This window comes from Helianthus annuus, chromosome 15 (assembly GCF_002127325.2).
Source record: "Helianthus annuus cultivar XRQ/B chromosome 15, HanXRQr2.0-SUNRISE, whole genome shotgun sequence".
In the NCBI taxonomy this organism is placed as follows: Eukaryota; Viridiplantae; Streptophyta; class Magnoliopsida; order Asterales; family Asteraceae; genus Helianthus; species Helianthus annuus.
Genome location: NC_035447.2, coordinates 12,967,933 through 13,040,021, shown reverse-complemented (window position 1 = coordinate 13,040,021; position 72,089 = coordinate 12,967,933). Strand labels below are relative to the sequence as shown.

The 72,089-nt window shown below is 36.6% G+C and overlaps 5 protein-coding genes across 6 annotated transcripts; 3 read left to right on the top strand and 2 right to left on the bottom strand.

The window, feature by feature from the left end:
• Positions 1-25,809: 25,809 nt before the first annotated feature.
• LOC110913339 lies at positions 25,810-26,313 on the top strand. The gene has a single exon (XM_022158175.1). It carries the CDS (start codon positions 25,810-25,812, stop codon positions 26,311-26,313), a length of 504 nt encoding a protein of 167 aa, XP_022013867.1.
• Positions 26,314-35,951: 9,638 nt separating this feature from the next.
• Positions 35,952-36,455, top strand: LOC110913338. The gene has a single exon (XM_022158174.1). The coding sequence runs from the start codon at positions 35,952-35,954 to the stop codon at positions 36,453-36,455; it is 504 nt and encodes a 167-aa protein (XP_022013866.1).
• Positions 36,456-42,271: 5,816 nt separating this feature from the next.
• LOC110913337 lies at positions 42,272-42,772 on the top strand. Its single transcript, XM_022158173.1, has one exon. The coding sequence runs from the start codon at positions 42,272-42,274 to the stop codon at positions 42,770-42,772; it is 501 nt and encodes a 166-aa protein (XP_022013865.1).
• Positions 42,773-49,863: 7,091 nt separating this feature from the next.
• LOC110910819 (tropinone reductase-like 3) lies at positions 49,864-52,214 on the bottom strand. 2 transcript variants are annotated; one of them, XM_022155408.2, is made up of 6 exons: positions 51,990-52,214; positions 51,094-51,210; positions 50,658-50,792; positions 50,432-50,557; positions 50,251-50,352; positions 49,864-50,160 (listed from the first exon to the last, which is right to left on the bottom strand). In XM_022155408.2, the coding sequence occupies exons 1-6, from the start codon at positions 52,125-52,127 to the stop codon at positions 50,062-50,064; spliced, it is 717 nt and encodes a 238-aa protein (XP_022011100.1). In that variant the 5' UTR covers positions 52,128-52,214; the 3' UTR covers positions 49,864-50,061. The 2 variants fall into 2 exon arrangements, with proteins under 2 accessions (XP_022011100.1, XP_022011099.1); XM_022155407.2 differs by having other exon boundaries at positions 49,864-50,147; positions 51,990-52,210.
• Positions 52,215-53,068: 854 nt separating this feature from the next.
• On the bottom strand, positions 53,069-57,392 carry LOC110910818 (EH domain-containing protein 1). Its single transcript, XM_022155405.2, has 16 exons — positions 57,172-57,392; positions 57,006-57,085; positions 55,868-55,936; positions 55,727-55,784; positions 55,516-55,571; positions 55,386-55,428; positions 55,242-55,303; positions 55,031-55,156; positions 54,830-54,932; positions 54,665-54,714; positions 54,468-54,596; positions 54,118-54,369; positions 53,954-54,033; positions 53,724-53,850; positions 53,503-53,646; positions 53,069-53,376 (listed from the first exon to the last, which is right to left on the bottom strand). Exons 1-16 carry the CDS (start codon positions 57,254-57,256, stop codon positions 53,191-53,193), a joined length of 1,650 nt encoding a protein of 549 aa, XP_022011097.1. The 5' UTR covers positions 57,257-57,392; the 3' UTR covers positions 53,069-53,190.
• Positions 57,393-72,089: the final 14,697 nt, after the last annotated feature.

The following is a 72,089-nucleotide window of genomic DNA, read 5'->3' as shown; positions in this document are numbered from 1 at the left end:
GGACACTTGTCACTCTCTAGTGGCTACTTACCCTTCTTATTTTTAAATCTTTTACATTATAACTCAACCCATATGGGTTAGGATCAAATACAAAGAATAAAATAAATAAGAAGGGTAAGAAGGATTCTAGTCCATTGATCTTAGAGCTGGAGGGTTGAGATTAGTTGTAGGGAAAAGAAGATAATAAAAGGGGCATAAAGGGAATCTTATATTTATGGATTTTCTCTATCCACATGCAAAGCACATGCCAATTCCCCCATCGATTTAAAACGTTCATAACTTTTTCATACGACATTTTTTTAAAAACAAAATTCACCATAATAACGAGCGTTTTTTATCATTAATATGAGTACCATATTAACATATAAAAATAAAATAAAAAATTTCATTTTTACTGGGTGTTTTTGCATTGTGTTAAAGGTTTAGATCATTATGTCTTTTAACTGGGTTTTGGTCAGTAGAGTTTCTATACATTGTGTTATTATCAAAACCTATAACACAATGTTAATTTGGGTTCTATCCATTGCGTTTTTATAAGAACCTATAACACAATATATGACACAATGAAGATGGTGTTATATCTGGGTTTTCTATAAATTTTGTTATTAGTTCAGGTCATTGTGTTTAATATGTTATTCATTGTGTTTTAATATGTTGTCCATTGTGTTTTAATAATTTGTTCAATTTTTTTTATTATCTTTGTTCATTGTGTATTGTGTTTTTAGTTTGTTTTCCATTGTGTCTTCATCTGCTCTCTATTGTGTCTTTTATCTGCTGTCATTAATTGTGTCTTTTATCTGTTGTCATCAATTGTGTTTTTATTTAGTCTGATACTTATTGTGTTATATGTTATCTGTGACAACCCGTAACTTCGAGGTATAAGTTGTCCGTTCGATCTTACATATCTATTTTTCGACGAATTTAAATTTATACTCATTTAGTTTATGGTGTGCAAACGTGTAGTTGAAACCAAGTTTATTTGGTGATGAACATACCCGAACCGTTTGAACCATGACATAAATCGCACAACTCGAAACTTTTGAGGCCCGAACCCTTAGCGTGAATATTATTTATCTATGTTAGTTGGTTAGTTATAAACCTTTATTGGTTATTAAAAATAATAATAATAATAATAATATTAATGATAATGTACATAATTAAATTAAATCCAAACCAAATTTCCCCCCCCCCCCCATGTACATGTACGTTTACCCATTTCAGCATACATAAATGTGCTGCTCAACTATGTTCGGCCCAAACAGCACCCTAGATTAGATGCAGCCCAAAATTGTGCCTTTCCCTCCACGTTTATCACCGGCCCAACTCCACCGGATTTCCTAAACCGCCTCAACATGGATACTATATTACGTATATGCATAGTATACGATTACACTTCCATAAAACTTAAACCCTACCCTCTCCTTCTCCTTGGTGACCTACGGCTGCAACAGCGATCTCCCTCTCCGGCGATCATCACTTTCTTCTCCGGCGAGTTCGCTAACGAACACCGGTAAGATATCTCTCTCGTCCGTAGTTCTTGCAGTATACCCGCTGCGGTTTCGGTTTCGGCCCAACCTTAACTTTGTGTCTTTGTTTGATGCCGGTGATATATAGATGTACGTGATATGTATATATATATATTGATTCCATGATCTGTACATGTGTTGTCCCTGCGATATTATACATGAACGTATGAGTGATAGGTGTGTAGGTTGCATGTGTGTATAGTTTACACTCAATGCATGTATAAGTATATGATACCTTGCGAAACATGTTGATGACAGTAAGTGATTATTTAGATGCATTATGGAACCGGAATGTACATAAGAATAAACGATGGATGAGTTGGCGTGTTCGATTTTAGTGTGATGATGTATGCTTGATGTAACAGTTTGGTTGTTGGATATAATATCATGTGTGGAGAATTAATGCTCATGCACTTCAATGATTTCATGTATTAATTAACTAGATAAGTTAACCTAAAGTGGCTGACACAAATAATCACATTCAAAGGTTATTGGACCACTAATAGTGATGTAATATTTTGATTGGACCATAATTAGAGTGGGCTGATGATTGATGATGTGTATTTGTAAGGAAAGTCATGCACCTCGATTCAAACTAGGTGTCATGATTAGGTGGGGATCTAGGAATTTTTAATACAAATAATCGCATAAAATCAGGTTGGTGTTTATTGATCAAGTAAATGATAATTATTACTGTATGATGTCCGATTGTGTAGTAGAATGATGAAATACATGATGAATGTGTGTGTAAGATCGTTACTTTTTAATGAAGTTGGAATGATTTATGATGCATGTGGGAATGCGAAATCATTAAGTCTGATGAATTATAGTTAGTTTTGGGCGGTTAGATGTTAAATGAACCTGCTTGATTTTTGGGTAGTACTTGAATGGCATGTTAACTGTTGGATCGATAACTTCAGTAAATATTGTGTTTCGTTTTGTTCTATCTTGGTTATTAGGGGGCCGAAACTAGAGCGAGTCATGAGCATATCATGTAATGTGAGTATTGTTAGGAATTGTGATTCGTAAATGTGACAATACAAACATCTAGTTAGTGGAAGAGTTAAAATCCAAATATGTGATACTGTTCATGTAAATTGATTAAGTATGTGTGGTTATATGAAACGTGACCTATGTGCTACTGGAATACGTAATTAATGGTATGTGAATCTGATTAAACGTAATACCTATGATAGGACGTGATTGAATAGAGTATATTGACAAATAAATTACCTGCCGAGCAAACCAAGGTGAGTTCATTGCATTTTCTCAAGCATGCGTCCCGGTGGTTTGGGACAACTGGTAAACATTTGGAAGGGAAACATTGGGTAAATAACTTAATCGGTTTTGGTTATTGCCTGGAGGGCAATGGGGGTGATTAGTTGATAGCGCTATTAGGTGGGAAACCTCACACCGGGCCGTAAGGACGGGCGTGAACTAATTATCTGGGTATGGCTATGGTTGTTAGAGGCACACTCCTCGGATACATATGGGCACTCTCCCTAGGGTATCTAACGAAGGCAACATAGCAAACGGTCGTTAAGGGGTACCCACTCCCCGGATACTTATGGGCACACTCCCTAGGGTATCTAGCATGAGCAACATCGTAACGCAACATTAAATCGCATTAACATACATATGGTAACATAACCTGTTAACAAAACCTTGAACTCACCAGCGTAGTCTGACACACTTATTTACATGCTTGTAGGTGATTACTGAAGGAACTTGGGAGCTTGCTGTCTGATGCTGCTGGAGTGGTTGTGGTCATAATAAACCGTTATCTTAATTTGCTTTTGATACATTACACATTTATACTTTTATGCTTCCGCTCAGTACTTTGGTTTTGGTTTAACTTTTCAAACGATACATTTTCTTTCAATTGGGTATTTTAGTACATTATAACTTGTGTTTGATATGATTGGTGGCTCTTTGTTGGATCGTTACACCTCCATTAGGGACACGCCCTAGGGGGTAATTTGGGGGTGTGACAGTTTGGTATCAGAGCCACTGGTTATAGAGAACTCGGTTTTAAAAATGTTTTCATAAAACCAGACTATAACCGAATTGATCCAAACGATGACCATGACACTCAGCTTCAGACTGCAAGGTTCGTTCCTCATTAGTTTACACATTATATGCCTAGTAAACGTAACTATATTTATAGCATACACGATACGGCATGGTAGGCATCATGACACATTGATAGTGTAACATAACGCTTGCATCTAGTAAATCCTAATCTTGTTGGTAGTGCATATTTTGTGTTGATTGGGGTGGGAGAAACTTCAAACATAAGTTAAGAAGCATCGAGAGGAGCATGCAAACCGCCTTATTATCATGGGTGCACACATAATAATAATGCGTGGTGCATGCAAATCCCAATGAGGCTTAACGAGTGTAAGAGGGGTTCTTCCCTGTTTGTGTACGAACATGGTAGTTAATCGTCTCTAATGTGATAAACCTGAACACCTTCCTCGTTTTCGACTCCTAAATTAGTTCATTTCCATATATAGAAACATGAGTGGACGAGGACACGGACGTGGTAGCATCAACATGACTCGGGCTGAGTTAACAAATCTGATAAACACACGTGTGGCTGAGGCTCTGGCAGCCTACCAAGCTGCGCACCCAAACAACCAGCCTGCCTGTACGTTCAAAATGTTTATGGATTGCAAGCCACAGACCTTCAGCGGGACGGAAGGGGCTGTGGGACTTTTAAGGTGGTTCGAGAAAGCTGAGTCAGTGTTTGCTATGTGCAACTGTCCTGTGGGGGACCGCGTGAAGTATGCAACAGGCACGCTTGAGGATGGTGCCTTGACCTGGTGGAATGCCCAGGTTCAACTGCTAGGTATTGAGGCGGCAAACGCCACTACGTGGGACGATTTTAAAGAACTGATGAGAGAGGAATACTGTCCTCGAGACGAAATACAGAAGTTAGAGAATGAGTACTATAATCTGAAAATGGCGGGGTCTGAAATTGAGGCGTATGTGAAGCGGTCGTATGAGTTAGCTGATTTGTGTCCGAATTTGTCCCGACCCATGTCCCGAAGAATCGAGTTGTTTATTAAGGGGTTACCTCCACGGGTGAAGGGTTTAGTTACAGCAGCGAACCTCAATAACCTAACCCAGATTGTTAGATTGGCACATAAAATCGTTGACCAGGAGGTGGAGAGCGACTCACTGCCACCACGTATTTCTAAAGCTACTACTGCCGCCACCACCGCCACTACTCCTGTCACTGATAGTAAACGCAAGTGGGGTGATATGGACAAAGCGTCCAACTCGGTTCAGCCCCAAAAGAAGACAGACACTGGCAGTACTCGCAGCTTTAGCCAGTCATCCTCAGTGAATCAAAGTCAGAGGTCTTATGCAGGAAAGAAGCCTCAGTGTGGCAAGTGCGGCTATCATCACTTCGGGCAGTGTGGACGAACATGTAACAGGTGTGGTAAAGCAGGCCACGAAGCCAAAGATTGTAGAGCCCCACAGCCCGGACATCAGCAACAACAGAACCAGCAGCAGCAGCAAGAGCGAGGCAACAGGGGATGCTTTCAGTGTGGTGCGGAAGACCATTTCAAAAGAGACTGCCCCCAGCTGAATCAGAATCAGAACAACAACAACCAAGGAAATGGGAACAACAATGGGGGTAACAACGACGACAATGGTGCTAGGGGACGTGTCTTCGTGATCGGTCAGGGTGAGTTTCTACTTGACGACTTTTAGGTTACTGTTTTAATTTATTCGAGTGCCGATACTAGTTTCGAGTCTTTAAAAGTAAGTCAAATGCTTAATCGTACCCCAACACTTTTGAACACCAAGCACATAATAGAACTAGCAAGCGGTAAAAGTCGAGAGGCCACACACATAGTTTAGGGTTGCAATCTTGTTCTTGCTAATCAGACCTTTTCTATCGACCTCATTCTTATCGTTCTGCGGAATTTCGGGACGAAATTCCAAACCAACAGGGGGATGATGTGACACCCCAGGAAACCACACAACATAACTAGCTTCCTTAGTGACTACGTACTAAATTTCGGGACGAAATTTCTTTCAACTTGGGGATAATGTGACAACCCGTAACTTCGAGGTATAAGTTGTCCGTTCGATCTTACATATCTATTTTTCGACGAATTTAAATTTATACTCATTTAGTTTATGGTGTGCAAACGTGTAGTTGAAACCAAGTTTATTTGGTGATGAACATACCCGAACCGTTTGAACCATGACATAAATCGCACAACTCGAAACTTTTGAGGCCCGAACCCTTAGCGTGAATATTATTTATCTATGTTAGTTGGTTAGTTATAAACCTTTATTGGTTATTAAAAATAATAATAATAATAATAATATTAATGATAATGTACATAATTAAATTAAATCCAAACCAAATTTCCCCCCCCCCCCCCATGTACATGTACGTTTACCCATTTCAGCATACATAAATGTGCTGCTCAACTATGTTCGGCCCAAACAGCACCCTAGATTAGATGCAGCCCAAAATTGTGCCTTTCCCTCCACGTTTATCACCGGCCCAACTCCACCGGATTTCCTAAACCGCCTCAACATGGATACTATATTACGTATATGCATAGTATACGATTACACTTCCATAAAACTTAAACCCTACCCTCTCCTTCTCCTTGGTGACCTACGGCTGCAACAGCGATCTCCCTCTCCGGCGATCATCACTTTCTTCTCCGGCGAGTTCGCTAACGAACACCGGTAAGATATCTCTCTCGTCCGTAGTTCTTGCAGTATACCCGCTGCGGTTTCGGTTTCGGCCCAACCTTAACTTTGTGTCTTTGTTTGATGCCGGTGATATATAGATGTACGTGATATGTATATATATATATTGATTCCATGATCTGTACATGTGTTGTCCCTGCGATATTATACATGAACGTATGAGTGATAGGTGTGTAGGTTGCATGTGTGTATAGTTTACACTCAATGCATGTATAAGTATATGATACCTTGCGAAACATGTTGATGACAGTAAGTGATTATTTAGATGCATTATGGAACCGGAATGTACATAAGAATAAACGATGGATGAGTTGGCGTGTTCGATTTTAGTGTGATGATGTATGCTTGATGTAACAGTTTGGTTGTTGGATATAATATCATGTGTGGAGAATTAATGCTCATGCACTTCAATGATTTCATGTATTAATTAACTAGATAAGTTAACCTAAAGTGGCTGACACAAATAATCACATTCAAAGGTTATTGGACCACTAATAGTGATGTAATATTTTGATTGGACCATAATTAGAGTGGGCTGATGATTGATGATGTGTATTTGTAAGGAAAGTCATGCACCTCGATTCAAACTAGGTGTCATGATTAGGTGGGGATCTAGGAATTTTTAATACAAATAATCGCATAAAATCAGGTTGGTGTTTATTGATCAAGTAAATGATAATTATTACTGTATGATGTCCGATTGTGTAGTAGAATGATGAAATACATGATGAATGTGTGTGTAAGATCGTTACTTTTTAATGAAGTTGGAATGATTTATGATGCATGTGGGAATGCGAAATCATTAAGTCTGATGAATTATAGTTAGTTTTGGGCGGTTAGATGTTAAATGAACCTGCTTGATTTTTGGGTAGTATTTGAATGGCATGTTAACTGTTGGATCGATAACTTCAGTAAATATTGTGTTTCGTTTTGTTCTATCTTGGTTATTAGGGGGCCGAAACTAGAGCGAGTCATGAGCATATCATGTAATGTGAGTATTGTTAGGAATTGTGATTCGTAAATGTGACAATACAAACATCTAGTTAGTGGAAGAGTTAAAATCCAAATATGTGATACTGTTCATGTAAATTGATTAAGTATGTGTGGTTATATGAAACGTGACCTATGTGCTACTGGAATACGTAATTAATGGTATGTGAATCTGATTAAACGTAATACCTATGATAGGACGTGATTGAATAGAGTATATTGACAAATAAATTACCTGCCGAGCAAACCAAGGTGAGTTCATTGCATTTTCTCAAGCATGCGTCCCGGTGGTTTGGGACAACTGGTAAACATTTGGAAGGGAAACATTGGGTAAATAACTTAATCGGTTTTGGTTATTGCCTGGAGGGCAATGGGGGTGATTAGTTGATAGCGCTATTAGGTGGGAAACCTCACACCGGGCCGTAAGGACGGGCGTGAACTAATTATCTGGGTATGGCTATGGTTGTTAGAGGCACACTCCTCGGATACATATGGGCACTCTCCCTAGGGTATCTAACGAAGGCAACATAGCAAACGGTCGTTAAGGGGTACCCACTCCCCGGATACTTATGGGCACACTCCCTAGGGTATCTAGCATGAGCAACATCGTAACGCAACATTAAATCGCATTAACATACATATGGTAACATAACCTGTTAACAAAACCTTGAACTCACCAGCGTAGTCTGACACACTTGTTTACATGCTTGTAGGTGATTACTGAAGGAACTTGGGAGCTTGCTGTCTGATGCTGCTGGAGTGGTTGTGGTCATAATAAACCGTTATCTTAATTTGCTTTTGATACATTACACATTTATACTTTTATGCTTCCGCTCAGTACTTTGGTTTTGGTTTAACTTTTCAAACGATACATTTTCTTTCAATTGGGTATTTTAGTACATTATAACTTGTGTTTGATATGATTGGTGGCTCTTTGTTGGATCGTTACACCTCCATTAGGGACACGCCCTAGGGGGTAATTTGGGGGTGTGACAGTTTGGTATCAGAGCCACTGGTTATAGAGAACTCGGTTTTAAAAATGTTTTCATAAAACCAGACTATAACCGAATTGATCCAAACGATGACCATGACACTCAGCTTCAGACTGCAAGGTTCGTTCCTCATTAGTTTACACATTATATGCCTAGTAAACGTAACTATATTTATAGCATACACGATACGGCATGGTAGGCATCATGACACATTGATAGTGTAACATAACGCTTGCATCTAGTAAATCCTAATCTTGTTGGTAGTGCATATTTTGTGTTGATTGGGGTGGGAGAAACTTCAAACATAAGTTAAGAAGCATCGAGAGGAGCATGCAAACCGCCTTATTATCATGGGTGCACACATAATAATAATGCGTGGTGCATGCAAATCCCAATGAGGCTTAACGAGTGTAAGAGGGGTTCTTCCCTGTTTGTGTACGAACATGGTAGTTAATCGTCTCTAATGTGATAAACCTGAACACCTTCCTCGTTTTCGACTCCTAAATTAGTTCATTTCCATATATAGAAACATGAGTGGACGAGGACACGGACGTGGTAGCATCAACATGACTCGGGCTGAGTTAACAAATCTGATAAACACACGTGTGGCTGAGGCTCTGGCAGCCTACCAAGCTGCGCACCCAAACAACCAGCCTGCCTGTACGTTCAAAATGTTTATGGATTGCAAGCCACAGACCTTCAGCGGGACGGAAGGGGCTGTGGGACTTTTAAGGTGGTTCGAGAAAGCTGAGTCAGTGTTTGCTATGTGCAACTGTCCTGTGGGGGACCGCATGAAGTATGCAACAGGCACGCTTGAGGATGGTGCCTTGACCTGGTGGAATGCCCAGGTTCAACTGCTAGGTATTGAGGCGGCAAACGCCACTACGTGGGACGATTTTAAAGAACTGATGAGAGAGGAATACTGTCCTCGAGACGAAATACAGAAGTTAGAGAATGAGTACTATAATCTGAAAATGGCGGGGTCTGAAATTGAGGCGTATGTGAAGCGGTCGTATGAGTTAGCTGATTTGTGTCCGAATTTGTCCCGACCCATGTCCCGAAGAATCGAGTTGTTTATTAAGGGGTTACCTCCACGGGTGAAGGGTTTAGTTACAGCAGCGAACCTCAATAACCTAACCCAGATTGTTAGATTGGCACATAAAATCGTTGACCAGGAGGTGGAGAGCGACTCACTGCCACCACGTATTTCTAAAGCTACTACTGCCGCCACCACCGCCACTACTCCTGTCACTGATAGTAAACGCAAGTGGGGTGATATGGACAAAGCGTCCAACTCGGTTCAGCCCCAAAAGAAGACAGACACTGGCAGTACTCGCAGCTTTAGCCAGTCATCCTCAGTGAATCAAAGTCAGAGGTCTTATGCAGGAAAGAAGCCTCAGTGTGGCAAGTGCGGCTATCATCACTTCGGGCAGTGTGGACGAACATGTAACAGGTGTGGTAAAGCAGGCCACGAAGCCAAAGATTGTAGAGCCCCACAGCCCGGACATCAGCAACAACAGAACCAGCAGCAGCAGCAAGAGCGAGGCAACAGGGGATGCTTTCAGTGTGGTGCGGAAGACCATTTCAAAAGAGACTGCCCCCAGCTGAATCAGAATCAGAACAACAACAACCAAGGAAATGGGAACAACAATGGGGGTAACAACGACGACAATGGTGCTAGGGGACGTGTCTTCGTGATCGGTCAGGGTGAGTTTCTACTTGACGACTTTTAGGTTACTGTTTTAATTTATTCGAGTGCCGATACTAGTTTCGAGTCTTTAAAAGTAAGTCAAATGCTTAATCGTACCCCAACACTTTTGAACACCAAGCACATAATAGAACTAGCAAGCGGTAAAAGTCGAGAGGCCACACACATAGTTTAGGGTTGCAATCTTGTTCTTGCTAATCAGACCTTTTCTATCGACCTCATTCTTATCGTTCTGCGGAATTTCGGGACGAAATTCCAAACCAACAGGGGGATGATGTGACACCCCAGGAAACCACACAACATAACTAGCTTCCTTAGTGACTACGTACTAAATTTCGGGACGAAATTTCTTTCAACTTGGGGATAATGTGACAACCCGTAACTTCGAGGTATAAGTTGTCCGTTCGATCTTACATATCTATTTTTCGACGAATTTAAATTTATACTCATTTAGTTTATGGTGTGCAAACGTGTAGTTGAAACCAAGTTTATTTGGTGATGAACATACCCGAACCGTTTGAACCATGACATAAATCGCACAACTCGAAACTTTTGAGGCCCGAACCCTTAGCGTGAATATTATTTATCTATGTTAGTTGGTTAGTTATAAACCTTTATTGGTTATTAAAAATAATAATAATAATAATAATATTAATGATAATGTACATAATTAAATTAAATCCAAACCAAATTTCCCCCCCCCCCATGTACATGTACGTTTACCCATTTCAGCATACATAAATGTGCTGCTCAACTATGTTCGGCCCAAACAGCACCCTAGATTAGATGCAGCCCAAAATTGTGCCTTTCCCTCCACGTTTATCACCGGCCCAACTCCACCGGATTTCCTAAACCGCCTCAACATGGATACTATATTACGTATATGCATAGTATACGATTACACTTCCATAAAACTTAAACCCTACCCTCTCCTTCTCCTTGGTGACCTACGGCTGCAACAGCGATCTCCCTCTCCGGCGATCATCACTTTCTTCTCCGGCGAGTTCGCTAACGAACACCGGTAAGATATCTCTCTCGTCCGTAGTTCTTGCAGTATACCCGCTGCGGTTTCGGTTTCGGCCCAACCTTAACTTTGTGTCTTTGTTTGATGCCGGTGATATATAGATGTACGTGATATGTATATATATATATTGATTCCATGATCTGTACATGTGTTGTCCCTGCGATATTATACATGAACGTATGAGTGATAGGTGTGTAGGTTGCATGTGTGTATAGTTTACACTCAATGCATGTATAAGTATATGATACCTTGCGAAACATGTTGATGACAGTAAGTGATTATTTAGATGCATTATGGAACCGGAATGTACATAAGAATAAACGATGGATGAGTTGGCGTGTTCGATTTTAGTGTGATGATGTATGCTTGATGTAACAGTTTGGTTGTTGGATATAATATCATGTGTGGAGAATTAATGCTCATGCACTTCAATGATTTCATGTATTAATTAACTAGATAAGTTAACCTAAAGTGGCTGACACAAATAATCACATTCAAAGGTTATTGGACCACTAATAGTGATGTAATATTTTGATTGGACCATAATTAGAGTGGGCTGATGATTGATGATGTGTATTTGTAAGGAAAGTCATGCACCTCGATTCAAACTAGGTGTCATGATTAGGTGGGGATCTAGGAATTTTTAATACAAATAATCGCATAAAATCAGGTTGGTGTTTATTGATCAAGTAAATGATAATTATTACTGTATGATGTCCGATTGTGTAGTAGAATGATGAAATACATGATGAATGTGTGTGTAAGATCGTTACTTTTTAATGAAGTTGGAATGATTTATGATGCATGTGGGAATGCGAAATCATTAAGTCTGATGAATTATAGTTAGTTTTGGGCGGTTAGATGTTAAATGAACCTGCTTGATTTTTGGGTAGTATTTGAATGGCATGTTAACTGTTGGATCGATAACTTCAGTAAATATTGTGTTTCGTTTTGTTCTATCTTGGTTATTAGGGGGCCGAAACTAGAGCGAGTCATGAGCATATCATGTAATGTGAGTATTGTTAGGAATTGTGATTCGTAAATGTGACAATACAAACATCTAGTTAGTGGAAGAGTTAAAATCCAAATATGTGATACTGTTCATGTAAATTGATTAAGTATGTGTGGTTATATGAAACGTGACCTATGTGCTACTGGAATACGTAATTAATGGTATGTGAATCTGATTAAACGTAATACCTATGATAGGACGTGATTGAATAGAGTATATTGACAAATAAATTACCTGCCGAGCAAACCAAGGTGAGTTCATTGCATTTTCTCAAGCATGCGTCCCGGTGGTTTGGGACAACTGGTAAACATTTGGAAGGGAAACATTGGGTAAATAACTTAATCGGTTTTGGTTATTGCCTGGAGGGCAATGGGGGTGATTAGTTGATAGCGCTATTAGGTGGGAAACCTCACACCGGGCCGTAAGGACGGGCGTGAACTAATTATCTGGGTATGGCTATGGTTGTTAGAGGCACACTCCTCGGATACATATGGGCACTCTCCCTAGGGTATCTAACGAAGGCAACATAGCAAACGGTCGTTAAGGGGTACCCACTCCCCGGATACTTATGGGCACACTCCCTAGGGTATCTAGCATGAGCAACATCGTAACGCAACATTAAATCGCATTAACATACATATGGTAACATAACCTGTTAACAAAACCTTGAACTCACCAGCGTAGTCTGACACACTTGTTTACATGCTTGTAGGTGATTACTGAAGGAACTTGGGAGCTTGCTGTCTGATGCTGCTGGAGTGGTTGTGGTCATAATAAACCGTTATCTTAATTTGCTTTTGATACATTACACATTTATACTTTTATGCTTCCGCTCAGTACTTTGGTTTTGGTTTAACTTTTCAAACGATACATTTTCTTTCAATTGGGTATTTTAGTACATTATAACTTGTGTTTGATATGATTGGTGGCTCTTTGTTGGATCGTTACACCTCCATTAGGGACACGCCCTAGGGGGTAATTTGGGGGTGTGACAGTTTGGTATCAGAGCCACTGGTTATAGAGAACTCGGTTTTAAAAATGTTTTCATAAAACCAGACTATAACCGAATTGATCCAAACGATGACCATGACACTCAGCTTCAGACTGCAAGGTTCGTTCCTCATTAGTTTACACATTATATGCCTAGTAAACGTAACTATATTTATAGCATACACGATACGGCATGGTAGGCATCATGACACATTGATAGTGTAACATAACGCTTGCATCTAGTAAATCCTAATCTTGTTGGTAGTGCATATTTTGTGTTGATTGGGGTGGGAGAAACTTCAAACATAAGTTAAGAAGCATCGAGAGGAGCATGCAAACCGCCTTATTATCATGGGTGCACACATAATAATAATGCGTGGTGCATGCAAATCCCAATGAGGCTTAACGAGTGTAAGAGGGGTTCTTCCCTGTTTGTGTACGAACATGGTAGTTAATCGTCTCTAATGTGATAAACCTGAACACCTTCCTCGTTTTCGACTCCTAAATTAGTTCATTTCCATATATAGAAACATGAGTGGACGAGGACACGGACGTGGTAGCATCAACATGACTCGGGCTGAGTTAACAAATCTGATAAACACACGTGTGGCTGAGGCTCTGGCAGCCTACCAAGCTGCGCACCCAAACAACCAGCCTGCCTGTACGTTCAAAATGTTTATGGATTGCAAGCCACAGACCTTCAGCGGGACGGAAGGGGCTGTGGGACTTTTAAGGTGGTTCGAGAAAGCTGAGTCAGTGTTTGCTATGTGCAACTGTCCTGTGGGGGACCGCGTGAAGTATGCAACAGGCACGCTTGAGGATGGTGCCTTGACCTGGTGGAATGCCCAGGTTCAACTGCTAGGTATTGAGGCGGCAAACGCCACTACGTGGGACGATTTTAAAGAACTGATGAGAGAGGAATACTGTCCTCGAGACGAAATACAGAAGTTAGAGAATGAGTACTATAATCTGAAAATGGCGGGGTCTGAAATTGAGGCGTATGTGAAGCGGTCGTATGAGTTAGCTGATTTGTGTCCGAATTTGTCCCGACCCATGTCCCGAAGAATCGAGTTGTTTATTAAGGGGTTACCTCCACGGGTGAAGGGTTTAGTTACAGCAGCGAACCTCAATAACCTAACCCAGATTGTTAGATTGGCACATAAAATCGTTGACCAGGAGGTGGAGAGCGACTCACTGCCACCACGTATTTCTAAAGCTACTACTGCCGCCACCACCGCCACTACTCCTGTCACTGATAGTAAACGCAAGTGGGGTGATATGGACAAAGCGTCCAACTCGGTTCAGCCCCAAAAGAAGACAGACACTGGCAGTACTCGCAGCTTTAGCCAGTCATCCTCAGTGAATCAAAGTCAGAGGTCTTATGCAGGAAAGAAGCCTCAGTGTGGCAAGTGCGGCTATCATCACTTCGGGCAGTGTGGACGAACATGTAACAGGTGTGGTAAAGCAGGCCACGAAGCCAAAGATTGTAGAGCCCCACAGCCCGGACATCAGCAACAACAGAACCAGCAGCAGCAGCAAGAGCGAGGCAACAGGGGATGCTTTCAGTGTGGTGCGGAAGACCATTTCAAAAGAGACTGCCCCCAGCTGAATCAGAATCAGAACAACAACAACCAAGGAAATGGGAACAACAATGGGGGTAACAACGACGACAATGGTGCTAGGGGACGTGTCTTCGTGATCGGTCAGGGTGAGTTTCTACTTGACGACTTTTAGGTTACTGTTTTAATTTATTCGAGTGCCGATACTAGTTTCGAGTCTTTAAAAGTAAGTCAAATGCTTAATCGTACCCCAACACTTTTGAACACCAAGCACATAATAGAACTAGCAAGCGGTAAAAGTCGAGAGGCCACACACATAGTTTAGGGTTGCAATCTTGTTCTTGCTAATCAGACCTTTTCTATCGACCTCATTCTTATCGTTCTGCGGAATTTCGGGACGAAATTCCAAACCAACAGGGGGATGATGTGACACCCCAGGAAACCACACAACATAACTAGCTTCCTTAGTGACTACGTACTAAATTTCGGGACGAAATTTCTTTCAACTTGGGGATAATGTGACAACCCGTAACTTCGAGGTATAAGTTGTCCGTTCGATCTTACATATCTATTTTTCGACGAATTTAAATTTATACTCATTTAGTTTATGGTGTGCAAACGTGTAGTTGAAACCAAGTTTATTTGGTGATGAACATACCCGAACCGTTTGAACCATGACATAAATCGCACAACTCGAAACTTTTGAGGCCCGAACCCTTAGCGTGAATATTATTTATCTATGTTAGTTGGTTAGTTATAAACCTTTATTGGTTATTAAAAATAATAATAATAATAATAATATTAATGATAATGTACATAATTAAATTAAATCCAAACCAAATTTCCCCCCCCCCATGTACATGTACGTTTACCCATTTCAGCATACATAAATGTGCTGCTCAACTATGTTCGGCCCAAACAGCACCCTAGATTAGATGCAGCCCAAAATTGTGCCTTTCCCTCCACGTTTATCACCGGCCCAACTCCACCGGATTTCCTAAACCGCCTCAACATGGATACTATATTACGTATATGCATAGTATACGATTACACTTCCATAAAACTTAAACCCTACCCTCTCCTTCTCCTTGGTGACCTACGGCTGCAACAGCGATCTCCCTCTCCGGCGATCATCACTTTCTTCTCCGGCGAGTTCGCTAACGAACACCGGTAAGATATCTCTCTCGTCCGTAGTTCTTGCAGTATACCCGCTGCGGTTTCGGTTTCGGCCCAACCTTAACTTTGTGTCTTTGTTTGATGCCGGTGATATATAGATGTACGTGATATGTATATATATATATTGATTCCATGATCTGTACATGTGTTGTCCCTGCGATATTATACATGAACGTATGAGTGATAGGTGTGTAGGTTGCATGTGTGTATAGTTTACACTCAATGCATGTATAAGTATATGATACCTTGCGAAACATGTTGATGACAGTAAGTGATTATTTAGATGCATTATGGAACCGGAATGTACATAAGAATAAACGATGGATGAGTTGGCGTGTTCGATTTTAGTGTGATGATGTATGCTTGATGTAACAGTTTGGTTGTTGGATATAATATCATGTGTGGAGAATTAATGCTCATGCACTTCAATGATTTCATGTATTAATTAACTAGATAAGTTAACCTAAAGTGGCTGACACAAATAATCACATTCAAAGGTTATTGGACCACTAATAGTGATGTAATATTTTGATTGGACCATAATTAGAGTGGGCTGATGATTGATGATGTGTATTTGTAAGGAAAGTCATGCACCTCGATTCAAACTAGGTGTCATGATTAGGTGGGGATCTAGGAATTTTTAATACAAATAATCGCATAAAATCAGGTTGGTGTTTATTGATCAAGTAAATGATAATTATTACTGTATGATGTCCGATTGTGTAGTAGAATGATGAAATACATGATGAATGTGTGTGTAAGATCGTTACTTTTTAATGAAGTTGGAATGATTTATGATGCATGTGGGAATGCGAAATCATTAAGTCTGATGAATTATAGTTAGTTTTGGGCGGTTAGATGTTAAATGAACCTGCTTGATTTTTGGGTAGTATTTGAATGGCATGTTAACTGTTGGATCGATAACTTCAGTAAATATTGTGTTTCGTTTTGTTCTATCTTGGTTATTAGGGGGCCGAAACTAGAGCGAGTCATGAGCATATCATGTAATGTGAGTATTGTTAGGAATTGTGATTCGTAAATGTGACAATACAAACATCTAGTTAGTGGAAGAGTTAAAATCCAAATATGTGATACTGTTCATGTAAATTGATTAAGTATGTGTGGTTATATGAAACGTGACCTATGTGCTACTGGAATACGTAATTAATGGTATGTGAATCTGATTAAACGTAATACCTATGATAGGACGTGATTGAATAGAGTATATTGACAAATAAATTACCTGCCGAGCAAACCAAGGTGAGTTCATTGCATTTTCTCAAGCATGCGTCCCGGTGGTTTGGGACAACTGGTAAACATTTGGAAGGGAAACATTGGGTAAATAACTTAATCGGTTTTGGTTATTGCCTGGAGGGCAATGGGGGTGATTAGTTGATAGCGCTATTAGGTGGGAAACCTCACACCGGGCCGTAAGGACGGGCGTGAACTAATTATCTGGGTATGGCTATGGTTGTTAGAGGCACACTCCTCGGATACATATGGGCACTCTCCCTAGGGTATCTAACGAAGGCAACATAGCAAACGGTCGTTAAGGGGTACCCACTCCCCGGATACTTATGGGCACACTCCCTAGGGTATCTAGCATGAGCAACATCGTAACGCAACATTAAATCGCATTAACATACATATGGTAACATAACCTGTTAACAAAACCTTGAACTCACCAGCGTAGTCTGACACACTTGTTTACATGCTTGTAGGTGATTACTGAAGGAACTTGGGAGCTTGCTGTCTGATGCTGCTGGAGTGGTTGTGGTCATAATAAACCGTTATCTTAATTTGCTTTTGATACATTACACATTTATACTTTTATGCTTCCGCTCAGTACTTTGGTTTTGGTTTAACTTTTCAAACGATACATTTTCTTTCAATTGGGTATTTTAGTACATTATAACTTGTGTTTGATATGATTGGTGGCTCTTTGTTGGATCGTTACACCTCCATTAGGGACACGCCCTAGGGGGTAATTTGGGGGTGTGACATTATCACCATTGTGTTATACGTTATGGTCATTGTGTTTTAGTATGTTGTCCATTGTGTCTTTATCTGTTGTCATTTATTGTGTTTTTTATCTACTTTACATTGTGTTTTACATCATGTCCATTGTGTTATTATCAAAACCTATAACACAAGGTTAATTTGGGTTATATCCATTGCGTTTTTATAAGAACCTATAACACAATATATGACATAATGAAGATGGTGTTATATTTGGGTTTTCTATAAATTGTGTTATTAGTTCAGGTCATTGTGTTTAATATGTTATTCATTGTGTTTTAATATGTTGTCCATTGTGTTTTAATAATTTGTTCAATTTTTTTATTATCTTTGTTCATTGTGTTTTAGTTTGTTGTGTATTGTGTTTTTAATTTGTTTTCCATTGTGTCTTCATATGCTCTCTATTGTGTCTTTTATCTGCTGTCATTAATTGTGTCTTTTATCTGTTGTCATCAATTGTGTTTTTATTTAGTCTGATACTTATTGTGTTATATGTTATCGCCATTGTGTTATACATTATGGTCATTGTGTTTTAGTATGTTGTCCATTGTGTCTTTATCTATTATCATTGATTGTGTTTTTGATATACTTTACATTGTGTTTTACATCATGTCCATTGTGTAATATGCAACTGGGTTTTTGAATTTTTTTTTTTGAAAAATATAACAATATGGTACTCATATTAAAGATAAAAAACGCTTGATTTTATGGTAGATTTTTTTAAAAAAACAAATGATGTATAAAAAGTTACGGACGTTTAAAAATTGGGGGGGGGGGAATAACATGTGACTTGCATGTGAATATTCTCTTTCCTCTTGTTGACAAAATTACCCCTTTTTCTTTTAATTCCTCCTAGGACACTGGTGGCTTCTTACCCTTCTTATTTTTAAACTCTTTGTATTATAACTCAATCCATATTGAAGTTGGCTAAAAGAAGAAATTGTTTTGAGTGGGTTGGGCCTAGCCCAAGAGAGTTCAACAATCCACATAAAAAATGAAACGAAGGATGTCCAGATCAAACTTGGAAGGAAGAATTCATCAAAGAACATGGAAGCCACTATAACACTTTCTACTTTTGTTTCAACTAATCTGTAATATGTATTTAACAAGAGTAATGCGCCGCCCGTATTGCGGAACGCTAAACCGAGTATTTCTTAGTTTAATAACATGTACGTTTTTATGTTGGTTAGTTATACATGCTACTTATAACACAATATCAAAAAAGATACATCAAGTTAACCAATTAAAGAAAAACAATACCGTAGTTATGATAAAAAAATAACTAAAACGATGATAAGCGTGTAATTTAGAGTTTGGGGCAAAACAATAATTTGTCATTACCAATTAGCGAGTGCTAGGCAGCTGTTTGGCATGAATAAAAACAAAATTGAGTCAACCAAGTAAAATAAAACATTACCATGGTTTTGCAAAAAAAAAAAAAAAAAAAAAAAAATCGATGGCAAGATTGCAATTTTTAGGTGAGGTAAAATCGTAATTTTACAATGGAGGTAAAATAATATTTTGAGCTGAGGGCAAAACCATTTTTTTATTTTGAATTTGGGGCAAAATCGTAATTTTAAATTGGGAACCAAATCGTAATTTGGTAGGACTCTAGCTGAGGGCAAAACCATAATTTTATTTAGAATTGGAGGCAAAATTGTATTTTTTAACTGAGGGCAAAATCGTAAATTTAAGCAGGGGGCAAAAGCTAAATTTTATTTTGAACCGGGGACAAAATCGAAATTTTACATTTGGGATAAAATTATAATTTGGCATGACCAATAAATAACTATTATACAAAAAAAGAAACAAAAAAGCAAAAAAAAAAACAAAAACAAAAATGGCTGCCACTTTCGGCCAACCACATAAGACAACTATTCCCCAGCCACTTTCTTTTGTAGGTATTGAAAATATATAATTGTTTAAAAAAAACTTCGGGCCCTTTGGCAATTTGGGCCTAGTGCCAACGCCCGACTTGCACAGGCCTAAAACCGGCCCTTCCTTTTAAAGGCTATTTCATTTAACAAAAATCTTGTAAGCTTTTAAAGACTATTTTGTTATTATGGAACATATGTAACATATCGTAATATGTTTGTTACACATTTTACCATGGCAGCAAAAGAGACTAATTTGCATACCGAGTTAGGTATTTAAAAATATTGAGAATATTAATAGTTATAACATGGTTAGAAAATGTTGGTGAAAACGTGTTGGAAGTCATAAACGTGAAAAGAGAAACAATGGAGAGAGAGGAAATGCGTAATCTTTTACTCCTACTATACCACTGGTTATCCTCTTTAAGTAAATATTTCCATAATATAAATTAGTAACACATTAGCCGTCACAAAAAAAAAACTGTTGAAAAAATTTAGGCCTCGGGGACGAAAAAAATTGGGCTCAAAATTATGGTTAAGGGTAAATGAATTACAAAAATAAAAACTTAGTGATGGAGCAAATACTTGAACTTGAGACCTTTACATTATTTTAAGATTATTTTTGCCACTACACCACCAATATTGTTTTACATAATAAACGGATGAATATACTAAATATATAATTTAGTAAATATTTACAGGCTTATAAAAACTTTTCGGACCCTTTGAAATTTTGGGCCTCGGGCGTCGGCACGGGTTTGCTGGGCCCAGAGCCGGCCCTGATTGTTGTATTGTGTTATTGTACCTTAAATATGGGATATTTTTCAAAAAAAAAATTGTGATTTTACACTTTTAACCTAAAGGTTTTCATCTTTTGTATTTTAATCATCTTAATTTGTTTACTTTTAACTTAAAATTTTTCATCTTTTGTAATTTAACCAAAAACTTTTTTATTTACAATTTTGGTCCCCCATACTTTTTATCTTTCACAAGTTTTTCGTTTACGTTTCATTCTAAAAGTTGCGAGTTAAATACGTCACAACGTGCTTGTGTGGTTCAACGTTTTTGGTCTATTTTTCACATTTGATAGGTATGTCGCAACATGTCTATTTTCCCCCTTTGGCAAGTTCGCTGCAACGCGTGGATCCTACATCGACTTAGTTATTCTTTTCTACGTTATTTTGCGAGTTAACACGACGCAACGTGTGTGTGTGGTTGAACGTTTTTACATCTATTTTTTTCCATTTAACAAGTTTGTCACAACGCATGGGTCGTAAATCAACATAGTTATTTTTTATAGAGTAAATTACAAGTTTTGTCCTTTATGTTTCTACCAAATTGCAGGCGTTGTCATTTGCCTTTAAATTTGACGAGTTTTGTCCTTAACGTTTCAAAATCATGCACGTTATGTCCTTTATCCCTAACTTAGTCAGATTTTTTTTGTTAAATATGGTCATGCACCTTGCACATAAGGGTATTCTTGTCATTTTATTCTCCAAGGACCATTGAGTAAATAACTTATATCAATGGGCTAAATGTATAAAAAGATTAAACCCCCATCCCTCTCTCTGTATATCCAAGTATCTTATCAACTAGCCACCACCACAACCAACCACACCCACCTGCCACCAATCTCCATCACCTGCCACCAATCTCCACCAACGTCAACACCAATTATGAACATAAGCTGCTTTGATGCATCTTTCACCAAGCCAATTTCTCATTGTGTTGCTTTAATCTTGGACAACAAAAGGCAAAAAGAAAAATGGGTCAACAAATGCACCAGATGAAATCAAGAAAAAACCCATCAGTGTTAAGAAGATTACAAGAACAAAAACTCAGAGAAAGCTCTTGAAGAAGCTTCCGAAGACGGGTCACTAATTAAATCTCTGGATGTTGACTCTGAATCTGCAGTCAATAATCAAGATGAAGGGTTGGGAAGATCTTGATCTCTCGCACGACTGGAAACCCAAAAAGAATTCCTCAGACCAACCGCACTCGCTGCAGATTGAACGTTCGAAACCGAAGAATCGATCCCGGATCTCCACCAGTCGTTCTTGAAGTTCCTTACAATGTATCTGAAGTATCACTTTACCGAAAAGATCAATCATTTGAGGTAAGATGATTATTCCCATTTATCCGAATCTGGTCCAAAGGTTTGTCTTGATTATTGTGGATTCGGGTTGTTTTCTTTTCTACAAACAGCTCATTATTGGGATATCATGTTTGGATTAAATGGGGTGGTGATTAGTGATGGTGGGGGCTCGGAGGGAGAAGGTATGTAGAGAGAAGAGAATGGGGGAGTTTAGAGAGAGAAAGGGCACTGGTGGTGGCGGTGGCCGGAGGTTGCAAGTTTTTATAGAGAGAGAGAATGGAGAGGCATGTAGAGAGAGAAAGAATACCCTCATATAAGTTATTTGCTCAATTGTCCTTTAAGGGCCTGTTTGGCTAAGCTTATTTAACTCAAAAAGCACTTTTTATGAAAAGGACTTATTTACTTATGACTTTTTGAGAAGAAGTTTTTTAAAAAGTGTTTGGATAAGCTTATTGGGTGGGAAAAGTAAATAAGTCAATAAGTTGTTTTGTTAAAAGTGTTTGGCTTAGCTTATTTATGTAAAATTACCAAAAAGGACATTTTAAAAAGTTGTTTTGTGGAGAAGAAACAAGCATGTATTAGGGTAGAGGGTATTTGGGTAATTTGTGGATGAAAAGTAATAAGCAGATTTTGAAAAGTCTCAATCTCATGACTTTTCAAAACTAACTTATTTGCTACTTATAAAAGTCATTTTAAAAGCACTTATTACTTTACCCAAACAGATTTTTTGCTTATTTGCTTTTCGAATAAGCAAATAAGTTATAAGTAGCCCAAAATAAGCTTACCCAAACAGGCACTAAATATCTTGTTCTTTAATCTTTTTAAATATTTAGTCCTTGATATAAGTTATTTGCTCAATTTTCCCTCCCTGTAGAGTAAAATGACAAGAATACCCTCATGTGCAAAGCACCTCATGTGCAAAGCACATGACCATATTTAACAAAAGAATCTGACTGGGTTAAGGCTAAAGGACATAACGTGCATGATTTTGAAATGTTAAGGACAAAACTCGTCAAATTTAAAGGCAAACGACACCGCCTGCAATTTGGTACAAACATAAAGGACAAAACTTGTAATTTACTCTTTTTTATATGTATATGTTTCAGTCTTATTTCTTCGCATTAACACGCCGCAACTTCAGTATTTGTGATCGCTACCAGCAGTGTGACATTAATGTTATTTGGCATAGTTTTAGGCCCCCGCCACAACACGAGGGTGCTTAATTTTAGTTCAAATTAAATTACAACTCATGAATGAACTTGATCAATGGTTGTGAAAAGTTTTCTATGGTTTTCTAATTAAGAGTGGGCATTCATTTTAATCCCACACACACATATATAAGGTGTGGTGAGTTTTAGGGATGAGATTTTTTACCGAAATACCGGTACCGTACCGATACCATACCGGTACCGTACCGATGTCGTACCGTACCGATCATAAACGGTATCAGTAATAGATATTTCGAAATTCGGTATCGGTAAAAAACGGTATCGGTACCGGTATTTTTTGGTAAATACCGGTACTAATGCCGAATTTAATAATCATCGGTAAAAAGCCTGGAAACCATTGAAGTAAGTTAATTTTTTAATGGTTTGGTTATAAATTATCAATATATCTTTTCTTATTTTTAGATTTTAAATATCTTTGTGTTTGGTTGTGTAAGGAGACGACACTATTGTTGAAGAAACCCCTTTTGTCGAACTTGATGTTGACTCGGAATTGGGTAAAAGTCGAACCCATGGATGTTTAATATGTTTACCTTTGTTTACATTTCTCAATAAATTACTCTAGTTCAGTTAATAATAGATGGATGGGTTGCACATGATATTTTTTTAGGTAAAACAATGGATGTCGCCAAAGCGGTACCAATGTGGTAAAGTACTGAAATACCGGTACCGTACCGGTACCGAATTTATAAATACGGTACGCTAATCGGTATCCGCATTTCCTCAATTTCGGTAACAGTATTTATGGTATCGGTACCGGTATCGCACCGATCTCATCCCTAGTAAATTTTCAAAGCATGTTATGTTTTTATTTATTTATAATACTATTTTTATACCGTTATAACATATTTATTTTTTATTTACGTTTTGATATAAATTTTATTTGAAACGGAATCAAATCAAATATTGTTGATTTTATTTTTTATTATTTTTAATACAATTTCTTTTTACTTTTATAACTATTCATATATGATGTATTTTCCAAATATAGTGTGGAGACGTTCTGATTCTTATTTATTTTATACTATAAATTTTATTTAAAACTAGAAAATTGATCCATGCGTGTTGCGTTGCGGCCAACGAATTTTACATGTTGTAGATCAGATTCACATTTACAATGTGTTAAAGATTTTTTGTCGGTTAAGTCTGTATTACTATCTTATAAAAATAAGTAATTCACCAAATAAGCTCAATACAATTAATGGTATCATAATTACTACGTTACATGACTTGTATCCATATAAATAACCTATCGTATTAAGCTCCCTGTGTTGAGGCGGGGGCGTAAAACCGTGACAAATAGCACCAATGCCACACTATAGCCAACGATCACCAACATTGAAGTTGCGGCGTCTTAACATGGAAAAATTAGACCGACATATAAAACATAGAAAATAATAACTAACTAGATTTAGGACTCACGCGTTGTGACAAACTAATTAAACGGGAAAAAATAAAATCGTTATTAACATGTACGTTACCCCATGTTAACTTGCAAAATTTAGAACGAAGCGTATAGCAAAATGTAAAATCGTTGAACCACACACACACATTGTGCCGTGTTAAGTCGCAAACTTTAGATCTAAACGTAAACTAAAAATTTTGCAAAATATGAAAAACATAAGTGATCAAACTTGAAAGTAAAAAGGTTGTAAGGTTAAATTGGAAAACTAAAAACTTTTGAGTGAAAACTACAAAATCAAGTACTTTTGGGTTTAAAGTGAAACATCAATTTTTTTTTAAATCCTCATAACTTAGGGTAGAACACCCCAATGCACCCAAATGCCTCAACTCATTGTAAGTTTTTATTATGTAAATATGGTTCGTTACATTACACTTTTATAGGGGACCTTAAATATGTAGTCTCATAAAATATATTTTTCTCTTTTTATAAGTCATCAAAAGTAATCAATACAACTTCAACTTTAACACTTTTTATTTCTTTTAGCGAAAGCTTAGCTTAGACACATACACGTAATATGTTCCGCCCGAACACATAAGGTTAGTTAATTATTAATACTTATATATTATTTATCTATTATGTTTAACCATTTTGTTATTTTAATTAGTTTTAATAATTATTTTTAAGCATATCTTATTTGACGTAAGTTTTATTTGAAATATAATATATTTTCACATGTTTTATTTATAAATTCGTTTTCGTATTTCTTAATGCTCATTTTCACTGCAATGTAACGTCTTCTTAAATACTAAATATACATTAGCAGTTGCGATCCTAAAATGAACTAGAAAATGAGCACCTATTGTTGCATTTCGATATTCAAAAAATGAGTCGCCGCACCGCACGTTCTTAACCTTCTAGTTATTGCATTAATTAAGGTGTATGCAAAACATGTGAGCTTGCTAACTAAGGTGGTACATGTGATGGAAAGATGAAAGGTAAATTATGTGGTCAGAAGAATGATGACTAATTAATTGATTAATTAAGGTGGTGCCGTGTAAGATGTGTCGGATTGCTAACAGGGAGATACATGTGATTGAAAGATAGTAGATAAATCATGTGATAGAAGGAATCATGATTAGTTAATTAATTAAGGTGGTGCCATGTAAAATGTTTGTGCTTACTATCGAGGGAGGGAGGTACATGTGATTCGAAGATAGATAGAAGATAAATCATGTGATTGAAGGAATCATATGTAATGTCATATTTCTTCTAATCGACAAACCAATAAACGTGAACACTATATTGCGGGTCACGGTAAGATTGTTATATAAATTCTAACTCTTGAGTATATCTTTATTTATCAATATAACTTGCTAGCTAAAAATTTGAGGTTGAAATACCATGTGGGCCAAGATTATGCGAGCTCTAATTTGTTTGTTCCTTTTATTTGTAACTCAAGATCATTATATGACTCACGCATCAAGAGTCGCAAAGATCGTGTATAACATTGATCATCATCAAGTTGATGACCAAGGTTTTTCGCAGGTGGCTTATGGGCTACACAAAAGTGGCCCATCTCCTCCCGGTCAAGGGCATCATCATGTTAATAAACAACGTTTAGGGCAAGTGACTTATGTTATAGACGGAAGTGGCCCATCTCCTCATGGCCATGGACATCATCATCAGCAAGTTGATGACCAAGGTTTTCCGCAGGTGGCTTATGGGCTACACAAAAGCGGTCCATCTCCTCGTGGTAAAGGGCATCATCATGTTATTAAACAAGGTTTAGCCCAGGTGACTTATGTTATAGACAAAAGTGGCCCATCTCCTAGTGGTCACGGGCATCATCCTCAAGAAAAAGAGCAAGGTTTTTCGCAGGTTGCTTATGGGCTAAACACAGGTAGCCCATCTCCTCCTGGTCAAGGGCGTTATCATTTATGTGATCCACGTCACCCACCTACCTCAAAATAGTGGGATCTAAATAAAGTTATGTATTGATGGTTCTGCCATCTTATCAGTTTATCTATCTAAATAAACCTTTATAATTTTTCGTATCATTTTTAGCTACATATATTCTATTTAGTTCAAATAAAATACTATCGAAAAAAAGTCAATATTATTTCCAATCATTCTTTCTACTTTATGTTCAAAAAATTTAAGTGTGTGTGTATTGCACGGTTTAGCAAATAAAATCTTCTAAATACTAAATTATAACAAACTGAATTCATCATTTCAAATAAATAACGGGAAATAGGGTAATATGGATACAATCCAGTATTTAACAAAATACATAAATAATTCATAAATCTCTAAAAACTTCTTTGTACCCCACATTAGATGTTTTAGTTGTAATATTATCATCCTTATACGTTATCACTAAAAGTAAATATTACATCATATAACGTGAACGAAATACAATTATATGTCTAAAACCTAGCTATAAATAATTCATGACTTTCTAAATATTTCCTTGTAACTCCATCGAAAACCGAAGTGTTTTTCTTGATCTTTGATAGTCGAAAATCGCTAAACTGCAAAAAAACAAATAATTACTCATTAAAGAATTGTCACACCTAACTGATGGCTTACACACTAAAGAATTGTCACACCTAACCGATGACGGAAACATCAAGGCGAGGCGTCATAGATTGCTTAAAGACGCCATAACATTAAAATTTTACATAATATATTAAGATTCAAAATTTCATTTCCATATAATCGAATAAAACATTACATTGTTCAATAAGGAAATACAACATTCAGGAATTTCATAACAAAAACATAAACAAATGCATAAAAAACTAGGTGAGTATCTAAATCCACCATAAGCTGTTTTTTTTTTGTGATAGCATCATCAAATGTTTCCTACAACATGTATAATATATCAGTCAACAGAAAAATATGTCGGTGAGCATACTAGTTTGGTTTGACAACATAAGGATGGGTCTCAAATCCACATGTTTATGGCATGCTAAATCATGTAACATACTAGCATGCAATAGACTAAATATCAATCCAAAGTTTGGCACTAGCGAAAACTTATCACCGAAGTAAGTAAGGCCGTAAAGAATAACTTAACAATGACCCACAAAACAACCACGATACCAACCACTTCAACATTGGGAAATTGTTTGTCTTAACCAACAACAGCATCAACACGGGTATGATCCGGGTCTCTAATATAGAGATGGAAGTGTTCATACATGGTAATCCAGTTTGGAATACGAGGATGATCAAAATCAATATGAAGGAAGTTATGTTGAATATGGGTATGATGACGAAGAGTATGAAGTAAATAAAGAAGGTCAGTATGCTCCACCAGGGAACAGTGATCAGCATGGGTTTTGTAGATTGGTATCAAAACCCCACTAGGTTGAATAGAGCACCTACGATACCTCCTAACAGGCAAAGGGGCTCGAGACTACATGATCCTCACCTTAGGGGAGTGGACAACCACTTTAAACATCTTGTGACTTCATTAGGTTGAATAGTTGTTAGATTTGCACTAAAATTTAGTTTTTATTACATTGTGAACCGGTACATCTTGACCACTTGTGTTTAGTTGATTTAAAACATTTGTTTATGTTTCAATTACTTTCTTTTATTACACTGTGAACCAATGACAAGAATACCCTCATGTGCAAAGCACATGACCATATTTAACAAAAGAATCTGACTGGGTTAAGGCTAAAGGATATAACATGCAGGATTTTGAAATGTTAAGGTCAAAACTCGTCAAATTTAAAGTCAAAGGACACCGCCTGCAATTTAGTACAAACGTCAAGGACAAAACTTGTAATTTACTCTTTTTTATATGTTATGTTTCAGTCTTATTTCTTCGCATTAACACAACGCAACTTTAGTATTTATGGTCGCTACCAGCAGTGTGACATTGATGCTATTTGGCATAGTTTTAGGTCCTCGCCACAACACGGGGTGCTTAATTTTAGTTCAAATTAAATTACAACTCATGAATGAACTTGATCAATGATTGTGAAAAGTTTTCTATGGTTTTCTAATTAAGAGTGGGCATTCATTTTAATCCCACACACACATATCTATAAGGTGTGGAAAGTTTTCAAAGCATGTTATGTTTTTATTTATTTATAATACTATTTTTATACCGTTATAACATATTTATTTTTTATTTACGTTTTGATATAAATTTTGTTTGAAACGGAATCAAATTAAATATTGTTGATTTTATTTTTTATTATTTTTTATACAATTTATTTTTTTCTTTTATAATTATTCATATATGATGTTGTATTTTCCAAATATAGTGTGGAGACGTTCTCATTCTTATTTATTTTATGCTATAAATTTTATTTAAAACTAGAAAATTGATTCGCGCGCGTTGCGTCGCGGCCAACGAATTTTACATGTCGTTGATCAGATTCACATTTACAATGTGTTAAAGATTTTTTGTCGGTTAAGTCTGTATTACTATCTTATACAAATAAGTAATTCCCCAAATAAGCTCAAAACAATTAATGGTATCATAATTAATACGTTACATGACTTGTATCCATATAAATAACCTATCGTATTAAGCTCCCCGTGTTGCGGCGGGGGCGTAAAACCGTGACAAATAGCACCAATGCCACACTATAGCCAACGACCACCAACATTGAAGTTGCGGCGTTGATGTGCACAAAATGCAACATATAAATTACATCAATTGTGGCATAAAACTAACCTTTTTTAGTACTAGTGTTGGAAAAAGTGTGCTTTTGTCTTCCTTTTGTATTTTCAGGATTAAATGAGCTCAAATAAACAAAAGAAGCAAAAAGGTAGCTAAATCTAACATAAATACAAGAAAAGGAACAAACGTGGCATGGCCGGCCTCCCGACAACATCTTCCTAAGGAAAACAAGAAGACAGAAGACTAAACACGCCCCGTGCTCAGTGAGCACGGGGGCGTGCCCAAGTGTCAGCAGAAAAGACAAAGTTGTAGAAGCTTCTATTGCTCACCATGGGGTCGTGCTCAGCGGACACGGGGCCGTGGTCAACTATAAGATTCGCACAATCCAGACAAATCGTGATAGTACAGATACGCTTCTACACACGGGGTCGTGCTCAGCAGACACGGGGGCGTGGTCAACTAATGCAGACAAATTGCATTTAACGAAGAAAGAGAGGAGGATGTACACGGGGTCGTTCCCGAGCTTCTGTTCAGCCTATAAATAGGAGTGCTTGGAGCTCTTGCAACTCATCCCTTGGCACACCACCTTTCTCACACTTCACCCACCACCCACCACCTTCACAACACCATCATCCACCACCATCATCCATTGTCCATCATAGAGTGTGTGAGTCGTCTCGGGATCCAAGATTGATCGTAAGAGTTCTTGACAATCAAAGGCCATGTTTGCCTAAGTCTCTTACATCACTTGGTGAAGACAAGTGTTTAGTGTAATACTTTTTATTTTTAATCTTTTGCACTTTTTAATTGGTTATGTATTAATGACTTTAATTACTAGTTTTTTATGTTGAAGTTGATTATTCCTTATCGTTTGTCCGTGGTGTCTTGGCATTATTTTACTATCTATATAAAATAAAAGATTTTCACCATTCATATCTCCACGGTCTATATGGAGGTATGTTGGCTACCTGGTCGGGGGTTAAGGGAACGGTTTGGTAAGAGTCTTGCCATTGTTCAGTGTATGGATCCTGCAAAGGACCTGGGTCAAATTTAGTAGGACCTCCTTCAATACTCACCGGTATTGGATGGCGGGGGTCCAAACTCTTTGATCCCCTCATAAGTTAAACTACTATTAAAACTTTAACCCGGCTACTTAGGAGTGTATCCCTGCTGACTCAGACTACTTAGCCGAGGGTAACGTCACCTTCAAAAAGGGGCCTACCACATTATGCATTAATAACTTAATTAGTTATCTTTCAACAATCCGACCCTTTAGGACTGTATCCTTGCTGACTCAAACTACTGGGTTGAGGGTAACATCACCTTCAAAAGAGGGGCCTACTACAATAACTAAGATAATCTCATAAACAAGTGCAAAAGTGCAATAATAATCAAAGGTTACACTTCACACGAGTCGGATCCAAGTGATTCATCTTGTCTATCTGTTTTTATTTTTATTTTTATTTTCAGCATTTTAGTTAGTTTTACTTTTCTAGTTTAAAAATCTTTTTCTAACTTTAGACGTTGAGGATAAACCGGTACTAAAAAATCTTGTGTCCTTGGACGACCTCGGTATCTTACCAACACTATACTATGTCAACGATGGGTGCACTTGCCCATATGTTGGTTTAGTGTTAGTAAATATCGTGTTTTATAAATTTAAAACTTGGCGAAAAAGTGTAAAGGGGCTTAAAATATATATAAAAACCTATAACACACGACACGCATCAAGCGTCTTAACATGGAAAAATTAGACCGACATATAAAACATAGAAAATAATAACTAACTCGATTTAGGACTCACGCGTTGTGACAAACGTATTAAACGGGAAAAAATAGACGACGTAAACACACTAAATTTAGAACGAAGCGTATAGCAAAATGTAACTCGCAAAATTTAGAACGAAGCGTATAGCAAAATGTAAAATCGTTGAACCACACACACACATTGTGGCGTGTTAAGTCGCAAACTTTAGATCTAAACATAAACGAAAAATTTTGCAAAATATGAAAAACATAGGGGATCAAAGTTGAAATTAAAAAGGTTATAAGGTTAAATTGGAAAAACTAAAAACTTTTAGGTTAAAACTACAAAATCAAGTACTTTTGGTTTAAAGTTAAATATCAATTTTTTTTTTTTTTTTGAAAATCCTCAAAACATGGGGTAAAACACCCCAATGCACCCCATGCCTCAACTTGTTGTAAGTTTTTATTATGTAAATTGGTTCATTGCATTACACTTTTATAGGGGACCTTAAATATGTAGTCTCGTAAAATATTTTTTTCTCTTTTTTATAAGTCATCAAAAGTCATCAATGCAACTTCAACTTTTACACTTTTTTTTCTTTTAGCGAAAGCATAGCTTAGACACATACACGAAAGATGTTCCGCCCTAACGTATAAGGTTAATTAATTATTGATACCTATATATTATTTATCTATTCAGTTTAACCATTTTATTATTTTAATTTTTTTAATAATTATTTTTAAACATATCTTATTTGACGTAAGTTTTATTTGAAATATAATATATTTTCACATCTTTTATTTATAAATTCGTTTTCGTATTTCTTAATGCTCATTTTCACTACAACGTAACGTCTTCTTAAGTTCTGAATATACATTAGCAGTTGCGATCCTAAAATGAACTAGAAAATGAGCACCCATTGTTGCATTTCGATATTCAAAAAATGAGTCGCCGCACCGCACGTTCTTAACCTTCTAATTATTGCATGGAATAATGGAATTTAATAATCCCAACTTTCACCAGTTGGCGGACAACGGACCTGTAACACCCGTTCTTAAAAATCAAGTTTTAACGTAAAATATACGAAAAACAACCATGTAATTTAGATTACATGTACGTCGGAAATACGGGTTTATTAAAACTTTTACAAATCATAAGTCATTTGACATAACGTGATCAGATTCGTCGTTTAAAATTAATGACGATGCAAAGTGCGGAAGCGTGTATCTTAATCGTGTTCGGTTCTTCGTTGAGCTTGACCTTCTTCCGGCATCCACAAAGTACCTACATTTCATAAAAACATGAAATGCTTTAGTCATACGGGATTTAAAACGTATCTAAACGAGTCCGGGAAACAAAACTAATCAAAAGTACATTTTTGTACAGGGTCCACCGTAAATTACGGTGGACACCGTAATTTACGGTAGCCCTGTTATAACATATCCCCACCGTAAGTCAGGAGAGAACTGCCGTAAAGAATTCAGCCTCCACCGTAACTTACGGTACCCACCGTAAGTTACGGTGGCCCCTGCATCAGCTTTTACCATTTTGCCGTTTATTGACACGGAAACTTCCGTATCTTTCAATCCGTTTATCCGTTTGACCTACCGTTTCTTCCTACATGATTGTAATTTGATTCTCCATCATATGGAGTTAAAATCCGACATCCGGCTTAATAAATTTTGAAACTTTCATGGCTTCGGCTTAGTGCCTTTTTACAAAAGTTTGACCCGTTTACGCATTTTATCAAACAAACGTATTTGTTTGATTCCTATATCACATACACTTCTTCAAATCAATGTTATCTACTATTTTAGGTTCTAATCATAGGTTTATTACCAAAATTTTAAACCCGTTTTCGCTCGTATGCTTATTTTAACCCGTTAAGGGTATTTAAGCACTTTCGCGCCTAAAATCGCTTTCGATTGCTTCTAACATTCCATCACCACATTTCTTATCCTATAATCTCCCACCACAACTGCATTATGGTGGGTTTAATGTGGTGATCTATATAAGCTAAATTTTACCTCTCGAATCATTATTTTACGGCAAAAACTCAAATAGTGCCATTTGACTAATAAAATACCTCTTTCAGCTTCTATACTTATTCCAAGTATTTACCTAATCATAATACTCGTTTCCAAACAACCTTTGAAGGTTGTTTGTTCGAATTGGCTAATAAGGGCGTTTTAGTCCTTTTTAGTCTTTCAATTACGACAAGGCCTTTTGAGAGCATGTTTGACCCATAATTCTTCTTTTGAGTTTTGATCTTGTTCGAAAAGTCATTATGCTTTTCGAAACGCCACGACCCTCTTTTAAAACATTCGATTTACCCATATAAGTAACCCATTGTCTATCTAAGACTTCATTTAATGCTCATTGAACCTTTTGTTCTAAATGAATAATTACTCTATTACACATACCTGGCTCGGGTCAATGTATTGACCTGTTTTAATGCCTTGCTATAATATTCGCTAAATAATAGCGATGCAAATATCATCTCTACATTTATTCCTGAAATCATATAACTCGACAAGAATCATTAGTCGCTATTATCAAAAGGTGGTATCTTCACCCTTTGACCCGTTCGGTCTAAATGACCGATTATATTAGCGAGATGACATGTATTTTCATCTCGACTATATGACTCGCTCTGATTTACATCGTGCGGTCGTTTTACTTATAATTCATTTCTTAACACTTTTCGGCCTATTAAGGCTTACTTCATAAGTGTCTTTTAAAACCAATAGTTATGGTCGACGCGTGACCAATTTACCGTTTTACCCCTTATTGTTTATTTTGGTTTACCCTATAAGGTAACCATTTAAGAATTCATTTTCCATTTGTCATAAAATGATCGAATTACCGATTTAACTCTTTTTAACCCATCAACATGGTTTCTTGTCATGCTCGACTATCTTGTTCCGTACGTCTACACGCCGAAACATTAAACCTCAACTATGTATTTATCTTATTCGTAACTAATACGATAAGAGAATATTCTAAAGTATAAGACTAGTGTAAGCCATACTTACCTTGCATCCGAATTATGTTTTTCCGTCATTCTTGCTTCGTTTGACCCGCTTCATTCCCCAAGCCTTCACCTAGCTTGCCAAGCGTCAAACTATCATTGTAATTGTAAGATGGTTAGGTTAGTCATAATCATTTATGACTATTCCATCATACTCTTCTTTTATCGAATTTACCATCCGATCATACACTTGGTCGATTTGACTTTTTAAGGTCAATCGACTTATCAACTTATTCATTGCACATTTTCACTCTAACTTCAACACTTTAGTTTTCATTTAGGCATTTTAACAAACACCTAATGTGCATACATTGTTTTTATACATTTTACAACTAGGTAACATGATTTCAAGCATCTATATCACGATCTTAACATCAATTCTTTTATATCATATAACAACCCATTTCATGGTAAATATGATTTATGTACCCAAACACCTAAATTGTTCAAGTACTTTGTCTTACTAACTAATATGATGATTCTAATCACAAGTTTGACACTAACATAATCATATCATAAAAACCCATCTCAAGTCATGTAAGTTCAACACCCAAACTTGCAAATTGTTCAAGTATCTTGTTTCTACTAGCAACTATGATGATTTTAAACATGTGTAAACCATCATCTTCACTACATAATCAAAACCCACTTAGCACATAATAGGTTAATCATCAAATCCCTAGTTTTAACACCAATTCTCCAAGTTTTCAACTAGGGTTTGTTTCTAAACAAAGATTTCAACACAATAGCACTCATAGATTCATTATTCATTCCAGAATTTCGATTATGATTGTTCATCATAATCTCAAAGTATCACCAAATCTTAAAATTCGACATATCTTGTGATCCCCACGACTAGGTGATCATTTATATGTGTTCATGCATCGATTTGGGTCTTGATTCGAGCTCCAATTTGGTGAATTTGTTGATTCTAGGGTTTGAGCTCTCTAGGAGCCTCTCCTGGCCATTCTCACGCACGCACACACACTATTGTGTGTGTGTGTTGTGTTTTATTTTTAAGTTTATAATTCCTTTTTCAAGTTACCCGGCTTTGGTCCCTCGTGTTTGGTTAGTTATTAATTAGGTCACAACCTAATTATTTTCAATAATATTCCCACTTATTAACTAGGTTTAATATTCCTAGTTAACTTAGCGGGTTCGGGAATATTTATGACTAAGTTTATTTTAGGTCCCGTTAACTCGGGCCTTTTATCCATTTTATTACCTTAAAAGCTTTTATTCACTTTTTATTTAATATTAGGATTAATTATTTAAATCCTAATATTTACCGGGTAAATTTTACCACTAACGGTACTTTACCCGTCTTTTAGTGCTAATGTGGTTTGATCACCAAACCCATTTTCGGGGTGTTACAGGACCCAACTTCAAAAATAACCATTGGCGGTCCCAACTTTTGACATTTTGTAAAACATTGGACCTTGCTGGAGGAGTAGGAGAGGGTGGTCCCAACTTCAAACATTGAACCACTGGCGGTCACCACTAACATCCCTTGGACGGTGTTAGCAAGAGTCCAATGTTTTACAAAATGTCAAAAGTTGGGACCGTCAGTGGCTATTTTTGAAGTTGGGTCCGTTGCCGGCCAACTGGTGAAAGTTGAGATTATTAAATTCCATTATTCCTTATTGCATTAGTTAAGGTGTATTCAAAACATGTGAGCTTGCTAACTAAGGTGGTACATGTGATCAAAAGATGAAAGATAAATCATGTGGTTGGAAGAATGATGACTAATTAATTGATTAATTAAGTTGGTGTCGTGTAAGATGTGTTTGCTTGATAACAGGGAGATACATGTGATTGATAGATAGAAGATAAATCATGTGATAGAAGGAATCATGATTAGTTAATTTATTTAAGGTGGTGCCATGTAAAATGTTTGTGCTTACTATCGAGGGAGGGATGTACATGTGATTGGAAGATAGAAGATAAATCATGTGATTGAAGGAATCATATGTAATGTCATATTTCTTCTAATCGACAAACTAAAAAACGTGAACACTATATTGCGGGTCACGGTAAGATTGTTATATAAATTCTAACTCTTGAGTATATCTTTATTTATCAATATATCTTGCTAGCTAAAAATTTGAGGTTGAAATATCATGTGGCCCAAGATTATGCGAGCTCTAATTTGTTTGTTCCTTTTATTTGTAACTCAAGATCATTATATGACTCGCGCATCAAGAGTCGCAAAGATCGTGTATAACATTGATCATCATCAAGTTAATGACCAAGGTTTTTCGCAGGTGGCTTATGGGCTACACAAAAGTGGTCCATCTCCTCCTGGTCAAGGGCATCATCATGTTAATAAACAAGGTTTAGGACAAGTGACTTATGTTATAGACGAAAGTGGCCCATCTCCTCATGGTCATGGGCATCATCATCAGCAAGTTGATGACCAAGGTTTTTCGCATGTGGCTTATGGGCTACACAAAAGCGGCCCATCTCCTCGTGGTAAAGGGCATCATCATGTTAATAAACAAGGTTTAGGGCATGTGACTTATGTTCTAGACAAAAGTGGCCCGTCTCCTAGTGGTCATGGGCATCATCCTCAAGAAAAAGAGCAAGGTTTTTCGCAGGTTGCTTATGGGCTAAATAAAGGTAGCCCATCTCCTCCTAGTCAAGGGCGTTATCATTTATATGATCCACGTCACCCACCCACCTCAAAATAGTGGGATCTAAATAAAGTCATGTATTGATGGTTCTGCCATCTTATCAGTCTATCTATCTAAATAAACCTTTATATTTTTTCGTATCATTTTTAGCTACATATATTCCATTTAGTTCAAATAAAATACTGTCGGAAAAAAAGTCATTATTATTTCCAATCATTCTTTCTACTTTATGTTAAAAAAAGTTAAGTGCGTGTGTGTTGCATGGTTTAGCAAATAAAATCTTCTAAATACTGAATTATAACAAACTGAATTCATCGTTTCAAATAAGTAACGGGAAATAGGGTAACATGAATACAATCCAGTATTTAACAAAATACATAAATAATTCATAAATCTCTAAAAACTTCTTTGTACCCCACTTTAGATATTTTATTTGTAACATTATCATCCTTATACGTTATCACTAAAAGTAAATATTACATCATATAACGTTATAACGTGAACGAAATACAATTATAAGTAAAAATCCTAGCTATAAATAAATCATGACTTTCTAAATATTTCCTTGTAACTCCATCGGAAACCGAAGTGTTTTGCTTGATCTTTGATAGTCGAAGATCGCTAAACTGCAAAAAAAATAAAAATAATAATAATAATAATAATTACACACTAAAGAATTGTCACACCTAACCGATGGCTTACACACTAATGAATTATCACACCTAACCGATGACGGAAACATCAAGGCTAGGCGTAATAGATTGCTTAAAGACGCCATAACATTAAAATTTTACATAATATATTAAGATTCAAAATTTCATTTCCATATAATCGAATAAAACATTACATTGTTCAATAAGCAAATACAACATTCAGGAATTTCATGACAAAAACATAAACAAATGCATAAAGAAACTAGGTGAGTATCTAAATCCACCATAAGTTGTTTTTTGTGATAGCATCATCAAATGTTTCCTACTACATGTATAATATATCCGTCAACTGAAAAATATGTCGGTGAGCATACTAGTTTGGTTCGACAGCATAAGGATGGGTCTCAAATCCACATGTTTATGTCATGCTAAGTCATGTAACATACTAGCATGCAATAGACTAAATATCAATCCAAAGTTTGGCACTAGCGAAAACTTATCACCGAAGTAAGTAAGGCCGTAAAGAATAACTTAACAATGACCCACAAAACAACCACGGTACCAACCACTTCAACATTGGGAAATTGTTTGTCTTAACCAACAACAGCATCAACACGCGTATGATGCGGGTCTCTAATATAGAGAGGGAAGTGTTCATACATGGTGATCCGGTTTGGAAGACGAGGATGATCAAAATCAATATAACGAAAGTTATGCTGAATATGGGTACTATGACGAAGAGTATGAAGTAAATCAAGAAGGTCAGTATGCTCCACCAGGGAACAGTGATCAGCATGGGTTTTGTAGATTGGTATCAAAACCCCCACTAAGTTTAATAGAGCACCTACAATACCTCCTAACAGGCAAGGGGCTCGAGACTACATGATCCTCACCTTTGGAGAGTGGACAGCCACTTTAAACATCTTGTGACTTCCTCCGGTTGAATAGTTGTTAGATTTGCACTAAAATTTAGTTTTTATTACATTGTGAATCGGTACATCTTGACCACTTGTGTTTAGTTGATTTAAAACATTTGTTTATGTTTCAGTTACTTTCTTTTATTACATTGTGAACCGGTAAAATGACAAGAATACCCTCATGTACAAAGCACATGACGTTATTTAACAAAATAATTTGACTGGGTTAAGGCTAAAGGACATAACATGCAGGATTTTGAAACGTTAAGGACAAAACTCGTCAAATTTAAAGTCAAAGGACACCGCCTGCAATTTGGTACAAACATAAAGGACAAAACTTGTAATTTACTCTTTTTATATGTATATGTTTCAGTCTTATTTCTTCGCATTAACACACCGCAACTTTAGTATTTGTGGTCGCTACTAGCAGTGTGACGTTGATGTTATTTGGCATAGTTTTAGGTCCCCACCACAACACGGGGGGCTTAATTTAAGTTCAAATTAAATTACAACTCATGAATGAACTTGATCAATGGTTGTGAAAAGTTTTCTATGGTTTTCTAATTAAGAGTGGGCATTCATTTTAATCCCACACACACGTATATATAAGGTGTGGTAAGTTTTCAAAGCATGTTATGTTTTTATTTATTTATAATACTATTTTTATACCGTTATAACATGTTTATTTTTTATTCACGTTTTGATATAAATTTTATTTGAAACGGAATCAAATCAAATATTGTTGATTTTATTTTTTTATTATTTTTAATACATTTTCTTTTTTTCTTTTATAATTATTCATATATGATGTTGTATTTTCCAAATATAGTGTGGAGACGTTCTGATTCTTATTTATTTTATGCTATAAATTTTATTTAAAACTAGAAAATCGATCCGCACGCGTTGCGCCACGGCCAACGAATTTTACATGTTGTTGATTAGATTCACATTTACAATGTGTTAAATATTTTTTTGTCGGTTAAGTCTGTATTACTATCTTATACAAATAAGTAATTCACCAAATAAGCTTAATACAATTAATAGTATCATAATTACTACGTTTCATGACTTGTATCCATATAAATAACCTATCGTATTAAGCTCCCCGTGTTGCGGCGGGGGCGTAAAACCGTGACAAATAGCACCAATGCCACACTATAGCCAACGACCACCAACATTGAAGTTGCGGCGTCTTAACATGGAAAAATTAGACCGACATATGAAACATAGAAAATAATAACTAACTCGATTTAGGATTCACGCGTTGTGACAAACTTATTAAACAGGAAAAAATAGACGACGTAAACACACTGAACCACACACGTACGTTACCCCATGTTAACTCGTAAAATTTAGAATGAAGCGTATAGCAAAATGTAAAATCGTTGAACCACACACACATTGTGTCGTGTTAAGTCGCAAACTTTAGATCTAAACGTAAACGAAAAATTTTGCAAAGTATGAAAAACATAGGGGATCAAAGTTGAAATTAAAAAGGTTGTAAGGTTAAATTGGAAAAACTAAAAACTTTTGGGTTAAAACTACAAAATCAATTACTTTTGGGTTTAAAGTGAAACATCATTTTTTTTTTGAAAATCCTCAAAACATGGGATACAACACCCCAATGCACCCCATGCCTTAACTTGTTGTAAGTTTTTATTATGTAAATTGGTTTATTACATTACACTTTTATAGGGGATCTTAAATATATAGTCTCATAAAATATTTTTCTCTCTTTTTTATAAGTCATCAATGCAACTTCAACTTTTACACTTTTTTTTCTTTTAGCGAAAGCTTAGCTTAGACACATACACGTAAGATGTTCCGCCCTAACGCATAAGGTTAATTAATTATTAATACTTATTTATTATTTATCTATGTAGTTTAACCATTTTATTATTTTAATTAGTTTTAATAATTATTTTTATACATATCTTATTTGACATAAGTTTTAGAGTTAATTGCCAAAATCACCCCTGAGGTTTGAGCACATTTGCCATTTTCGTCCAAAATGACACTTTTGTACCATTTTGCCCCCCACGTTTGTAACTTTTTGCCATTTTTATCCAAACAACTAACTTAGTTTATTTTTTCTATTAAATTGAAGGATATTTGAATGAAAATGGCAACTATAAACCACAGGGACGAAAATGGCAAATGTGCTCAAACTCTTTTTAATTTCTTTTATTTAGTTAATTTTGTCACATATATAATAAAATAGAATATACATGCAATTTTTATATGAAAAAAAAAATAATAGTTTTGTCACATATTTTTTATAAATTTTTCATCCAACCACTAACTAAGTTAATTTTTTTCTATTAAGGCGAAGGATGTTTTAAATTTTATAAATTAATACTAAAATTAATTTCCAATTGTTTATATAGATCAATTTTATAAAAATAAATCTATTTAAACCTCTAATTTTTATAAAACTAAAATGTTTGTGACCTTATAGAAAAATGTCAAATAAACAAATATCATCATATGTACCAAGTTTGTAATTAATCTTCTACTCTTTTAAATTCGCTCCTAACGAAAAGTAAAAGCCAGTGCTCCCATCAAACAACGTACCATTACCAAACCTTAAAATTACCCATCAAATAGTAAGTATAATGCCATCTAATATTTTGTGATAAACACTTTTCACGGCGAGCTATTTTCTTGTTAAACTCTCAAAAACAGAATCGAAATATTCATGTTACTTAGAGAAAGAAAACAAAGTTCTATTGAACAAAAGACTACATATAATAACCTTGATACAAATAATAAATAAATTTTTAAAAAATCAACTTAAAACATAAACTTGTTTTTATCAAGTAGGATGGCTCGGACGATGCAAGCATTTTAAATTGTTTCATTATAAAACCCTTTAGACGGTGTTTGGTTGTTTCTTAAACAAATTTTGAACAATATTTATCTCACTTTTTATGACGGTTTTTTTTACCGTGTCTAAATAAACGTTGACCGCGTCTATTGTTTCATTCTATAGTGGTGGTAACCATAACATGTAAAATGAGAACTGGTACCGATATGGTGCAGTTTGGTGCCAATACCAAAGAAGTATGGTATCGTTGCTCGTTAAAAAGAATATTATACCTAATTTACAATACAAAAATATTCATAATTGTATTTAGATTTCTTTTGAAATTTAATAAATAAAAGGTCATGTATTAATTTATAAAATTAATAGAAAAAAATTAATTTATAAAATTTAAACATCTTTCGCCTTAATAGAAAAAAATTAACTTAATTAGTGAATGGATGAAAATTTATAAAAAATATGTGACAAAACTATTATTTTTTTCGTATAAAAATTGCATGTATATTCTTTTTTATTATATATATGACAAAATTAACTAAATAAAAGAAATTAAAAAGAGTTTGAGCACATTTGTCATTTTCATCCCTGTGGTTTATATTCGCCATTTGCATCCAAATATCCTTTAACTTAACAGAAAAAATAAACTAAGTTAGTGGTTTGGATGAAAATGGCAAAAAGTTACAAACGTGGGGGGCAAAATGGTACAAAAGTGTCATTTTGGACTAAAATGGCAAATGTACCCAAACCTCAGGGGCGATTTTGGCAATTAACTCTAAGTTTTATTTCAAATATAATATATTTTCACATCTTTTATTTATAAATTCGTTTTCGTATTTCTTAATGCTCATTTTCACTACAACGTAACGTCTTCTTAAACTCTGAATATATATCAGCAGTTGTGATCCTAAAATGAACTAGAAAATGAGCAACCATTGTTGCATTTCGATATTCAAAAACTGAGTCGCTGCTCTCCACGTTCTTAACCTTCTAGTTATTGCATTAGTTAAGGTGTATCCAAAACATGTGAGCTTGCTAACTAAGGTGGTACATGTGATCGAAAGATGAAAGATAAATCATGTGGTTGGAAGAATGATGACTAATTAATTGATTAATTAAGGTGGTGCCGTGTAAGATGTGTCTGCTTGCGAACAGGGAGATACATGTGAATGTGATTGATAGATAGAAGATAAATCATGTGATAGAAGGAATCATGATTAGTTAATTAATTAAGGTGGTGCCATGTAAAATGTTTGTGCTTACTCTTGAGGCAGGGAGGTACATATGATTGGAAGATAGAAGATAAATCATGTGATTGAAGGAATTATATGTAAGATTGTTATATAAATCTAACTCTTGAGTATATCTTTATTTATCAATATATCTTACTAGCTAAAAATTTGAGGTTGAAATATCATGTGGCCCAAGATTATGCAAGCTCTAATTTGTTTGTTCCTTTTATTTGTAACTCAAGATCATTATATGACTCGCGCATCAAGAGTCGCAAAGATCGTGTATAACATTGATCATCATCAAGTTGATGACCAAGGTTTTTCGCAGGTGGCTTATGGGCTACACAAAAGTGGCCCATCTCCTCCTGATCAAGGGCATCATCATGTTAATAAACAAGGTTTAGGACAAGTGACTTATGTTATAGACGAAAGTGGCCCATCTCCTCATGGTCATGGGCATCATCAGCAAGTTGATGGCCAAGGTTTTCCGCAGGTGGCTTATGGGCTACACAAAAGTGGCCCATCTCCTCGTGGTAAAGGGCATCATCATGTTAATAAACAAGGTTTAGGGCAGGTGGCTTATGTTCTAGACAAAAGTGGCCCATCTCCTAGTGGTCATGGGCATCATCCTCAAGAAAAAGAGCAAGGTTTTTCGCAGGTTGCTTATGGGCTAATTAAAGGTAGCCCATCTCCTCCTGGTCAAGGACGTTATCATTTATATGATCCACGTCACCCACCTACCTCAAAATAGTGGGATCGAAATAAAGTTATGTATTGATGGTTCTGCCATCTTATCAGTTTATCTATCTAAATAAACCTTTATAATTTTTCGTATCATAATTAGCTACATATACTCCATTTAGTTCAAATAAAATAATGTCGAAAAAAAGTCAATATTATTTCCAATCAATCTTTCTACTTTATGTTCAAAAAAGTTTAGTGCGTGTGTTGCACGATTTAGCAAATAAAATCTTCTAAATACCAAATTATAACAAACTGAATTCATCGTTTCAAATAAATAACGGGAAATAGGGTAATATGAATTCAATCCAGTATTTAAAAAAGGGAAAATGTCAAAGAAATGTAACTAAGTTTGATATTTGTTCTGATTAAATCATTCAAATTTTTTTTTTTTTTTGTCTCTTTAAAGTAACCAAACTCTAATTTAGTGTTATAATAGTGTGTAATTACCAGGTTATCATTTTTTTCTTATTTTTTGGTTTGTTTTGATGCTTATGTGGGTATTAGAGTAGGTGGATTTTTATAAAATCAAATCATATTTTAAACCCTAAACGGCTAAAACCTTCAAACCTTCAACATTTCAATATTCCATCATCGATAAAATTGTGAATTGTATTTATATACATTATATCTATTTTTTAAAAACTGCAAATGGCACAAAATCATTCTTTATTTCTAGCATTTTTTAGAGTTAATTGCCATTTTAGTCCCTGTGGTTTGGGCCATTTTGCCAGTTTAGTCCAAAGGTTTCATTTTTAACATCTGGATCCAAAAAGGTTTCATCGTTGTCATTTTGGTCCAACTGACTTAACTCCATCCATATGTGTTAAGTCTGCCAAGGGTATTTTAGTCATTCATTTTTCTTTTAGTTAACCCTTTATTCTTTATTATTAAAAACATTAATGAAAGATCATTTCAGTAATTTTATAAATCTAACTATTAAATTATTTGTTATTAATTCCTAAATTCAATTTTAATCAATTTCATTAAATCATTAAATCCTTAAATCTATTTTTGACTATTATATATCCTCAAACCATCAATTCATCCAAAAAAGAAGATCAAAACTTCTATACATCACCAAAAACCCCTCCCTTCCCTCTGCTCCTAATAGACTACCACCACCACTATTTGCCATTACCTCCAAACCGCCATCACCATTATCACCATCGCCACCGGACCTCACCACCACCCTCCCCTTTTCTCTCTCTCTATATACCTTCGCAACCACAACCAACCCACCCACCACCTCCGCCGCTATCTCCACCCACACCACCTCACCAGACCACCACACTATCACCAGGAACCGACCACCACAACCATCACCACCACCCAAACACCATGGAACCCACCACTACAACACGACCAGATCCAGAACCCACCACATTCGACCACCATCACCACCACCCTCACAACCTACACATTACTGCAACCGCCACCACATTCGACCACCATTTTGACTACCAAGTACCCCCATTTCGACAGGTGATTTGTGCATCGAAAACCTGGATCTGGGTCAAATCATCACCGGCGGCGACTAGGTCTCTCTCTCTTTGTCTCGGTTCTCTCTGTATTAGTGGCATTGATATTGGGTGGAAACAGGTAGAAAAAAGGAGGGGGTTAGGGTTTGGTTTTATGGTGGTTGGTGACGGTGGTGAACAGTGGTTGGGGAGGGGTGCAGAGGGGTGGTAATGGTGTGGTGGTTATGTTTTAAAGGGGTGGAGATGGTGGTTGTGGTGCTTTATTAAAGTTGGAGACGGTGGTTGTTGTGGTTGTTTTTCAGAGGGGCAGAGATGGGTGGCAGTGGTGCGGTGATGGGTGACGGTGGGGCACAGTGGTGCAGTGGTGATAATGGTGGGTGACAATGGGGCACAGTGGTGGTGGTTAGTGACGGTTGTTGAGAGATGGGTGGCAGTGGCGTTTTATTAAGGTGGTTTATTTGTGAACAAACTGTTTTTTTATTTTGTTTTGAATTGATAGTGATATTTATGGTTGTGGTATTTTATTAAGGTGTTTATTTGGTTAAACAGTGGAATTAAAAAACAATATATGAAATGATAAAATTGCCCTTGACTTAACAGATGTGAATGGATGGGGTTAAGTCAGCTGGACCAAAATGGCAACGATGAAACCTTTTTGGATCCAGATGTTAAAAATGAAACCTTTGGACTAAACTGGCAAAATGGCCCAAACCATAGGGACTAAAATGACAATTAACTCATTTTTTTATTTGTATTGGAAAATCTAGATCGCCATAGCCGTGGTACCATTACCAAATGGAGATGTCAGGCTATGATCTTTCCATTCATCTCCGACTGTTATTATTAATTGGCATACTGTTACATTTTAGTGTTTTCGGTTGTTAAATTTTATCCACTAAAATATATAAATTTATGATTTATAATAGTTAAAAAATATTTTTCAAACTCAAAACTGATTATTTTATAAATTAGAATAAAAGTGTGATTTTTTTTTCTAAAAAGTTCAAGTCATTATTTATATTTTCTGTATCATATGAAAGTTAAGAATACATAACGGAACCTAACACAGTAACACATCATCATTGGTAACCTGGTAACCTGATAATTAGATCGTAATAGAATAGAAAATGAAACTATAGTGACTTTAGAGAGACAAAAAAAGTTATAGTGACTTAGTTGGAACAGTTTGCAAAATTTGTTACATTTTTATAAAATTACGACTATTATTATTAATTGGCATACAAGTGTTTTCGATTGTTAAATTTTATCCACTAAAATATATAAATTTATGATTTATAATAGTTAAAAAATATTTTTCAAACTCAAAACATTATTTTATAAATTAGAATAAAAGTGTGATTTTTTTTTATAAAAAGTTCAACTCATTATTTATATTTTCTATATCATATTAATGTTAAAAAAAACATAACGGAACCTAACACATCATCATTGGTAACCTGATAATTACATAGTAATAGAACAGAAAATGAAACTATAGTGACTTTAGAGAGACGAAAAGAGTTATAGTGACTTAGTTGGAACAGTTTGCAAAATTTGTTACATTTTTATAAAATTACCCCTTTAACAAAATACATAAATAATTCATAAATCTCTAAAAACTTCTTTGTACTCCACATTAGATGTTTTATTTGTAACTTTATCAACCTTATATGTTATCACTAAAAGTAAATATTATATCATATAACGTGAACGAAATACAATTATAAGTCAAAAACCTATCTATAAATAATTCATGACTTTCTAAATATTTCATTGTAACTCCATCGGAAACCGAAGTGTTTTGCTTGATCTTTGATAGTTGAAAATCACTAAACTGCAAAAAAAAAAAAACAAACAAACAAAACAAATAATTACACACTAAAGAACTGTCACACCTAACCGATGTCGGAAAGATCAAGGTGAGGCGTAATAGATTGCTTAGAGACGCCATAACATTAAAATTTTCCATAATATATTAAGATTCAAAATTTCATTTCCATATAATCGAATAAATCATTACATTGTTCAATAAGGAAATACAACATTTAGGAATTTCAGAACAAAAACCTAAACAAATGCATAAAGAAACTAGGTGAGTATCTAAATCCACCATAAGTTGTTTTTTGTGAAATGTTTCCTACAACATGTATAATATATCCGTCAACAGAAAAATATGTTGATGAGCATACTAGTTTGGTTCGACAGCATAAGGATGGGTCTCAAATCCACATATTTATGGCATGCTAAATCATGTAACATACTAGTATGCAATAGACTAAATATCAATCCAAAGTTTGGCACTAGCGAAACCTTATCACCGAAGTAAGTAAGGCCGTAAAGAATAACTTAACAATGACCCACAAAACAACCAGGATACCAACCACTTCAACATTGGGAAATTGTTTGTCTTAACCAACAACAGCATCAACACGGGTATGATGCGGGTCTCTAATATAGAGAGGGAAGTGTTCATACATGGTAATCCGGTTTGGAAGACGAGGATGATCAAAATCAATATGACAGAAGTTATGCTGAATATGGTATGATGACGAAGAGCATGAAGTAAATCAAGAAGGCCAGTATGCTCCACCAGGGAACAGTGATAACATGGGTTTTGTAGATTGGTATCAAAACCCCACTAGGTTGAATAGAGCACCTGCGATACCTCCTAACGGGCAAAGGGGCTCGAGACTACATGATCCTCACATTAGGGGAGTGGACAACCACTTTAAACATCTTGTGACTTCCTCCGGTTGAACAGTTGTTAGATTGCACTAAAATTCAGTTTTTATTACATTGTGAATCGGTACATCTTGACCACTTGTGTTTAGTTGATTTAAAACATTAGTTTATGTTTCAGTTACTTTCTTTTATCAAACATATTTGCGATTTCTTGCATCATTGGCGTGTTAGCTAGTTGGTAATTAGGTAGGTAGTTGATATATTCTAGTGGGCAATTGGATTGTTAACATTATTATTAACAGATTGTCTCTAATTGTTACTTTAACTAAGTAGTATTCAAAGGTCATGTCTAAGTGGTGTTCTTGTGATTAAACTAAGTTTTTGTGTAAACCTACAACTTGAATCACGAAGGAGGTTGTTTTTCTTAAATCTGATAACACCTTTTCTCAATTAGTTTTACAGTTTTCTTTCAAATCAATCAAACCCCCCAAAATCAAGATTAGTAGTAATTAATATGATTAATTAGTTAAACACTAACCACATATTCCATATGGAGACGACCTTACTTACCCATACTCATAGAGGCATTTAAGTAATTAAAATACTTGTTTTTATTAGCTCACGACAACTACATCACTAGGGATTGCAAATAAAGAAAACCGAAGCCCCACAGGTATACCCGATATACGACGGCTATGGGATCAGGTATGAGATTGGGAAAAAATAACATTTCGCGAGTATGAGACGGATATGGGATTAGGTGATACACGACCTGATTAAAATTGATGTACTATTTTCATAAACTCTTGATGTCAAAGTAAGATGGATAAAATTGATGTACTATTTTCATTAGAAAATGCAGACATAAACGAAAATTGGTATACTGTTTTCATTAGAAAATCGTACATCATAAACGTATTACGCATTGATTTAGTACATCAATTTCAATTGGTATAGAACAAAAACTTTTGATGAAATTTTTGAAAAGATGATGAAGACTTTTAGTTAGAATACATACCAAGAACAACTATGATGAAAATCAAAGTTGAAAAAATTGTTTCTTCAAGCTCTCTCTTAATCTCAGTGCAAGTTTTTTTTTTCTTCCATAGAATTGTACGTATATACCTAAATATTTAAACTATGACAACTAGATAAACCCCTAGAAAAAATAGGGATATTTCCTAATACAAATTTTCAAAAATTAGAAAATATAAGGGTTGATTGTATTTATTTACAAACTTCAAGGGGAGAGTGCAACCAGTAAAATTTAAAAAACTGGGAGTGCATTTAGCAACACCCTTGTAAAAAAGACCAAAAGTGTGAGAAAGGTAAGAAAGAATCTCAACCATTAGATCTAAATTAATTGAAAAGGGTAAGATTGTAAATGCATTAACAAATTCAAATATGGTAATCCTTGATTTAAGGATTTGGAGAGAGAAAATCCTTGATTTAAGGAATATAATCGTCCATAACATCATTCCTTTTAATTTTTTTTGCATCATTCACAGAATCAGAGCCATGTTCATGACATGGTGTTTTAAAAAAATTCATAGTTCAATTCATGGTGTTTTTACGAAAAAAATATAACACCATTCAGTAAACAAAAATATAACACCATTTAGTACAAGATATAACACCATTCAGTAAACAAAAAAAACACCATTCAGAAACAAAAAAACACCATACAGAAACAAAATAACACAATTCAGAAACAAAAATAACACCATTCAGAAACAAAAAAAAAAAAAACCATCTAGTAAACAAAAAATAACATCGTTCAATAAACAATATAACACCATTCAGTCAATAATATAACACCATTCAGTACAAGAATATAACACCATTCAGTAAATAAATATAACACCATTCAGCAACAAAAATAACACCATTCAGAAAAGAATAATACCATTCAGTAAAAAATAACACCATTCATAAAAGATAATAACTCCATTCAAAAAAAAAAAAAAAAACACCATTCACAAAAAGATAAAAACACCTCTGCATCATCTTCTCCACTTCCGGCACCACCACTGCCGACCCGGCACCCACCACCGCCGCACCACCAGTGTTAGAGGGCCGCAATCTTGGACGAAAATTACATCAGTTGAGGGACATCCAGGTCCAAATCGAACAGAATCGCGCCTCAGAAACTCGTGAAACAACAAATTATGAAACGATAATTAGGTTTAGGTTTTGTAAATGAGAACGTGGATCGATTGACAGTAAAATCTGGATTCTGGAGGTTTGTTACTTTTGAATTGGTTGTGATTTCAGGTTTTTAGGTTATTGTTCGATTAATTGGAGAGAGATCGGAATTATAGGAATTTTGATTTACAGTTTCCTATTTTGAATGGATATAAAGACTTTATTACCCCTATAATTTTCAATTCAGTCCAAATTAAGAAAAATATTTTACATTTTGGTCCCTATTGATCTCAACCATTAGATCAAAAGATCTAATGGTTGAGATTCTTTCTTACCTTTCTCACACTTTGGGCCTTTTTTACAGGATCCTTTACCTATATATATAGATAGATAGAGAGAGAGAGAGAGAGAGAGAGAGGAAGGTTAACATACATTACGAATTAACGTACATCACGTACGACAGGTAATTACGCACGTTCATTTTAAAATCACGCATGTTATATAACAAATCGCGCACGTTGTTGTACGTGAAGTACGTTAAGTCGTAATGTACGATATACTTTTTCTATATATATATATATATACACACACACACACACACACACACATGACCCCCCCCCCCCCCCCACAGACATTTTTAAAACATTAATTGGTATAGCCAATACCGACAGGTAAATACCTGACAAATACCCGAGGGGTAATGGGTCAGGCATGGGACAAAATTTTACAAGTGGGCATGGGGGTGGAATTAGCCATACCCGAACCATTCCCAGCCCATTATCATCCCTAATTATGTCTTAAGGACAGTTTTGAACTAATAACTATCCAATCTAAAATGTAAAACATATTTATTACTTCTTTTAGGTAATAACTAAACTAACAACAGACCATGACCATGTTTAAACTTTTGCTTCTTGCATGGTTTATCTACAGCCTAGAGGTCATTCCTCCAGCAACCACAATCGTCTCGCCGGTTATATACGAAGCTTCATCAGATGCCAAGAAGGCGGTGGCTGCCGCCATATCTTCCGGCGTCCCAAGCCTCTTCAGCGGTGTCTTTTCCATAATTGAGTTTCTCTGACAACACAAACTAATGTAATTAGGACACATTTGCCCCCCAAGTGACATATTAAAAATTTGAACCACATTGTATGCCATCATTAGGACACTTAGTACTTACTATAGTATCATTATCAGTGATGAAACTTGCAAAGCGTGTGGGTACGGTCCCTGGTGCAACACAGTTCACACGAGTATGTGGGGCCATCTCAGTTGCAAGCGCCTACACACCAAAACAAAGAACTAGTGACGGATCTTATATGGGGCCCGCATATATCAATGACAAACAGAATAATGAATACCTTGGTAAGACCAAGAAGAGCGGTCTTTGTGACACCGTACATGGCCATGGCGGGCGGGGGTTGGTACGCACTTATAGAAGATATGAAAACAATAGATGAACCTTTGGTTAAGTGAGGGGATGCATCCTGCCAAATCATTTCGAAGGTTGAAAAGATAACTTAAATGAGACTTATGGCTAAGCCCTTAAGTTACTAGTGGAAACATCTTTAATAAAAGGGAGTTTACCTTAAGAAGCAATATGGAGGTTTTGACATTGATTTCCCAAAGCTTATCAAGAGTTGATTCTTCGGTGTCGAGAATGGCGTCCACTGATGGGTTTGCGGCGGCATTGGACACTACCACGTCTATTTTCCCATATTTCTGTATACGCAAAGGTAAAGATTATCAGACAAAGCAACATAACCGACTTTAAAAGGAACCGCACATATATATAGATTGTAATTAGTAAGCGACAAATGGGTAACAAGACTAAAGCTTTAACATAGAAGCTTAGGCCTAAATCGTAAGTCGCTAGAAGAAATCTATTCTAAACCATGAGCACATGCATAACATGAAAGATTTAAGGCCATAAATATGGAGAAATTTCTAAAAGATACATAACATGAAACTCCAAACAATTCGGTCGAGAGAGTCAACGGCTAGAGGTCATAATCATACTCACCTGAACCGTCTGTTCAATGAGATCTTTTCTTTGTTGAGCATTAGAAACATGGCATACCAACCCCAACACGTCGATTCCTTGTGCTTCGAGCTTTTTCACCGCCTCGTCAACGTTTCTCTGAAAAATGATTATACGTTTGAAATCAAATTTATCACCAGTATTTTACGATATTATACAATTAAAACAAGTTCAAAACCAGTTAAAAACATCAGATTGAACAAGTTGAAGAAATATTGATCATTATCATGCCCAAGCTTTGTTGCCAAAACAAGCCTAAAACATGTCTAAAAACCCTAAAAATGGTATGTTTATTATGCTATGCGCCTTGCTTATCTCAAACCCTTGCTTTATAAGCACCTTGCGCCTAGGCCCAAGGCTCATACTTTGTGTCTCTAGTGCGCTTTGCGCCTTCGACAACTATGTGCCCACATAAGAATTCTGTATGACTATATCGTATTCGAAGATATACTAATATAGCAAACTCTTTCATCCCAAGAAAATTGAAATAAATTCCTTTTTGAAGTGTTACATGAAACTTGCAACATTTTCTTTTCTCTGAAAGCTAGAATGTCAAAACTACTACTTTATAAGGTTAACTAAATTTGTACTAGAGATTTGGATCAACAAGATTACTGGTTGCAGAAACCGAATTTTTTTAAGAAAATTACTAAACCCAACAAAAAAATTGCATTATGACTGATGGTGAAATGCTTAAATTCCTTTCAGGTGACAAAATGCCCAAATCAGTATTATCAGTTATTGCAATGATCTCAAAGGTGAGATTTTTCAGCAAAAAATGAATGAAAATATATAGAATAGGGGAATTATAAGGCAAATCGAAGTTAAAGAATACTTAATTCAACTAAAATAGCAAAAAAATTAGGGCAAAGATGAACCTGTCTGCGAGAAGAGATGACAAGCGATGCGCCTTCAAGGCCGAGGCGTTCTGCAATACTGAAACCGATGCCTTGAGTTGAAGCTGTAACGATGGCTACTTTCCCCTCAAATCTTCTCCCGATCTTCGATTTCTCCATTCTTTTTTCACAGAATCACCGGAATAATATCCTCTCACGGTATTATTTCAGTATTATTATTGGATCATGGTTTTAGCCGGCTGTTGTGAGCGTTTTGTTTTGTTTTGTTTTGATTTGGTTCGATTCGGTCCGGTTTGGTTATTATTAGCCTCGACTGATCGAGGTATTTTGTTAATCTATTTTATTAACTAATCAGGTTTCGGTTAATTAGTGATGGGGTATGGTCAGGAAAACCAGCCTTAAACATAACTTTTTATTATAACTCATCTAAAAACATTTTTTAACTTTTATGAAAATGTTTGAAAAGCCGATGGTCCACCCAGATTTTGTATATCAAAAGGTTAACTTTTTAGGATTTATCTTTGCTAGTGTGAGGTTTATTAGGAAACACTAAAAAAGTGAAGAACTGAGGAACACTCTTACAAATTTAACTTAACATGTTAAAATTTAATTTTTTTAAAATCTTTTTCGGCGCTTCTCCTTATATATATATACTTGTAGAAGCATTTTTAATAAAAAAAATCAAAAACTTAAAATATTAAAAAAACAATTAAAAAAAGGCAAAAAAATATTTTTTTTAGAAAAATTATTTTTTTATTTGACTAGTTTCTCCTCCTTTTTATAAAGAAAAGAGCTAATTTTTTTAAAAAAAAATTGATTTTTAACATGTTAAGTTAATTCTATAAGACATAACTGTTTTTTAAACATTTTTTTATATTTTTAGTTTTTGATTTTTTTATTAAAAATGTTTCTACTTGTATTTATAAGAAAAAGCGCCAAAAAAATTTAGAAAAAAATAATTTTTAACATTTTAAGTATAATTTTTAAAAGTGTTCCCCCGTTCCCCACTTTTTTAGTGTTCCCCAATGAACACTCCCATCTTTGCTAATCCGAAAACTACATGAATGGTCCCATTTGAAAACTCATACTTGGCTAACTGATTAGGATGGTAACTGGTGGTTAAAGATCACCCAAATAATCTCCCAAACAAACGTCTTGTTCCATTACATTACAAAGAAATAAAAAAACACAATGGATAAGAAATCCACCATTAAACCTGTTTCTATTCATAAGGATTTTTAAAGTTCTTTAAAAGATCCGGAATGTCATATCCGAGCATCTCATCCACAGCCTGAATCATCTTCGGCTTCAGCTTCTCAAACTTATCGATGTTGTACGCACCAAGAACTTGTCTAAAGTGCTCCACATCCGGGAAATCACCCGCTGGCAAATGAAACTCCCTTTGAACCTGTGTTTTACAAGAGAAATGAATACGATGATGATGATTGGTGAAACAAATCGTAATATTTTAATTAATCTGTTTTGGAATATTTGAAAAAAAAAAAAAAAAAAAAAAAAAAAAAAAAAAACCAACCTTGGCAAAAACATCTTCAAGATTCTTCATTAGCTTCTGTTGAGCTTTAGATTTACCCATCATTGCAGGCATCTCTTTTTTCAACTGACTGATTATGTAGGCATGTATCTTTGCAGCTCGAGCACGTTTAACAAACTCATTGATCTGCAAACGTATTCGTTGATCATGACACCCATCTCTTCGTCAAAATCTGTTGAAATTATGGTACAACGTAAGCATACCTGGCGATCACAAGCCTTCTTTGGAATGTCCATCAAGTCAACAAGGAGATCGTCCTGTTCTTTTTCAAAAAGCTCCTTGCCCATCGAATCAAGTGATTCTTTATCCACTGGCTTGTCATTAAACGATCTGTTCACATATTTTTTTCAACAAAATGAACATAGAAGAAAGAATAGCATATAAATATGAGGTGCTTAGATTATAATAAAAAAAGAAAAAGAAAAAAGCATACCCGACGTAAACACGTGTCACTTCAGGTGTATTGAGTACTTTTCCAAGTGACCACATCAATGCACCGTAAACTCGCATCAGCTTCAACAAGAACATATGCATCAAATGTGAGGGCTTCAAATAAATAGTGTAAAAAAAAATTTCACAGTTGCGTGTGACTCTTACTTGTTGAGTATCAACTTGATCTGCCTTGTTAAGGACAACACGAATCTTATCTTCTTGACCATGCAAAGAAGATATCACGCGCTTGAATTCGTCACTTATATCTAGTTTGTGAGGGTCAAACAGAAGAAGAATAAGATCACATTTTTCCGCAAACCACTTTATCACACCAGTGAAGTCGTAACTTCTTTGTGTGCGTTGCTTCTCTCCCGATAAAACGCCAGGAGTGTCAACAAAAGTGATATGCTCCAGAAGCTGAACATACATCAGGAATAACGTTGCTTGTTGGTTAAACTAATAAATACATTTAAATGAGATTAGAATAATTTGTGAAACCTAAGTTATGAACTTACAGGATGTGGCATTTGCGAACACTCAAATTTTGATAGAAACGCCCCACCAAAAGTCGTGAGGGTGTTAAACGGCATATCCGCCTGTACAGCAATAGTGTTTCCAGGAACACTTCTCTCATCAGGTCCACCCTATACAACAAGCACAAGTAAAACATACAAATCATGCATTTACACAGAGAAAATGACAATGATATTACCATAACAACGATAAATCTGTCGGTTGTGGGTTCTGGTCCAATGTGAGCTCCTGTCAATGTAAAAAAAGATTACGGTGTCAGTGTCAGTGTACGTGTTATCATGTTATTGAAAACGTTGTACATATGGAAAAATTCTACATTGGTAGTTGTAGAAATTTGACTCGCCTGGGTAGTTGCTTTTAAGAAGATGCTTAATAAACGTTGTCTTGCCAGTTGAGTACTGACCCAGAAGCATTACCATAGGTTTCGCATCAAAGTCGGTATTTGTCTGCATAAGATGATCAAAACACTTAAAACAGATTAGCACAAAAAACGAGACAGATCTTAAATAAACGAAAAGGCAAAGAAGTTTTTGAGATCTCTCACCAATAAAGGAGAGGCAAAATCATTGTATCGGTAAGCAACTTCCAATGGCTTTAGCTTTTCGTTGTACAATCTCTTCAAACCATCGACTATAGATGTGACTTTACCAAGAGATGTGTGACAAGATGACTGAATAAAAAAACATGCAAAAGTAAATGTAAGAGCACAATGAAGCAATTTACGACCTAAGGTATCACGTTGAAGAGAAAATCACCTTCTTACTAAGCATTGAAGAAAATAGACTCTTTGCTGGCGCGGGCTGCACTGCCAAAACACCTTCATAATGTTGAACCAAATAAGATAACAAGAAAAGGTTTATAAATAAATTTCTACGACATAAGTGAGTGTGGAAACCAACCGTTTGTTTCAGGGACACCATTGTTTCTTGAACCATTATGCTTCTGGTGGTGACAGAAGCGAAAAGCATCAATACAGGAAAGAGTTTCATAACATTTATAATAAGTATCTATATAAAAATGGATGCTTACCGCCAAAAGCAAATCCAAACCTTCCATCACTGGAGGTTCCAAAAGCTCGACATCATCTACAAAATAACAAAATAAGAATGATTTGAAGCATTTATAGCAAGGTCAATAAGGCATTTCTTCATCTATGTAACAGTAAAGACAAACATATTCTAACAAAGAAGATAACTTCAACAATTAGTATAAATTTAGTAACTAACTGATATAAACATACCTGTAGTTCTAAGTAAATCTGCAGTTATGTCATATCCAGCTTGTGCCAGAGAGAGCAACTGTTGTCAAGTAAAAGAATAACATCGTGTTGGACAAGAGTACAAATCTGAAGATTGCAAAAAAAGGAATAAATCAAGCTTGCCTGCATAGCAGTGATGAACTCGTTAAAGCCTAAAAATCCTTGACGCTTAGAATCTGCAATGGCCCAAACCTTCAAGAAGCACAAAACTATGATCAAAAACAAAATCTTGGCCTGAAAACAGTTATCTTCAAAAGCTAGCAAAATTTAGGGGAAATAAACCCAAAAAAAATCTTTCCAACTGAATTCGACAGAACTGCTAATACATCAGTAAGTTTGAAAAACTTGACTAATTCATCAACCTCTCAACAGTGTTGAAAAATCAGGATTAATTGCTTAGTTTACCGATTAAACTTCACCTAGTCAGACCTAAAATCGGTTATCGGTCACAGGTAGTAAAAAACTGTCAAAATTGGTCAAAATCTTCAAAGTATTTGAAAATTTATACTTATTAACCCAATCATATTAATAAGTTTGAAAATAACATATAAGATTTTGAAAAATTTTGTGTATGTGTGTGTGTATACAAGGTTTAAAAGAACGGAAACGAGTTTCGAGGCGTTTTCCCTTCGCCTCACGAGGCGTAAGCCTCGAAGCGAACCGAGGCGGAATTAAAAAATAAATATAAAATTATATATCTTATAAAAATAATAATACTAACTAAATTCATCAACAAAAACATCAAAATCATACATAAAAAAGACATAAATTGCAATTGACGCAAAAAGTCAAAAACATCAAAAACAAATATCAAAAACCCCTGAGGCGCAGCCTTTTTAGCGCCTCGGCCCCTCTAACACGTAAATACAGTATGAACCCCCTGAGGCGCCTCAGAATGGTTTTTTTGGGTGTTTCGCCTCGAGGCGCGCCTCGAGGCACACGCCTTAACCGTTTTTAAAACCATGTGTATATATATATATAAGTTAGAAAAAATACATATAAAAAATTCCAATCCGATTAATCACAATTAATAGTCGGTCCCCCCACAGCCCGACTTGTGGCTAGTGATTTCTACAACCATTCCTTTCATTAGATATTCATGATTTTACAAATTAAACAACCTAAATAATTCAGGATAGAGTTTCTTAAAATCTAACACTAAGTTAAAAAACGTTTCGAATCACTCGAGTCCACTACGATACAAAAGTTCATTACCTAGATGTTCAACAACAGATTAAAAAGAACAACAACTAAAGTAAACCTGCTTAAGTTGAGGCTTTTCTACATTCGATTTAGCGAAGAAAACCGTTGCATCATCGCCGGTAACCCTACCATCACCATCTACACCAAAAACATAATTAATAAAACAATTCAATATAAACTTTAACCAAATGTATACATCCATATGATTTGTATGAAATTAGAACCTGAATCGACGTAATTGAACCATTGCTGGTAGATCTTTTGATGAGCTTTCGAACAAGAAGCAATTGGAGCTGATACAGTCACCATTTTCTGTTTGTTATGAAATGAAGAATGTTTGCTTTCGTGTTTTATTATAGGGTTTGGTTTGGGGATAATAAACGTTAAACAAACATTTGGGGGTTTGAATTTTTGAAATCGAATATTTTGCGCTTTCTGTTGTGCTCATACGACGTCGTTAGTCCGTTTTCTCACTATTTTCTCTTTTTGGTCCGTGAAGAGTCAATAATTGCGTTTTCTTTTTCAAATTTACTCTTTTGAAGATTATTAAATTATTATTTTTCTGTTTATATATGAAAACATAATTGTAACTAGTGTTAACCCCCCCCCCCCTTACAGGGCAGGGGCTTAAAACCGCGCTACAAGCGTTAGAGGGCATTAACTACACTACAACCGTTGGGGGCATAAAACTGTGCTAACCAAACAACGACAAAATTTACGTTTAAATACAGATAAAGTTGTCAAAATTTAATCCATTAACTTCTGTTTGAAATATGGATTACGTTTAAGTTATAGTCTTTTAATTTTTAAAATTAGAATTATTGTATTTTTGTTTGTTGTGTAGTGGACATAGAAAATTCACTTTTATTTTAAACTATTAAATTTTCTAGGTACGTACCGTTTTGTCGTTTCCGGATTAGTATCGACTAATTCAACTCATGACACTTTAATTGTTTATCATTTAAAAAATAGTAATATTTTATTGATTTTGTTTCTTCGTTTGTTATTATTATTTTTATTACTAGCGATAGCGGTAAGACTCGTGTGCAAACGCGGGTCGTTTCTTAGAAAATCATGCATAACACATATTGACAGAGAATAAAAAAATAATTACTGCAGACTTACAAAATTGATATAAATTAATGATCAATAGGTTTATTCAATGCTACTTATAAAATATTATTTAGCTAGGTTATTACACGAGATTGTTTCCCAGACTCAGGAAACTTATTATATTAATTACTATTTGTTATTAATAGGAGCACATTACATCATGCATCTCATTCGATTCAACAACAATGTCTTCAAATCACCAGATTAGATCATGAACCCATATTAGAGGTCAAACAAAAGCACAACAGGACCACACCGCATAAGATCATTTCCACTTTTACTTCAATGAACTTAAATGATAGGGTGATTTGGGATTTTGTAAAAATGTTTGTTTTTGTACTACTTTACAAAATTACATAGAATTCAAGAAAACTAAACAACGAATTAAACAGATGTTGAGTTATTCAAAGTTCTGTTGAATACTAAATGAGATGTTGACCAAAATTCAAACAGATGTTGACCAAAAGTCAATCAGATGTTGACCAATAGTCAAACAGATGTTGGCCTTAAACAGATGTTTAATTTAAAGCCAAACATATGTTTATGGCAAAACATCTGTTTAAGCTAAAACATCTGTTTAAGTCCAAATATCTGATATAGAAGGCTAAACATCTGTTTAAGGCAAAACATGTGTTTAAGCCGAAACATCTGTTTATGGCCAAAAATCTGTTTTAGATCAAACAACTGTTTAAGTCCAAACCTCTGATATAAAAGGCCAAACATATGTTTAAAGCCAAACATCTGTTTAAATCTGAACAGAGTTTTAACTTAATCAGATCTACTGTCTTCTCACGCTGTTTTTCTCTTCAAAACATTGTTGAACCTAACATGGGTTTCCATTAACTATTGACCAAAAGGCAAATATGGGTTCAAATCACTGTTTGTTATTGTACTTCTTAACAAAATTACATAAAATTCAAGAAAACGAAACAATGACTTAAAGATCTATAATTTAACACATAATCTAATCGGGCAAAGAAATCTATTATCTGACAATTCCCTGGTTTTTACAACATGAAACACAACATCATCATGCCAAATACAGTCATACATATCCATCCATTATTCTAAATTCATAAACCCATAAATGCAGAACAATGTCACATTTGCGATTAATAAATTAAGTTTCTACTAATTGCAGTTACTATTAGCAAAAAGAAGCATGATATCATCTATATATAAAACATAAAGAGCTAATAACAGTGTTTATCATGTTAGCTATACATAGCAACAAAACATCAAGTTAATAATTTAAAAAAAACATACAACATCACCATAAAAAAAATTCATAGTTATAATATCTGATATCAGAACATACTTAAATGTCGTTGTTAAAGTGAGGTAACTTGATTTAATACGATCTTCTGTTGCGAAGACACATATGTGAAGTGCAACATATCACCAAACCTCAAGTTATTCTCAGTCATAAACTTTCGTCAACCGTCCAACGCATAACGTGGCTTCAATTCATTTAACTCCGACTTAACATCATAAACCTCCACAACTCCAAGTGTTAAAAGATGTTAAAAGATTGAAATTAAAAAGTTGGCTTCGAAGATGAACATTAACTTTTTGTATTAACAGAGTATCTACCGAAATTAATCATAGAAACAGAGTATGAATTAAAAATTTTACTATTTTATTATATTCTCAACAAATGATTCAAACACCTAACTAAACCCTTCTTGAATATATAGCAACAAACGTTTAAAATCGTATTTGTAGCAAGATAGAATTTAAATTAAAATCGGTTAAACAATATAAAGTTCATTATAATATGAATGTACATATCAGTTGCTGAAGAAAAAACAATAAAACCTCTAGTAATTGAAATGTAGAAGACGGAGAATAAGAAAGTTGAAACCCTAGAAAATGACTGGGAAGAAGAGATTTTGAAAGAAGTCAGATGATAGATGTTTGATGTGCAATGATGCTAAAAAATAATGACGGATTTTCGTTTTCCCATATTTTTCAACAGATGAAAAATATTTACACATACACCCTTATTGAATTTGTTATTTACATTTACATTGAAAACCTTGCATAACACATATTTACACATAACCTCTATTGGTCGTTGGGAACAGTGTGAGTCAAACAGTCGTTAGATAAACAGAAGTTATGAGAACAGATGATAACTTTCAACAGTTGTTTTATTTTTAGCTAACATCTGTCCACCTCAGAACCTCTGTTGTCATAATGGATGTGTTGGTGCATTCATCTGTCGACCTCGTCTTGTATTGAGTCTAGTATTAGAATTGTTAGATCAGGGCACGTTGTACGAGAAAATAGAAGGTTTTAGAGTGAAATTGATCTGATTCCGCTTGAAGTGGGTTATTCCGCTTGAAAGTGATTTGTGCACTTTCAAGCGAAATCACAACATTAGTGATTTCGCTTGAAATGGTCACAGTCACATTCAAGCGGAATCAGTCGCCTATATATATGCCTTCAAGCGAAATCATTAGTAACAGTTCATTCTTCCGGTACCGAAGTGCTGCCGAAGTGCCGTCTGACTGTAATCATTGTGAAATCAACATACAAGGCAATTTTAAGTGAAACAAGCTGTTTTTCTAGTCTGTTTCTTAGTTTCCGCCTCTGAAACGGATAAGAGCTCTTCCGATTGACTCATTTGGGTCACGATTCGATCCTACAAGTGGTATCAGAGCTCAGGAAGAAGAGTTCTTGCCAAAAACAGTCATTTTTCTGACTTCTACACCTTCTTTTTGAAATTGAACAAGTTTTTACGGTCAAAATGGTTTGAATTTTACATATTAAGTGTGTAACAGTGTTTTAATGAATCCTTGAGAGTTTTGAACTTAAAATCAGCTTAAAAAGTGATCAAATTCTTAATTCCGCTTGAAAATACAATCGAGAATGATGACATCAGCGTAATTCCGCTTGAAAAAGGACAGTGATTTCGCTTGAAAACGATATTCCGCTTGAAATATCACTCTTATTCCGCTTGAAAAGTGCTATTTCGCTTCAATTGGGGTATTCCACTTGAGATTAAAAGTTGATTCCGCTTGAAATCATTATTTCGCTTGAAAAGACTTGATGATTTCGCTAGGAACAGAGATTTCGCTTCAAATTGCTATTCCGCTCGAAATTGTATTCAGTTTTAAAGTTGATTTCGCTTGAACAGTAAAGTTTGAAAATTTTAAAACATGGCTGAGGAATTCTACAATGTGTTCGCTACACCCGTTACTCCAGTTACTACTGCTGAAACTTTATACAGTGAGAACGAGACGGGAACTTACCAAAAACCACGAAAGTTTATGTATATTGAAGATTTTAAAGGGTGGCAGAATCGGTTTGAGAATTGGGTACATGCATACAAATTTGATGCATGGTGTGCTTTAAACAAAAACTACGAGAAACCGAAAAATGAGTGTGGGCTTGAAAAAGCTTTTTGTGATTTTTCAGAAAGTGATAAATTGAAGTATACAAGCGAGAAAATGATGATTAGTCTTTTACAACAAGCAGTAAAAGAAGACATCTTTGTTTTACTACAACATGAGGGTACTGCTAGATCAATTTGGAATGCACTAATTCAAAAATTCAAAGGAAGCGCAGATATGATCAAAAATAAAAAGGCGTTATTAAAGAAATCGTTTGATATGTTTGTAGCTTTCGATCATGAATCAACAAAACAGACCATTGACAGATACTGTCATCTTGTTTTGGAAATGGGAAGAATGGAAATTTTGAAGGATGATGAAGAATGGGTGGATAAACATGCTGAAGCGCTACCACAGCAAAAGTGGGGAACTTATTTGATGATCTTGAAACACATGAGGAAGTCTCAGGATATGAATTTGGCACAATTTATTCAGAGAATTGAGGAGCATGAGCTGGATATCCAGAAAACGGCTATCATGACAAATCCAAATGCTAAAAAGGATGTCAGTCTGTATTACCGAGGGAACAAGTTTGAGGCAACTCCCAGCCAAAGTTCAAAGATTAGTACTGCTTTTAGTGCTGATGGATCATCTAGTCCGAATGTTAGTACTACAACTCATAGTGGTGGATATTCTTCATCATTTTCAAGCTTTGATCCAAACAACACAACATCAAGTCCTCAACAGCAGAATTCTACAAATCTGCAGTGCAATGTTACTTTAAACATTCAAAATGGTCACAACTTGTCTCCTGAAATTGCTAAGCAACACATGGCATCACTCGTTGCTATGTTGGAATCATGCGAAAATTTGATTGCTGGCAAAATTGGAAATCTGATGCTTACAAAAGAAGATTATGACCAAATTGATGTAGAGAAACTTGAGTTGATGGATGTAAAATGGTGCATGGCAAGTGCTGTTAGAAGAGCTGAAAAATTCCAGCAAATCACCGGCAGGGATGAATTTCGAGGATTAGCTACTTCTCCGTTAGGTTTTGACAAATCTAAAGTTACCTGTTTTCGTTGCAAAGGAAAAGGACACTTTAAACGAAAGTGTAAAAACCAAGAAGCAACCAATGGTCAAGATAAGAACAATTATTATCAGAAATCAATTTTTCATCAGATTGAGCAACAACCATCATCATCTCGGGCCATTGACGATGGAAAGAAGAAAGCTTTGATTATTCATCAAGATGATGAAAAAGTTGCCGAGGGTTTTAGTTGGGACAAATACATACCTGGAACAGCACTTGTTGCTAAAATTCTGGGTGAAGAGGAGGCTAATCGGAAAAGAATCCCAATTTTTCCAGATCTAGGAAGTGATGTTGATACTGATGATGAGGAAGATTATCTTAACAAATGTAGAAAAAGCATTGATCCTGACAGCTTTAATTTTTTCTATGCAGATAAAGTTGAAATGCTGAATCAAAAGAAGATTGACAGATTGAAGAGAGAGCTGGAGGCAGCAAAGGTACTCGCTGATGAAAAGGCAAAGACAGAAGATGGAGAAACAAAAGTTGAAGTAGTGACTGAGAATGTAATAGAAAAAATTGTTGATGTGGAGAAAGTGGTAGAGAAAATAGTTGAAGTTGAAAAAGTTGTCGAAGTAGAAAAGATTGTCGAAATAGAAAAAAATTGTTGAAGTCGAGAAACTTGTTGAGGTTGAAAGACTGTCGAAGTTGAGAAGATAGTTGAAAGAGTGATTGAAGTTGAAAAACCATGTTTGAAATGTTCTGAATCTTACAAAGCTTGTGAGGAGAAAGACAGGAAGATTGTTGAATTAGAGAAGATTAAAGAAGATTTACTGTCTGATGTGAACTATGTGAAGGAGTCGTATGATGTGCTGAACAGGACAGTTGATAGTCTGAAAAAACGAATTCAAAAATCGAAAATGCAATGGAGAAAATGAGCGAAACATTAATGACAAAGCAAAGCGTCATCAATGAGTATATTGAAGACTGTGCTAAGCTAAAACAGGAGTTGGAACTTGAGAAGATTGAGAGTGAAAGGATTAAACGATTATTGTTGAGTTATACTACTTGTGATTATTTGATTGATCGTGTTTATCCTACTATTGCAGGTCTTGAGGCTTTCAAGAAGGAGAAGACTGAAGATACTGATACTGGTAAGAAACCAAGTGTCAAGTATAACAGATGTCCGCCCCCAATCTTTGAAAGTTATTCTCCCAGAAATCCAAATGAGGAACGTGTTAATAAGGCTCTCAACATCAAGTTAAAGTCTGAAATCATTGATGAATTACCAGACAATATTGATGTCACATTCACAGCGTCTGACACTGATCATGAGTCTGAGTTAGTAAAGAAAGTTGTCGATCAGGTGTTGGATATGGATGAAGGGTCAAAGTCGGAGTCTAAGTCAGATATTTCGAGTTCGTCTGAGAAGAGTCCGAGTTCGCCGGTCAAGAGGGTTTACAATAAGGAATTTTTACTATCAAAATCTAATTTGAATGATGAATCAATCAAAGTGGCTTATATTTTGAATGATTCAGACAAATTATATTCTGATAATGAATTTCCTATAAGAAGTGTTAAAACAGAAATGATCAAACAGGTTTTCAAATTAACAGAAATCAATATTTCTGAAATAAAAGATTTAAATCTTAATGGAAAACCTAACAAGTACACTTCTTCAAGAATTCAACAAAGAGTAAACAAGAAAATGAGTTACGGTTGTGGTTATGTTTTTCAAAAGAAACCAAACCATAATGGTAACTTCAAAAAGAAAGGTCTTGGTTTCATTTCATCAAAAAATTACAAAAATCAGAAAACTTATAAACCAAATACAAAATTTGTTGCAGGTGGAAGTTCAGAGGATGAACAGAAGAAATCTTTCTGGAAACAGTCAAACCAGGAGTTTCTTGCTGAAGTGAAGAAGAATGTAAGAATGTTTGCTAAAAGAGTTGATAGAAGAACCTGTTTCAAATGCCAAGAAATTGGACATATTGCTTGGAATTGTCCCAAGTCCAACTACAAAGAACAGGGAGTTTCTTCTAACTTTGATTCGAGAAGAAAATTTGTTGATAAGACAAAACTATCTTTAAAAAATGATAGAATGATTGAAAAATCTAGTTCTGAAAAAGGTGATAGTTCAAAACGGTTTTACAAAAGAAAAGGTGATATGAACAAGCAAAAATGGGTGGTTAAATCTGAGAGTAATTCTGACAATGAATCTGATTCCATAAAATCAGAGGAGTCTTTGGTTGAGAAAAAGATTGTGGATTCTGTTCTAGAGGTGGACGATGAGAAATTTCCTCCATTGTCAAAGGAAAATTTGAAGTCGAAAGTTGGTAAGGTTGAGATCTCAAATCAATTCTTCGCTGATAAAGGAGAATTTGATATTGAGAAGGCTTTCAACGGAAAAGTCAAACATATTTTTGGAAAGATGGTAGATAGGAAGGTAAAGGGTGCAAAAGAGTTTTACAAATCAAAATGTTGGTGGGAAAGGTGTGTACCAAAATCACCCAAGGCTGGTCAGGCTTGGGTGGACATAATGTTTGAGTAAACACCTGACTTGCCGGAGCTCCCAAGTGGGTAATTGTGACACCCCGTTGAAACGCTTTCACTCACACTAGCTTGACAGTGGCTGCCTTAGCTTTCGGGACGAAAGTTCCTAAAACGTGGGGATAATGTGACACTTCGGACTTTCCCGGGAAACTTTCTTGATGTAACGTTTCGTGTACGTATTTTATTAAATGAAAACGATGAATTATCTGTTATATCGTGTTATGTGTACGTATATATATATATATAGGCGTGTATGTATATAAGTGAGATGAGCCGGAACCTTAAATACACTCGATACCCGACTCGAGACCGCTTAGTCTCGAGTGAGCAGTATCTGTTGGGCCGGTTGGGCCTTGTGGCCGAGAAACCCACATCGCAACCACACCCTAACCCACTCGAAATCCTATATAAACCAACCCACCCCTCCCTTAACCATTTTTACAATATTCCTCTCACAACACTCTCATACTCTCCTCTCATCTCTCTCACTAAAAACCCTAAGAATTCTAGCAACCAAGATCACTTCCTCACCATCTCATCTCTCTCGGGTCAAACCATAGCATCAAGGCTCGCGGATTCAAGCTCAAGATCATCTTTCGGAGCTTAGTTTATCGAATTCTTGGACCACTACTTCTAACCGGTTAGCATGAATATTTCTACAAGTTGTTTTGCTTTGCTTGTTACTAAATGATGCTTGTAGCCTCTTGTTATGTTATCCGATTGATGCATGTATGTGTTGTTTGCTATGATTATCCGGTTAGATATTGGAGTTTGATTAAATCGTTGCTAGTTGTAAGGAGTTAATTAAAGGATTTATGCATGATTTAAGGTTGAATGTTCATGAATTGTGTGTTATCCGGCTTGTTATATTTCGTTGGTTAAATAGTCTTGTTTTTCGGTTGTTGATAAGGGTTGGTTAGATGGTTTTGTGCATGGTTTTGGGTTATAAATGATGAATGTGGTTTGAATATTGTTTGATTATATGATGAACAGTTTGAAGATGGTTTGTATATTCAAAATATGTGTGTTTGATCCATTTTAGACAAGGGTTAGACAAGAAAACATGTTTTAGTGGCATAGTACAATCTGATTTCATGAAATTGCAATTCTATTGGCCAGTACTGTTTGCAGGTTCTAGAAGGATTTCTGTGCACGTAATCACGGTTGCGAGTCGGAACCTTTGGTTGCGACTCGAGACCACAGCAGGATTTGTCGAGACCTCCCGGTTGCGAGTCGTAATCAACGCGTATCGAATCCGGTTGCGAGTCGTAACCACTGCTACTGAGTCGGAACTGCTGGTTGCGAGTCGTAACCTCTGGTTGCGACTCGTAATCAAAACGTGACGGACCGAGACCTCGGTTGCGAGTCGCAACCTCGGTTGCGAGTCACTTTTGTCTCGACTGGACTGTTTTAGGGTTATTGGGCTTTTGACTGTTGGGCTTACTGTTGACTGGACTGCATGTTTGTCACTGCTGATTATATGTTAGGGCTGACCCAATGACCCAACTGTTTGTTTGTTCGCATGTTATACGTGTTTGCTATATGTATTGCCATACGTGTTCACTATGTGTTTACTAGTACCCGACTTGACCCATATTTGGTAACCATGTTAGGACGTGGTGACCAACATACTTGACCGGGTATTTAATCTACCGAGCAACCCAAGGTGAGTTCACAACTTAAAAGCATGCGTCCCGGTGGTTTGGGACACGAGACTAGAACAACCCTATCCCCTTGTAAGGGGATACCATTCACTTTCCTTCCCTAGTTACTGGGAACAAACTTACTTTTCCTTCCCTTGTATTGGGAAACCTTTTAGTTAATTACTGTTTATACGGAATGCAACCAACGGCACTAAACGCAACTCTATCACTCAAGTCCCTACTACATAATACCGATTAGTCGCCGGGGCCAGGCGAACGGGTTATTAGTTGATAGCGCTATTTAGGTTTTACCAACCTCACACCGTGCCATGGTATGGGATCGGTCGTGAACTAATGTACTCAGGCATCCGTCAATGATGATAGAACATTGACATCGGGGCATCCTGCGGAAACGCAAACGGTTACCTAGTGTTCGGTATTGGAAAAACAGTTTAGTCGCTTACTTTTGGGGTAGCTCCCCATGGCATGTATAAACGGATAAATTAACTGGTGAAACAAGTTTTTGGTAATTAAAACTGGACAACTAGTGAACTCACTCAGCATTATTGTTGACCCCCTTACTGCATGCTTTGCAGGTGGCCAGTGACTGGAGCAGCTGCTTGGGATGTGTAGTGGTCGTCTGCCCGCGTGTTGGGCATTTATCATGCTTACCTTATGAACATGGTTTAAGACTGTTTATTTATGCTTCCGCTACTTATTACTGTTGAACTTGAAACCTTAAACTCTGAACTTGATATTTGCTAATCTTATGGTTAGTAAGTATTGCTTTTGTTACCAACTTAATTAGTCAGTATAATTGGTGGCTGGATCCTGGTCGGTCACGCCCTCGAAGCGGGTGTTATCCGCGGGTGGAATTTGGGGGTGTGACAGATTGGTATCAGAGCCATTGGTTATAGTGAACTTGGTTTTAAAAAAAAAAGGGAAAAGTCTTTTTTGAGAAAAACCAGACTATAACCCGTGACTCGTGACGACACTACACTCCAAGTGCAAGGCTCGACTTATCTGACCTCATAGCTCGGACCCATATTTACTTGTTTGTTTGTCTTATGCTATACGTACTAGTTTGCCTGATTAGATAGATACGCCTCCCCTCTTCTATCTTATTCTCGCTATGTTACGACACCACACCCATACTATGTTTTCTGGTTGTGAAGACAATGAGTGGACGCGGACGAGGAAACGTCAACATGACTCAGGCTCAGTTCACTAACCTGCTCAACACGGTGGCTGCAGCTTTCGCAGCTCACCCTATAGGTCAGCCTGCGCCTGTGCAACCACGTGTTTGTACCTTCAAGACCTTCATGGATTGCAAACCTCTTCCGTTCAGTGGCACTGAGGGTGCCATAGGCCTTCTGCACTGGATCGAGAAGGTCGAAGCTGTCTTCGCTGTCTGCGAGTGTCCCCCTGCTAATTGGGTGAAGTATGCTACTGGTACTCTTGAGGGAAGCGCACTTTCTTGGTGGAAGGCGCAAATTCAAATGCTTGGTTTGGAGACTGCTAACGCTACTGCATGGGAAGATTTCAAGGATATGATCAAGGAAGAGTACTGTCACAGGGATGACATCCACAAACTCGAGGACGAGTACTATGAACTCAAGATGGTTGGGTCAGAGATTGAGACCTACACCAAGCTGTCCAACGACTATGCTGCTCTTTGTCCAAACATGTCCCGACCCATGTATCGAAGGATCGAATTGTACATCAAGGGCTTAGTCCCGGAAATCAGGAGCCATGTAACCTCGGCCAACCTCACTGCCATACAGCCTGTGGTTCGACTTGCCCACAAACTCACTAACCAGGCTGTGGAGGAGGGCAGGTTGCCCAAAAGGATCAGTGCTGCGGAAGGAACTTCCAGTGATGGTAAACGAAAGTGGGATGGAAATCAGGGCAAGGATGCTAACCCTACTCAAGCCCCAGCTTAGCAAAGGAAAACTGACAACAACAAAGGCACTCAGCAACAGGGTGGCTACCGGGGAAGCTACCCCAAGTGCAACAAGTGTAACAGGCACCACAATGGGGCATGCAACAAGGGTCAGTGTCAGCGATGCCACAAGATAGGGCACGAAGCCAAGGATTGCAGAAGTCAGTTCCCAGCAAGGCAGAATCAGCAACAACCCCAACAGCAACAGCAGCAGGGAAACAACAGAGCTTGTTTTAAATGTGGGGCAACAGGGCACATGCGAAAGGATTTCCCTGAACTGAATCAGAATCGCAACAACAATCAGGGAGCTGGGAACAATGAGCAAAACAACAATGCTGGGAATGGTGCAAGGGGCAGAGCTTTCGTGATTGGAGCTGGAGAAGCAAGGAACGACCCCAACGTCGTGGCGGGTAAGTTCCTACTTGATGATCGTTATGTTTCTGTGTTATTTGATTCCGGTGCCGATGCCTGTTATGTAACCCTTCGCATTAGTAAGAAACTTAAGCACTCGCCTGCATTATTAAGTTCTAAGCACGTCGTCGAGATAGCTAATGGTAAGAACATCGAGGCCACGCACATGATCCACGACTGCACCCTAGAATTGTCTGGTCACACTTTTAGTATCGATCTTTTCCCCGTCAAACTTGGAAGCTTCGACGTCGTCATTGGTATGGATTGGTTATCCAAACATCGCGTTGAGATCCTATGTCAAGAGAAAGCAGTTCGCATACCTCGTCGTTCTGGCCAACCCCTCATCGTCAAAGGTAACAAAGGTGGAGAAGTCACAGGCATTATCTCGCTTTTAAAAGCCCAGAAGTGTTTGCAGAAAGGGCACACCGCTATCCTAGCACTTGTCACCAGCACCCACGAAAAGGAAAAGAGGATTGAAGATTTTCCTGTAGTACGTGATTATCCCGAGGTATTTCCTGAGGAACTACCTGGACTCCCTCCCCACCGTCAGGTCGAATTCCAAATCGAGCTAGCTCCCGGAGCAGCACCCATAGCTCGTGCACCGTACCGTCTAGCCCCTGCAGAACTGAAGGAACTCTCCACGCAATTACAGGAACTATTGGATAAAGGATTTATCCGTCCTAGTTCATCACCCTGGGGAGCCCCAGTACTCTTTGTCAAGAAGAAGGATGGCACATTCCGGATGTGCATCGACTATCGTGAGCTGAACAAGGTTACCATCAAGAATCGTTACCCTCTCCCGCGCATCGACGACCTATTCGATCAGCTGCAAGGATCGAGCTACTATTCTAAGATTGACCTGCGATCAGGCTATCATCAGCTGAGAGTTCGTAATGAAGACATCTCTAAGACTGCGTTCAGGACTCGTTACGGTCATTACGAGTTTCTCGTTATGCCTTTTGGAATGACTAACGCACCGGCAGTGTTCATGGATCTTATGAACCGCGTATGTAAGCCTTACCTCGATAAATTCGTGATTGTGTTTATCGACGACATCCTGATTTACTCGAAAAGTCAAGAGGAGCATGAACAACACCTACGCCTTATTCTGGAACTCCTTCGCAACGAGCAGCTGTACGCCAAATTCTCTAAATGTGACTTCTGGCTTCGAGAAGTCCATTTCCTCGGCCATGTAGTTAATAAGAACGGAATTCATGTTGACCCAGCTAAGATCGAATCAATAAAGAACTGGCCTACGCCTAAGACTCCCACTGAAGTTCGCCAATTCTTGGGATTGGCAGGTTACTACCGCAGATTCATTCAGGGATTCTCAAAGATTGCACAACCCCTCACTATACTCACTCAGAAAGGCGTCGCCTACAAGTGGAATGAAGCACAGGAATCTGCTTTTCAGAGGCTTAAGGATAACCTCTGTAGCGCTCCTATTCTCTCGTTACCTGAAGGCACTGACGACTTCGTGGTTTACTGCGATGCATCTATTCATGGGCTCGGTTGCGTGTTGATGCAACGCGAGAAAGTTATTGCCTACGCCTCTCGACAACTCAAGACGCACGAAAAGAACTACACGACGCATGACTTGGAACTGGGAGCAGTGGTTTTTGCTCTTAAGATATGGAGACATTACCTGTACGGTACCAAGTGCACTATTTACACAGATCACAGGAGTCTCGAGCATATCTTTAGGCAAAAGGAATTGAACATGCGACAACGTCGATGGGTCGAACTCTTGAATGACTACGAATGCGCCATCAAATACCATCCGGGCAAGGCCAATGTCGTGGCAGACGCCCTCAGTCGAAAGGACACTATACCAAAGCGCGTGCGAGCATTGCAACTTACCATCCAGTCTAACCTCCCTACCCAGATCCGAAATGCTCAAGTTGAAGCATTGAAGCCGGAAAACATCAGGGCTGAGTCTCTGCGAGGGTCGAGGCAGCAACTAGAACAGAAAGAAGATGGTGCTTACTATGTAACAGGGCGCATTTGGGTTCCACTCTATGGAGATTTACGTGAACTCGTGATGGATGAAGCCCACAAGTCCCGCTACTCAGTACATCCTGGTTCGGACAAGATGTACCACGATTTGAAGACTACATACTGGTGGCCTGGTATGAAGGCCCACATAGCAGCATACGTCAACAAATGTTTGACTTGCGCAAGAGTCAAGACAGAATACCAGAAGCCAGCAGGTCTACTTCAACAACCAGAAATCCCGAAATGGAAATGGGAGCAAATTTCCATGGATTTTGTTACAGGGCTACCTAGGTCTCAACGCGGAAATGATACTATTTGGGTAATCGTAGATCGATTGACCAAGTCCGCGCACTTTCTGGCTATTAAGGAAACAGACAAGTTTTCTACCTTGGCGGAGATTTACTTAAAGGAAGTAGTTTCGAGGCACGGAGTGCCAACCTCAATTATTTCCGACCGAGACGCTCGTTTTACTTCGGAATTGTGGCAAGCTATGCACAAATCCTTTGGCTCACGTCTGGACATGAGCAGTGCTTATCACCCGCAAACGGATGGACAGTCTGAACGCACCATCCAGACTCTAGAAGACATGCTTAGGGCGTGTGTGATCGATTTTGGCAAGAACTGGGAGAAGCATCTACCGCTAGTAGAGTTCTCCTACAACAACAGCTACCACACTAGTATTCAGGCAGCACCTTTTGAGGCATTGTACGGTCGTAAATGCCGGTCACCTCTCTGTTGGGCGGAAATCGGTGATAGTCAAATCACGGGCCCAGAGTTGGTGGTGGACACAACGGAAAAGATTGCCCAGATCAGACAACGAATGGCGGCAGCTCGTGACCGTCAGAAAAGTTACGCTGATAAGCGTAGGAAACCCTTGGAATTCCAGGTCGGTGACCGGGTTCTACTTAAAGTCTCACCCTGGAAGGGTGTGGTTCGCTTTGGTAAACGGGGCAAGCTTAATCCGCGTTATATCGGACCATTCGAAATTACCGAGAAGATCGGTAAGGTTGCTTATAGGTTGAACCTGCCTGAAGAACTGAGTGCGGTACACAACGTTTTTCACGTGTCCAACCTGAAGAAGTGTTTGTCGGATGAAACACTTGTGATTCCTTTTAAG

Coding starts and splice junctions, on each gene's coding strand:
- LOC110913339 (XM_022158175.1), top strand. CDS start 25,810: ATGACTCACGCATCAAGAGTCGCAAAGATCGTGTATAACATTGATCAT.
- LOC110913338 (XM_022158174.1), top strand. CDS start 35,952: ATGACTCGCGCATCAAGAGTCGCAAAGATCGTGTATAACATTGATCAT.
- LOC110913337 (XM_022158173.1), top strand. CDS start 42,272: ATGACTCGCGCATCAAGAGTCGCAAAGATCGTGTATAACATTGATCAT.
- LOC110910819 (XM_022155407.2), bottom strand. CDS start 52,127: ATGGAGAAATCGAAGATCGGGAGAAGATTTGAGGGGAAAGTAGCCATC. Junction 50,353..50,431: donor CTCTTCTTGGTCTTACCAAG/GTATTCATTATT, acceptor TTTGGTGTGTAG/GCGCTTGCAACTGAGATGGC. Junction 50,148..50,250: donor TCACTGATAATGATACTATA/GTAAGTACTAAG, acceptor TTGTGTTGTCAG/AGAAACTCAATTATGGAAAA.
- LOC110910818 (XM_022155405.2), bottom strand. CDS start 57,256: ATGGTGACTGTATCAGCTCCAATTGCTTCTTGTTCGAAAGCTCATCAA. Junction 55,157..55,241: donor CTTCAATGCTTAGTAAGAAG/GTGATTTTCTCT, acceptor TTTTTTATTCAG/TCATCTTGTCACACATCTCT. Junction 54,034..54,117: donor ATCAAGTTGATACTCAACAA/GTAAGAGTCACA, acceptor TTCTTGTTGAAG/CTGATGCGAGTTTACGGTGC.